The sequence below is a fragment of the Silene latifolia genome, chromosome 1 (genome assembly GCF_048544455.1).
Source record: "Silene latifolia isolate original U9 population chromosome 1, ASM4854445v1, whole genome shotgun sequence".
Classification (NCBI taxonomy): Eukaryota; Viridiplantae; Streptophyta; class Magnoliopsida; order Caryophyllales; family Caryophyllaceae; genus Silene; species Silene latifolia.
In genome coordinates, this window is record NC_133526.1 from 94,302,985 (window position 1) to 94,375,073 (window position 72,089).

Below are 72,089 nucleotides of genomic sequence, written 5' to 3' on the forward strand. Positions count from 1 at the left end.
GTTTATAAATAAAGCTGAACCGTCGACCTTGCAAGATCTTTAACAATGGACTCTCACGGGTCACTCTTTCTCTCATGAAGCAAAGGGCAAGCATATATATGTAAGAGAGGAAGAAAAATAGTCGCTCACCTAAACTACGACCCACATAACATGCATGCAACTAATATGATAGACAATTCTAGCTACCGCACATACATTCCAACCAAACAAGGTCCGTCACAGCCGAGGGCTTACAGAAATATGGTAAAGTGAGGCAATGGGTAAGAAAAGGCAAAACATTTATGGGAATGTGGAGGTATAGGTGATCAAGCTAGTACCTAAACAGAACCATATAACAACATCCGATTCCAACTCAATTATAAAATTAAGCACATGCCCTTCAATTGGCATAAATCTCACCAAACCAAACTGATAATACTCCTCAAATGATAATGATAAAGCATAGGAGTAGAAACCGTCAACCATTTTTTTTCATTTTTCTTTTCTTTCTATATTTCTTTCGGTTCCTTCTTTTTCATTCATTTTTCATCTTCTTTTTTTTTTCGATTCTTTTTTTTTCTTTTTTCATCACGTTTTTTTTCTTTTCGTCATCCTCCCTTCCTTTCTTCATAGATTACCAACTCCGATTCAATAGAATATGCGCCAATATTTGATACAATGAAATATATACCGCAAAACAACAATCTAAACTAGCTTGACAAGGCAGGCTAAATTTGGATGTAGCTAAGGGTCAACCGGCAAATTTGGCTAATGTGGAGTTTATGGGTAAAAATGAAAGAAAGGGAAATGTAAGCACCTCCCTGCATGTGACACCAACCACTAACCCGAATGTATGACGGCAAAAAGCAATTGAATTTCATATATGTGCAAATTGATGATACATGATATGCAAGGAGTAACTACTCACAATCCTACATGAAACTGGTCATAAATGACACCAGTTTATAAGGCTCTAAATCTTAGAAATTATAAGTAGGTTGCCAAAAATTCAGGTCAAGTCTATTCGTTCAGCTAAATTAAACATCAACTCGTAGATATGCAATAAGACAATGCTAAAAGATAACAGTTAAATGCAAGGCTTAAGCAAAAAGACAGATGCAGTGCAATATCATCATTGAAATCTACCGTTCCGACTCAACCTATATGCAAAAATAAACGTGAAATTTTTTGAATTTTTAACAATTTTCTGATTTTTATTGAATTTTTGAATTTTTATGAAATAAATAACAATGCAAACAGAAAATAAATGTGATAACTGAAATGCAATAAAAACAAGATGCAGACACAGATATGGATGCATAACCTCCCCAAACCAAACTGTACAATGCCCCCATTGTACCAAAACATGGAAAGGAAACGCAAACTAAAAGAAGAAGAGAGAGTAAGTGCGGAAAACTTACAAGATAGCGCGAAATAAGAGGACCTCCCCAAACCGACCATGAAATGGGAGGTTGCTAAGGGCCCGGAAAACCGTCTCAGGAAGCTAATCCAAGTTAATAACACTCGATCAAATAGCAGCTAATCGAGTAGAGTGGGCGTCTAAAACTGCTCGATCGACTGGGATGGTGGTCGATCGAATGGTTTTCTTTCTGCAGGCACTCGATCGAGTAGGAAACCGCTCGATCGAGAGGATTTATCAGACAAAGTACTCGATCGAGTGGAAAAACCACTCGATCGAGTGATCCTCAGCGTGTACCTGCAAAACACAATGAAAAACAGCCCGTAAACTAACTAGAACAAGCTTAACTGAGACCGTCTATGGTATAAAAACCATTTATTACAACTGAAATAAAATAAAATGTAAAATAAAATCTCCGGGTTGCCTCCCGGGTAGCGCTAGCTTCAGTCAGGTCCCAGCTCGACCTTCTTTTTCTTCAAGCCTCTGTAATCGCTACAATCAAAACATTTCAAAGCGCGCAACAACTGTCAAAAAAGGCTGCGCATGTGCTACACAACAAAGATAAGTAGCACCAAAGTGGAATAACAGAATAGGAAATTAAAATAGTAAACCGTTTAAGTCTAACAAATTTCCTATGAGCGCTCCTAAATTTATCCACAAAATATAGGAGCGCGGGAGCAATTGTCAATATATGGGGGTCCCGATTCAGATTAGCAAACTTGAAATGATAAGGACGGTGAAAATTCGTTAATTTATGCGTCCACATATGAGGGGTATAGCTTTGAAAAAGGAAGCATGAATAAGACGAGGCAATTTACAAATAATAATGAAATTACCGTTTACTACCTCAGGTTGATCACTCTTAATGACGGAATCATAGATAAAAGAATTCATTACCTCTTCCGTGCTAGGAGTAATTACCGTCTCAGCTGCTTCTTCATCAACCTCCTCAGTGGAATCCATCCCGTAGATCGCAGCTTCGAGTGTATCCGACTCGGCTGTGAATAAGGGAGGTTCACCGTAACCTTCATCATCGTCAAACTCGTCATCCAAAATGAACCCAAGTGACGAAGTTAAGCTCCCCATGGCCAATTCAGTCGATCGAGCAGAATAATCACTCGATCGACCACTTTCCTCCCGCATCTCACTCGATCGAGTAACAAAACCATTTGATCGAGAATCATCCTCCTGCATTCCACTCGATCGAGTGAGAATACTACTCGATCGAGGGCTTCCTTCTGAAATTTCACTCGATCGACTAGTTTTAGTCACTCGATCGAGTGATTCTTCCTGCATAGGGCTGAAATCTTCGCGTGGGGCAGTGAAATATGATAGGAACTCGTCGTCTGAGTCATAGAAGTCATCCTCATCATTGGGCAACACGGTTTCCTCGGGAGAGAAAACCGCTCTCGGCGAGATAAACCTCTTCTTCTTGCATCTCACTTTCGCTAATCGAGCTATTTGTGACTTCAGCGCATGGATTCGAGTGTCCATATATCTATCATTCTCTTGCATTTGGGATACAAGGGTCCTCATTAAATATGTCAGCTCCGCGATTTCTTCTTTCTCCATCTCAGCTGCTAACCGAGCAACTGAAGACTCGAGCTTATCAACTCGCGAGACATACTCTTGCGCTTGGAATGCAAGTATCTCCATCAAGGATTTCAGCTCCGCAATCTCTTCTTCTTGTATCTCAGGAGGGTCTTGTTGCGGTGGCCATTGATAGGACGGATGTGGCGGCACAACTACAGCTGCATTGTGCTCAGCAGGACCACATCTCCCGTAGCAGATCACCGGATGTTCCATATAACGGGACATCGGTGATGGGTCAAAGGTACTCAAGCCTTCCCTTTGACTGTCTTTCACCTAGAACTGTCTAGGTAGTACCTGTAAGGCCTATCAAAACAGCACTAAACAAAAGATTAAACGGCCTCAAGGGAAAAATCCCCTGAGGCTACAAACAGATAAAATTAAACAAATAAATAAATAGATTGCCTCCCCGGCAACGGCGCCAAAATTGGATGCGGTCGTTTCTACACCAAAAATAAAATACCTAGATTACTGCTAACGGAAGTCAGCGGCAAGTAGGGTCGATCTCCACAGGGAGGCTAAGTTGCTAAATATCTGTCTAATTCGGTCCGTCAGGTGTCACAGTGTGGGGGTTTGAAATTGATTTAACTAAACTAGAGATTAAAGCGAGAGAAATAAACAAGAGAAATTAACAGCAAGAGAGAAGGGAGTATGCTAGAAGTCGGTACACCGTGGCAGCTATTGGATCTTATATTATCATGAATACTAAGGCGATTAGACTATTGATAAGAAGAGCTATGGTCGTCACCTTTCGGTCCTTAAACCGCCCTAGAGCGTAAACAGCTTAACTTTCGCCCTCACTGCAATACCCTATCGTAACTAAGCAAGCCTTCCCTTCCAATCTTTCGATCCAGGTCGGGGTTAACTAGAATTATGGGTCTCCTGCATGCATACATTTGACCAGATAACAATTAAATTGCCTAATACAATTTCTATCGCAGGTCTAATCTATTTAATACAATTAAAGCATTGCTACCACGGCTTCCCTAATCCTAACATACTACGGGGAATTAGCTATGCATAATTAAATGAGAACAAGAAATAAATAAAGAACGAATAATAAACATTAAGTAATTAAAGAGAAGAAGGGAAAGAAATTACTGTAAATAAATGATCCGGAAATTAAGAGTAAAGTAACAGTGTATCGTTCCAAGAGAAAAGAGAGAGTCCGAGTGTCTCCGGATAAAAGGAGATGATCACAAATGACAACCCTTACTCCTATTTATAAGAAAATAGGAGTAGGATTAAACCTAATGACGGAATTAAAGCTAAAAAGCCCAGCCCGTAGCAAAGTCCACTCGATCGAGTAGAGAAATCACTCGATCGAGCAAATTCAGCCAGGAAACAGATCGATCGAGGAAGTACACTGTTCGATCGAGCAAGACTATAAAAGAAACTAGTCGATCGACTAGAATAGAGCTCGATCGACTGATTATTGACTCCTAAACCACTCGATCGACTAGAATAGCACTTGATCGAGTGGATCTTTGACTTCAGCAGCTTGAAATTTGATTAGTTCGCCTTGACTCGTCCTTTTAGCTCCCGAAACACCTTCACGCATCCCAAGACAGCTATAATTCCCGCTCCAAATCTACTCTTTCTCCAAATGCATGCTAAACGGACGGTAATTGGCTTGATTTCCGCTACTTTCTGGTTCATTCCTGCAAATAAGACAAAATAACCCAAAGTAGCATATTCGGGGCATTTCGTAGCGTAAAACCACGATAAAGGCATAGAAATACGTGCATAAAATAGGCTAAAAAGACTACATAAAATGCATGTATCAAATCCATGATAGGAAAAGAGGCAGGTGAGGGAGATGCTCATGTGGTTTCGGGTACTTTTTTAACCAACTCTAAGCCATCTTATGTTTTATTTGATTTAGGAGCGACCCATTCATTTATATCAAGTGACCATGCTAAGGTGTTGGGGTTAGTTGACCAAGTAGTAATAAAAGATGAAGTAACCATACCTTCTGGGGAGTCGATATCTTTTACCCGTGCATATAAAGACGTGAATATCCTTATAGGTGAAGTTTTATTTCCTATGGACTTAATAGAATTTCCGTTAGGATGTTTTGAGATTATTTTGGGAATGGATTGGTTGAGTAGAAATAGAGCTTTTATAGATTGTTATCAAAAGAAAGTATCTTTGACAGGACCAAAAGGAGTAAGAGTGTCTTATAGGGGATTCGCGGTGAAACCCAAGGTAAGACTTATATCGACAGTTACCCTGAAGTCGTGTTTGAGGAAAGGAGGAGAGTTGATTTTATGCCACATATGGGACACGCGTGAGACGGTGAAGGGCGCGGATGAAATTTCAGTGGTGAGTGAGTTTCAGGATGTGTTTCCAGAAGAAATTTCGGGTTTACCTCCGAAGAGGGATGTGGATTTTAATATTGAGCTTAAACCTGGAACTGGACCTATTTCTAAGGCACCTTACAGGATGGGGCCTAAAGAATTAGAGGAGTTGAAGAAGCAGTTGGAAGAATTGCTAAATAAGGGTTATGTGAGACCAAGTGTGTCGCCCTGGGGAGCGCCAGTTTTATTCGTTAAGAAGAAGGATGGGAGTATGAGATTGTGTATAGATTACAGAGAGCTGAATAATGTGACGATTAAGAATAGATAACCTTTGCCTAGAATTGATGATTTATTTGATCAGCTGAGTGGAGCTGGAGTTTTCTCTAAGATTGACTTAAGGTCAGGATACCATCAGTTGAGAGTTAAAGAGGAGGATGTACCTAAGACTGTCTTTAGGACGAGGTATGGACATTACGAGTTTGTAGTTATGCCTTTTGGTTTGACTAATGCACCTGCAGTATTTATGGATTTGATGAATAGAGTGTTTAGTCCTTACCTTGATCAGTTTGTAGTAGTCTTTATTGATGACATCTTGGTGTACTCTAAGGATAAAGAGGAACACGAGAAGCATTTAAGAATTGTTTTTCAAACCTTGAGGGAGAATGATTTATATGCTAAGTTGAGTAAGTGTGAGTTTTGGTTGGATAAGGTAGCATTTTTGGGACATGTAGTGTCAAAGGAGGGAGTGTCGGTTGACCCAGGTAAAATAGAAGCAGTGTCTAAGTGGGAGAAATTGAAAAACGTGGCGGATGTGCAAAGTTTTCTGGGATTGGCTGGCTACTACAGGAGGTTTGTGAAGGATTTCTCTAAGTTAGCTAAGCCTTTGACTGCGTTAATGAGAAAGGAGAATAGGTTTAAGTGGGATGAGAATTGTGAAATGGCTTTTCTAACCTTGAAGGAGCGTTTGACCACAGCACCTATATTAGGTTTACCGGAAGGAAGTAAGGATTTTGAGGTGTATATAGATGCTTCGAAGAATGGATTGGGGTGTGTGCTAATGCAGATAGGGAAAGTAATCGCTTATGCTTCAAGACAATTGAAATCGTATTGAGGAGAATTATCCAACGCACGATCTGGAGTTAGGGGCGGTCGTTTTTGCTCTTAAGTTATGGAGGCATTATTTATATGGAGCTACTTTTAAGGTATTTTCTGATTATAAGAGCCTTAAGTATATTTACACTCAGAAGGAGCTTAATATGAGACAAAGAAGGTGGATAGAATTGATTGGAGATTATGATATGGAGATAATTTACCATGAGGGAAAGGCTAATGTAGTAGCAGATGCCTTGAGTAGGAAGTCGGTTCATGCTTTATGTTTAGCTATGTCGCGGGTTAAGTTGCAAGATGAATTAAGAGAAATGGGAATTTGTGTGATAAGAAAAGGGGATTCAGTTGGAGATTTAACGATTGAACCAGAATTGTATGCTGAAATCCGAGAGAAGCAGAAAGGAGACCCGAACTTGAAAAAGTGGCGTGCGGCCGTGGAGGAAGGCGTGCCATCGTGGTTTGTTATAAGGGAAGATGGTGGTTTGAGATTCGATAGGAGGTGGTGTGTGCCTAATGACGAGGAATTGAAAAGAAAGATTTTGACTGAAGCACATTCTACGCCATATTCTGTGCATCCTGGAGGGGATAAGTTATATAAGGATTTGAAGAAGACGTTTTGGTGGCCAGGCATGAAAAAGGAGGTTGCTGAGTTTGTTTCTAGATGTTTGGTTTGACAAAGGGTGAAAGGTGAGCATAAGAGACCACAGGGGAAAGTACAGTCTTTGGATGTGCCTGAATGGAAGTGGGAAAGTATTTCTATGGATTTTATTGTTGGATTGCCCCGTACTCAGAAAGGGAATAATATGATTTGGGTGGTAGTAGATCGTTTGACTAAGACAACCCACTTTATTCCAATGAAGGATACTTGGAGTAAGGCTGAGTTAGCTAAAGATTATGTAAGAAGTATCGTGAAGTTACATGGAATTCCAAAAGATATTGTATCTGATCGTGATTCAAGGTTTATTTCTAAGTTTTGGCAAGAATTACAAGAGTGTTTGGGTACGACTTTGAAAATGAGCACTGCATTTCATCCAGTTACAGATGGACAGACGGAGAGAACTATCCAGACTTTAGAGGACATGTTGAGAGCTTGTGTTTTGGAGTTTGGAGGAACATGGGAAGAAAGGTTGGATTTAATAGAATTTTCTTATAACAATAGTTATCATGCTAGTATTGGTATGGCACCATTTGAAGCTTTGTATGGGAGGAAGTGTAGGAGTCCAGTTTGTTGGGACGATGTCACTGAAGCCGTGACACTGGGTCCGGAATTGATTCAGCAGATGGTTGAGCAAGTGCATGTAATTAGAGAAAAGATGAGAGCTGCACAAGATCGACAAAAGAGTTATGCAGACCTGAAGAGGAGTGAGATTGAGTTTGCTATAGGAGACAAAGTGTTGTTAAAAGTATCACCAATGAAGGAGGTGATGAGATTTGGCAAGAGAGGAAAGTTTAGTCAGAAGTACATTGGACCCTATGAGATTTTAGATAGAATTGGTGAAGTGGCATATCGTCTTGCACTTCCACCAGCTTTGGCAAGTGTTCATAATGTTTTTCATGTTTCACAGTTAAGGAAGTATGTGAGTGATCCTACTCATGTGTTAGAAGCTGAGACAGTTGAAATGGATGAGAATTTGTCTTATGAGGAGGTGGCTAAGGAGATTTTAGACAGAAAAGTGAGGAAAACTAGAAATAGTGAGCTCATTTTGGTGAAAGTTTTATGGTCTAATCATAATATCGAGGAAGCTACATGGGAGGTTCAAGATGAGATAAAAGAGAAGTATCCTCATTTGTTTACATAAGATTTGTTAGTTACGAGGACGTAACTCTTTTTTTTTTTTACGGGGGTAGGATATAACACCGCGTTAATTTGTGATCATTTATATTAGTAGTTTATCTAAGCGTGTGTGTTCGTTCATAAATTAATTGGTTGGTTGAGTAGTATGGAACGGTGCACTTCGGGACGAAGTTCTTTTTAAGGAGGGAAGACTGTAATACTCCGTATTTTAATTAATAGTTTATATTTATATTTATGTGAGTAGTCGTAAATAAATAATAAGATGAATAAATATTAAGTGGAATAAATAAATAATAAATAATAAGTTGTAGTCTTAAAAGAAAAGAAGTAATAATACGAAGTGGGAACCACGGGTTGGACCGAGTGAGGGAGCCGTGTGGGGCCACGGTGGGACCAAGCTAAAGGAAGTTGGTATTTGGTTTGGGTGTTACCTATGCTTTAAAATATTTTCATTATTTTATTATTTAAAGGACTTTCCTAGAACCTTCCTACTTCTCCTACCAATCTATATAAATACCAATCATATGCCTCACAATCATAATTATTCTTCTTCTAAAACTCAAATACAATTGTGAGGAGAGCTTTTGTGAGACAACTTTAAGACGGAGTTTTCACCTTGTGATAATTAAATTGTGGTAAGATATCTAATCATCTAATATCAATTATGTACGTTTTAACCTTGACCCGTTTGTGGCCGTTGACCGAAGCCGTGGTGGCTGTTGACCGGCGGGTTGACCACCGTCGGTTGGCCGTGAGTGTTGGGGATCGTTTGTGGCGTTTTGCGGGATTTGTTTTGGGTAGTTTACATCTTTAATTATTTAATAAGATTAGTTAATAATTATATACAATTCAATTATTGTTTAGGTGGTGAATTTGTTGAAGAGGCTTTTTGATTAATTGATTATTAAGAAGATTTGCTAAGAGGTAGGTTATCCTACTCAACCTCGTGGTTGACTGTGTATTCGTGAACACCTGTGATGAACCATAATGGGGAGCAGATTTATTTAAATGTTAGCTTGTGTGAAGTGCTGGATGCTAAGAGGGGAGCTTGGGACGAGTTCACTTGAGACTAGAGATCGCCGTAATTAATATTCAGACACTATTTATTTTAATTTCGCTGCAGTTGTTTAAGTACTCTATAATATTTATTTATCAAGTTGGATGTTATAATAAACCTTTTGAGGCACTTTAATAATATGTCTTTTTAAAGTACTTTGGTATTGTTTGTCTTTTATACTTACTACCTCAGGCAACTGAGATGGTGACACCTTTATTTATTTGGGAATGTCTTGCTAAAGACTCTTAAATAAATGGGGCTGTTACAGTAGATCTCTTGATTCCATCTCTAAGGGATTTAGGATTTTGATAGTGCTATGAGGGTCTTATCGACTTACTCTCGTAGGGAGTGATGGGGTCGTTTTGTGACTTATTCCATCATACCTACAATTTGGTAGTTGGAAGACGGGGTCGTTTATTTGAGACTTACTCCATCTGCTCTCCTCAAAACCTAAGGGCAACGTAAAATATTCTACAATATCCTAATTTCCTAAGATATTATCACAATATATATTGATAATTATCTCTAAATAATTAAGATACAATAAAATAAATAGATACAAAAATATAAAATTTTGGTGTCTACAAATGCCGCCTCGAGATTAGTTGTAGAGATTTGATGTCGATTGCAACTTGGTGTCGAACCTCTTCTACTAAATTTGATCATTGAGAATGGAGATGAAGAGCGAAAATTATCCCACCGAGCGTGCCAATTTGTAAACCATAAAACATTCAAACCTGCGATAATAAATAAAGAGACACAAAAATAATACAGAAAACAAGAGTTTATTATTGAAAGATTGAAGGTTACAATTTTCGTAACTCTCTTGATTCCATCTCTAAGGGATTTAGGGTTTTGATAATGATACGAGGGTTTTATCGACTTAATCTCGCAGAGAGATTATGGAGTCATTTTGTGACTTATTCCATCCTACCTACAATCTGGTAGTAGGTAACGGGGTCGTTTGAGACTTAATCCATCTATGCTCTCCTTTAACCTTAAACACGAGGTCTATATTTATAGTTCGGTAGCCTGGGGGTAAGACAATAATAAAATATATTTGGTAGTATCTTTAAGATATTATCATAATCCTTGTTTGATAATTATCTCTAATATTAAAAATACCAAAAATTAACTAGATAGCAAAATATAAAATTTCGGTGTCTACAAATGCCCCCTCGAAACTGGTTGTAGAGACTTTGATGTCGGCTGCAACTTTGTCTCGAAACTTGCTACTAAACTTGACCCTTGGAGGCGGAGATGAAGAGCGAAAATTCCCACCGAGCGTGCCAATTTGTAAACCATAAAACTTCATACCTGGAATAATAAATAAAGAGGCACAAAAATAATACGGAAAACAATAGTTTATTATTGAAGGATTGAAGGCTACAATTTGCGTAACTCTTTTGATTCCATCTTTAAGGGATTTAGGGTTTTGATAGTGCTACGAGGGTCTTATCGACTTAATCTTGTAGAGAGATGATGGGGTCGTTTTGTGACTTATTCCATCCTACCTACAATCTGGTAGTAGGTAACGGGGTCGTTTGAGACTTAATCCATCTATGCTCTCCTTTAACCTTAAACACGGGGTCTATATTTATAGTTTGGGGGTAAGCCAATAATAAAATATATTCTGTAGTATCTTTAAGATATTATCACAATCGTTTTTGATAATTATCTCTAATACTAAAAATAACATAAATTAAATAGATACCAAAATATAAAATTTAATTTTGTTGTCTACAAATGCCCCATCGAGACTGGTTGCAGAGACTTTGATGTCTGCTGCAACTTTGTCTCGAAACTTGCTACTATACTTGACTCTTGGAGAAGGACATGAAGAGCAAAATGTCCCACCGAGCGTGCCAATTTGTAAATCATAAAAATTCATACCTGCAATAACAAATAAAGAGAACAAAATAATATGAAAAACAAGAGTTTTACTATAATCAAACGATTGAGGGTTACAACTTTCAGAGATCTCATGATTCCATCTCTAAGGGATTAAGGTTTTGATAGTGCTATGGGGGTCTTATCGACTTAATCTCGTAGAGAGATGATGGAGTCATTTTGTGACTTATTCCATCCTACCTACAATTTGGTAGTAGGAAGACGGGGTCGATTGAGACTTAATCCATCTATGCTCCCCTCTAACCCTAAAAACGAAGTCTATATTTATAGTTTAGTAGCTTGGGGGTAAGACAATAATAATATATATTCTATAATATCTTAAGGTATTATCACAATCCTTTTTGATAATTATCTTTAATACTAAAAATACCATATATTAAATAGATACCAAAATATAAAATTTCGGTGTCCATAAATGCCCCCTCGAGACTGGTTGTAAAGATTTTGACGTCAGCTGCAACCTTGTCTCAACCTTGTCTCGAAACGTGGTACTAAACTTGACCCTTAGAGAGTGGAGATAAAGAGCGAAAATCGTCCAACCGGGCGTGCCAATTTGTAAACCATAAAATTTACGAACCTGCAATAATAAATAAATAAAGAGGACAAAATATTATGGAAACGATTTCTATTTTATTAGCGAAAAATTAAGGGTTGCAATTTTCGTAGATCTCTTGATTCCATCTCTAAGGGATTTAGGGTTTTGATAGTGCTACGAGGGTCTTATCGACTTAATCTCGTAGGGAGTGATGGGGTCGTTTTGTTACTTATTTCATCCTACCTACAATTTGGTAGTAAGAAGACGGGGTCGTTTATTTGGGATTACTCCATCTGCTCTCCTCAAAACCTAAAGGCAAGGTAAAATATTCTAGAATATCCTAATTTCCTAAGATATTATCACAATATTTATTGATAATTATCTCTAAATAATTAAGATACAATAAAATAAATAGATACCAAAATATAAAATTTTGGTGTCTACAAATGCCCCCTCGAGATTAGTTGTAGAGATTTGATTGTCGGTTGCAACATGGTCTCGAACCTCTTCTACTGAATTTGATCCTTGAGAATGGAGATGAAGAGCGAAAATTATCCCACCGAGCGTGCCAATTTGTAAACCATAAAACTTTCAAACCTGAGATAATAAATAAAGAGGCACAAAAATAATACAGAAAACAAGATTTTATTATTGAAAGATTGAAGGTTACAATTTTCGTAACTCTCTTGATTCCATCTCTAAGGGATTTAGGGTTTTGATAGTGATACGAGGGTCTTATCGACTTAGTCTCGTAGAGAGATGATGGGGTCGTTTTGTGACTTATTCCATCTTACCTACAATTTGGTAGTAGCAAGACAAGATCGTTTGAGACTTAATTCATCTATGCTCCCCTCTAACCCTAAACACGAGGTCTATATTTATAGTTCAGTAGCTTGGGGCTAAGACAATAATAAAATATATTCTGTACTATCTTTAAGATATTATCACAATCGTTTTTTTTATAATTATCTCTAATACTAAAAATAACATAAATTAAATAGATACCAAAATATAAAATTTCGGTGCTTACAAATGCCTCCTCGAGAATGGTTGTAGAAACTTTGATGTCTGCTGCAACTTTGCCTCGAAACTTGCTACTAAACTTGACCCTCGGAGACGGAGATGAAGAGCGGAATGTCCCACCGAGCGTGCCAATTTGTAAACCATAAAAATTCACACCTGCAATAATAAATAAAGAGGAACAAAAGAATACGAAAAATAAGAGTTTTACTATAATCGAAATATTGAGGGTTACAACTTTCGGAGATCTCTTGATTCCACTCTAAGGGATTAGGGTTTTGATAGTGCTACGAGGGTCTGATCGACTTAATCTCGTAAAGAGATGATGGGGTCGTTTTGTGACTTATTCCATCCTACCTATAATTTGGTTGTAGGAAGACGGGGTCGTTTGAGACTTAATCCATCTACGCTCCCCTCTAACCCTATACACGAGGTCTATATTTATAGTTCAGTAGCTTCGGGGTAAGACAATAATAAAACATATTCTGTAATATCTTTAAGCTATTATCACAATATTTTTTTGATAATTATCTCTAATTCTAAAAATATCATAAATTAAATAGATACCAAAATATAAAATTTTGTTGACTACAAATGCCCCCTCGAGACTTGTTGTAGAGACTTTGATGTCAGCTGCAACTTTGTCTCGAAACTTGCTACTAAACTTGACCCTTGGAGACGGAGATGGAAAAAGAAAATTGTCCCACTGAGCGCGCCAATTTGTAAACCATAAAAATTTCACACCTGCGATAATAAATAAAGAGGCACAAAAATAATACGGAAAACAAGAGTTTATTATTGTAAGATTGAAGGTTACAATTTTCGTAGATCTCTTTATTCCATCTCTAAGGGATTTAGTGTTTTGATGGTGCTACGAGGGTGTTATCGACTTAATCTCGTAGAGAGATGATGGGGTCGTTCTGTGACTTATTCCATCCTACCTACAATTTGGTAGTAGGAAGATGGGGTCGTTTGAGACTTAATCCATCTATGCTCCCCTCTAACCCTAAACATGAGGTCTATATTTATAGTTCAGTAGCTTGGGGGTAAGACAATAATAAAATATATTCTGTAGTGTGTTTAAGATATTGTCACAATCTTTTTTTGATAATTATCTCTAATACTAAAAATACCATAAATTAAATAGATACCAAAATATAAAATTTCGGTGTCTACTGTGTGCCCTTATAATCCTAAGTAAAGAGAAAATAATAAATTTTTTTTACGAAATATCGTAAAATGAGTTAATCCAAATTTTGTTTTCGTAAATGATTTCCCTTGTACATTTATTTTACTTCCGATCATTGTTTTTTCTTTTACCAAAGGCGAAGTCAGTGAAATAGATATATATTAAATATATTCAACCTTTAAATATAAAGGATATGAGAAACAATAAATATGAATAAATTCTCGAATCATCAAGGTAACAATAAAAATAAGTCAGTATGTGCCCAATAGATTAGTTAATCAGAATATTTGTCAGATTAGTCAATCAAATAAATTGGTTGCAACATAGAATTCATATACTCCATTTTGACAAATTTGATGAATCAATAAATTGTGAAGCAATTAGTGGTGGGGGCCATCTTTGAAAAATAAAATCACCTAATCTTAAGGGATCAATAAAAACTCAAGAAATGACTCGCCTTTTATACTATGTAGATGTTTCATAAAAAAAATATAAGTGTCAATGGTAACTAAAAGATTTGGGGATGAGGTCCTTAACTGTAAAATTTAATAGTTGAGGTCCTTATCTGAAAAACAATTGATTGTTGAGATCTTTATTATACCTGTAACTAGGGGTGTTAACGAGTCGAGCCGAGCCCGAGCTTGGCCTTGCTCGGCTTGTGCTTAAGAACAAAAACTCGAATTCTAACCGATTTGAAGCTTACCCGAGCTTGAAAAAAATGTGCTCATTATCAAGCTTGCGAGCTTTAATGCGAGCTCGAGTTAAACTCGAGCTCAAATCGAGCTTATATATAATTATTGCTAATTTTTCGATTTTTCTTCTTCTGATATTTTCAATAAGAAGGCTCGAAGATTATATGTAAAAATATTTGGCAAATTTGTGAGATATTTGATACGTGTGATACAAATATATATAATCACGATAGAATATTTTTATAACATATGAACAATAACTTATCTAATCACATAAGCTCGAGCCGCTCGCGAGTTTTTCGAGTCGAGCAAGCGTTTGTTCAGCTTGACACGTTAAGCTCTCGAGCCGAGCCCAAGCTCGAATAGAGCTCGCATGAGCCGAGCTTTGATCGAGCCGATCTCAAGTTGCTCGCGACCTGTCTCGTCTCATTAACACCCCTACCTATAACTTTATTCCGTAACTTTTATTAAATTTATTTTCGATTTTACATATTCTTTGTAAGTGCCGATTGACGTATTGTTAATAAATTAGTCTTTCTCTTTGCAAAAAAAAAAATACGATAACATTTTTTACTTTATAATGGTAAATTCCATTTTAGTTTGGTTTTACAAAAGGTTAAAATAAATTTCGATGAATGAATTACTTACGGATAATTTTATTTTTCAATCATGTTTTTGTATATATGTTTCTCAAAAACCAAGATACTTCCTCCGTCCAGGTCATTCGCTAATTTTTGGTTTTGATACAAAAACCAAGGACGAAAGAGGAGATCGAGATGCCTATTATTGGATGACAAGTGGATCCAATTGAGTGTGACGCATCAAATTGTCTATCGAAGACACTTTCAAAATAGAAAAGTAAATAATTGACTGGGACACTGCAAAATGAAAAGAGCATGTTTGGCCTAACCGGTTAAAAAGAAGTTTTTGTTTTTGAAACTTAGTGTGTGTTTGGCCTAGTTTCTAAAAGTGTTTTTAGACTTAAAAATACTTTTTGGCCAAACACAACATTTTTTAAAAGTTAAACAAAAATTTCTCAAAAACTAAGAGCATGTTTGGCCTCGATTCTCAAAAATGAGTTTTTGTTTTTCAAGCTTAATTTTTCACAAGTGTTTTTCAAAAGCAGAAACAACAAATAGCTGCTTCTATTTCTATGGGCAAAAATATAGATTTTTAGCTTTTGAGAATTTTTGTTTAACTTTTAGAAAACAATGTGTTTGGCCAAAAAGTGTTTTTGAGTCTTTACAAACGAGGCCAAACACACACTAAAAGTCCATATTTTTGCCCATAAAAACAAAAGTAACAATTTGATGTTTCTCCTTTTAAAAAACAGTTTTAGAAAATTAAGGTGCTGTTTGGTCAAGCTTTAAAAGTACTTTTCTAACTTAAAAATCAATAGCTACGCCAAACACTATAAATTAGGGATATGCAAAACTAATTTTAAAAAGTTAAAAACTGATTATTGACCCTAAAAAGTAGAAGTAGATATTTTCTATTTCTCATTCTACTTTTCACAAAAAGTCCTAAACCCCTAATTATTTTGCGCATTTTTTTGGCTCCAACAAACCATTATCTAATATGTTGTATTATGCTGTGCTCTATTTCTCTCTTCTCAATTCTTTGCTTCTCTCACATATACCCATCAAAGTAACATGTAATTAATCGTCTACTCCAACTATTTTTACTGCTACAATCTTACTTCTATGATCTTATACTACCTCCGTCCCAATAATTTATTTACCGTTAATTAAAATATCTAACAAATAATATAAAAGGTAAACAATTGAATGAGACGGAGGGAATAACTATATATAAACAACATGATTAATAAATAAAGCAAAAAAAGCTGGATGGAAGTAGTTAGGCCAAACATATACGGAGTAATCATTATAAGGAGTTTTTACAATAATATGGCCAAACAACCAATTTTTTTTTCCAAAAAGTAACTTATAAATAAACTCCTTTTAGAAAGAGAAAGCTATTTTACACAAGTAAGGCCAAACAACACCTAAACTTGAAAAACAAAAACTCATTTTTGAGGAGTAGGGCCAAACATGCTCTTAATTTTCTAGAAGTGCTTTTCAAAACTAGAAATATCAAATTGTTGTTTCTATATTTAAGGACAAAAAGTTGGTTTTTGAGTTTTTTAAAAACTACTTTTAAGTTTTTAGAAAATGGTGTGTTTGGCTAATTTATGTTTTTTAGTCAAAAAACACTTTCAAAAGCTAGGCAAAACACACACTAAGTAAATGATCAAAATGGAGAGTATAATTTTATTTTCGTTTAACAGTGTACAATATATCCCCAACTAAGTTGAAGTTTTCCAATTAAATGAAATATTAATATTTTTAAAATGTTATATTTGAACCATTTCAATTGATTATTCATTCACCGGAATATGTTTTAGCTAAATGGTCATGAAAAGGTATAGTGGACCAGATAACATGTTTTAGGCTCGAATACCCCCATTTTGCGTACAGTCTTTAGGTCTCATTTGACACAAAAAAAATAATTAATTATTCATCTTAATTAAATAATCCCATTATTTACTAAATGAATAGGTGTATTCTCAATTTTTCCCTCCAAAAAGCATCTTATTAAATAAGGAAACAAATTAAAATTTATTACATTCACTAAATAAGGAAACTACTAATTATATTTTATTCATTAAATTATTATATATTTTCATTAAAATTAATTTTTTTATCAAATTATATTATTTCACTAAACTCTAAATTATAATCTCTTAATTAAAGTACAAATAAAATCCTCAATCTACTAAAAGAATAGGTGAACTCACAAATTTCCCTCCAAAAGCCATCCTTTTAAATAAGGAAGTTATTGATAATTTCATTGTATTCACTAATATAAGAAAATTAATAATTATAATGTATTTTATTATATGATTCTTTTCATTAAAATTAATCTTTTCATCAAATTATATAATTTTCACTAAACTCTAAATTATAATATTTTTAATTAAAGTATAAATAATATAAAATAATAAACTACTAAATCTTTTATTGATATTATTATTTGAGAATGACTTGACTCATACTATGTATAAACAAAACTATAAATCGTTTTAATGACTTTTATAACAAAAAAATTGAGAGAATTTATAAATTGGAATCATTATCTTTGTGGTATAAAAAATACTTTTTAAAAGAAAAACATTTTAGCACATTACTCAATTCTCTCGGTTTAATTTTCAATTTTTTTTACTCGAAACAAAATACAATACAACAACAACAACAACAACAACAACAACAACAACAACATCAGAGCCTTAATCCCAAAATGATTTGGGGTCGGCTGACATGAATCATCTTTTCGAACCGTCCATGGGTGAACGCACGCCTCAAAATGCGAATAAAAAAGGGAAGATGAAAAACAAAAAGGAAGAACGAAAATGTAATGGAAAGTCAAGGTGAACTTAGGGGTTTTAAAATCGAAACAAAATACAATAACGAGAAAAATGAACAATTAATGAGATACCACTATTATTTTACAGTTCAATCTTATTAAGTTTTTTTTTTTGAATAATTTTATAATTCAATTTTTTTCTCATATCAAAATATAGTGACGTGAAATATGAAAAACTAGTGAAGTGTTAATTTAGCATGATTAAGTATTACAAAAATAAAAACTCTATAAATACCGCGCATTCATTGCGCGGGATCTAAACTAGTAATTATTACTCATTAATTAATAAGCATTTTACTATCAACCCTATTCAGTTCAGTTTAACTTCATTCAATTTGATACAGTTCAGTTTAGCTCGGCTTCATTCACTTTAGTTAAGTTCAGCCCAGCTCATCTCTTCACAAATTAACTCTTACTTCGGTTTAGCTCCATTAAATTTAATTTAGTTCTATTACATTCAATTCAATTCAATTCAATTCAGCCGAAAAAAGCATGCCCTTAATCTTTGAATTATGATATTTTTGGCAACTTGGGAATCAATCGCCAAGTTTAGAGGCGTAATAAATACGTAGTGGATACTTTTCAAAGTCGAAAGTATATATTAAGAGTAGAATTTTTGGTAACTTTGGAACTAACCACTTGATCTACTACCAGTCCACTACATTGGGATGTCTACCACAAATATGTGTTCATAAACAAAAGGAAATGAAAACAAAAGCCAATGCGTTTTTGATTGGTTTGAACTTTGAAGCAATTAAATTGGAATGAGGGAATTGTGTGAGTATCATTCACCTGTCTGACTTTCCAAGCAAGCAATTTATGTCATTAATGGGATTCACTGATTTACATGGATACAATTATGGTTGTTAAACTACCGATTCGGATTATAGGATCTTACAATTCTATGATCCAAAAAGGTGATGATCGATCCCGATCTTAAGTAGGATCTTACGATTCAATTTGTCTCATATTTGTTTAATATAGAATCTTAATCCGATCATACAATTATACGACCCGATTCTACATTATTAACATATCAGTTTTTTCAATTATCAAAATTTTATATATGACTTTTAAGATAGAAATTTATAATATAATAAGAAATTTACAATATAATAAAGGGGAATAATTTATGGGCACATGCTAAGATAATGGTGTTTTGAGATTTAAACATATTTTGATAACACAATTATGTATTTTAGTTAATTTGTAGGATCTTACGATTCTACGATCCGATCCTACCGATTCGATCCTATTAAGCTCAACGATTCAAAGTAGGATTCTGATCCTAACAATATTAGATCATACAATTAATTTTGGCTTAGTTAGGTTTTTTAAGAGGCAGTTTTAAAATAAACTAGTTGTTGCTCCGCGCCCTACTGGGCGCGGTGCCCCAATTCGGCAAATCATGTAGATGACCTCGTTAGAAAGCTTCATAATAGAAGTCGATATTGTCTCTCATCTTGCCCAAAACATGTATAGAACAATGTTTGTACTATACTACATATATAGAATGCGCCTAAAATTAAGCTTTATTGTTTCGTGCTAGAAGGAATGCTATGTGAAAAATCAAACTGCAATACATGTTACTTCCTCCATTCAACTCCACTCTACCACTTTCTTTTTTCACGTTTGTCAACGCGTGTTTTACGCGCTAAATATCATTAGCTACGTATTTGCAAAAATTAGAAAAGTTAGATATTTTTAATGTAGTCGTAAAGAAGAATCAAACAAGATCCCACATGAATATATTTCCACTTACGTATCAAGAGAAAATCGAAATTGAATACACAATTGTGAATATTGTACAAAAGTGAAATAGGTAGAGTGGAGTTGAATGGAGGAAGTATTACATTACCACCTAAACTACAGGACGCACATGTTATAAGAAAACAAATCACAATAAAAAGAAAAGAGTTTTTTTCTATTATGTGCCTAATGGACACATGTTAAGGTGCTAATTAAGGAATGCTTTTCAACAATTTATCATGAGAAATTGAAATATGAAAGGAAAAACTATGTAGCGAACTTGCAAGATTAGCACACGTGGTGGATCACATAAATTATTTTGCTTACATATGGGAATTTGGAGGGAGACAAATTCAGTTACTTACGTGACAAGATAGGGGTGGAACGTAGAAGCATTAAGAGGAGAAGCATACTTTCGATCTCAATATTCTTCAGCTGCATTAACTTGGGATTTCAAATTTTCAATTATTTGGTATAACTCCCGACGACACCGAGTCATCTAGCACAATAATATATAATGGTGTACTTAAGCATCCAATGAATCAATTAGCACGAATAAACCTAAAGTATTAAACATGTAGTACAACAAAACTATATCACAATTCACGAAGCTAAAGACCTTGCTATATAGCAGACCAAATAATGGGATGAGGCTCCATAGCTACTTGTGTAGATGATAAGGACTAAAATCTTGCAAGTGAGGTGCTTCCACGAGACCCTCCTTGCCCAAGTAAGTTCTTCTAAAGAGTCGCCAGCAATGACTTCATATAGCCTGAAAAAACCCAATACATAACATGCATATGCTGAGGCTTTATTAGAAGGAAAAAAATATGGCTACCTATTATATAAACAAAGAGACATAAATCTACGTGATGTAAGGTACCTTGAAAAAAGTTGTTATGTTGTTATTGCATGAGGTAATTCATATTAGTCATTACATGTTTGACAATACTCAAACAAGTTAGTATGAACTCTTTTAATGCAATATAATGTTTGTTCATGCAACTACAAAAGTGAGAATGCAAACTCTATTGACAAAATGAGAATGGAAACTCTACGAAGTAATCCAGATTTTACCTTATCAAGAAAATATTATCAGACGATGTCTATATACCCTATATAAAGAAATGCAGCCAGACCACGATTAAAAAGCGAGGCAACTGGATTAGTGAAGTGCTTATGTGTTTTTTTTATCTCTTTTTAAAATATCCCCAAACTATATGAATCACACCTAAAGCATGCTCAAATTAGTAATTGTTAGTAAATTTAATAACAGGTGTTGCTACATTTTGTCCTTCAAAATCAGGGCCATGAATAGCCGAACGGTTAGCAAGACTCCCTCTTGCCTATTGCAAAGAGCAGCATTACTCTAGTGACTTCAGAGCAGCATTACCCTCATCCTCATAATAACAACAACAAGAAGAGCACCATTTACTTTAGTGACACAAGGGGGATCTCGCATATTACAAAGGGTAGTAAGAAGCTCGCAGCCGTACCCTTGTGTTATTACTACACCCTAAGTACTCCTTCAAGACAATACCACACACAAGCTGACACAAATAGGCAGTAAATGAGATTTTAGAAAAGATACAGCTAGAATTACTTACACAGGGCTTTAAGTAGCTTAAACCAAACTCAGAGAAGTGACCTTTGCTAACGCATGTGAAGGCGCTAAAAATTAGAGAATTTGAAAAGTTGAGCATGGTAAAGAATTTTTCGATTTTAAGGAACAAATCCCTTCCATGATACAACAAATAAAAGGATATATATGAAGGTTTCAGTTAAAGACACTTTAAAGTTTACGTCTTTAAGCTGATGGCTATTATTTGAGAAAAATGAGTTAACACCAAGATAAGACCTATACTAATGAAAAAAAATTAGTTAAAGGGATTCAACTTTAACATAATCTAGTTAAGTACCCCAACCTACATCACCGTTATGTTTTTTTGCTAAGTGTAAATGTTTGCCTAAAGCTAATAAAACCGATTCCCTGCTATGTCCCCCTCACGTCTCTTGTGGTTCTCTAACCTTTCTTGAAAAAATCTGCACCACCTATTTTCCTCTAATTTCCCCTCCATTTGTGCTGTGCACCCAACGACACATTAATCATATATTAGTAAAAAATTCGCGCAAATTTAGACCACTTTTACAGCAGAAATAACCATCATTTTTTGTACAAAAAATCTACTTTAACGAACTTTCCAATGATATCATAAGTCGCTAGGTAATCAATACAACTGCAACTAATTGCTTCAAATGCCTTTCCTATTTTAACTAACATATTTAATGACTTGACTAATAGCGCCCTTGAGTACCCTCATGGTCCGCTTTCCAGTTCCCATGATGGTTAGTATAGCAATTTAAAGTTCAGTATACAAGTGTAGTATGTAGTATGTGATGTGCGTTCATAAACACAAAACATACATGATACGATCTCATATGAGACCAACTTGTCCATAAAATGTGTTACATACGATCAGCGATTCAGAATTGACTATACTAATGCAATGGCAAAGAAGTGAAGGACAACCCATACCTTCAGACTCCACCATTCCTAAATGCATCTACCGAAGAGAACATAAAGCAACACGTCAACGGAAAAGTTTAACTATCCGTCAAAACTTCTATAATCAGTAATCTGTTTAATGTGCTTTCTCTAAGAACATTGACTCATTGAGTCATGGAGACATCAACAATCCCATGTCACACCTATATATACACAAAATTTTCTTGTTTCAAAATATACAAGCTACCAACAAAACACAACTGCCACCAAAAGTTTCTTCTGAAGTCTTTGAAAATTCCGAACAATAACATGCCGATTAATGACGTAAGCTAACGAGAAACAACAATGACCATCCACAATGAGATGACAGAAAAATAGTCAACAACATGACAAAAGGCCAAACCCTATCCGCAGCAAAGCTAAAGTTAAAGAGTGATATCCTATTTCTGATCATCTATTAGCTCACTATTTCAGCTCACAGATGAAAACTTCCAATCAAAAAAGCTTCATTTACAGTACAATTCCACCATATCCTAGAGTAAAAACCTCCTTTTCAATAGCTACATGCAGAAATAAATCTCAAAACAACCAAATACTCCCTCCGTCTCAATCATTTGCTCACCTTTTTTTATTGTGTGTGAGAAGTATTTTAATCAAAGGCAAACAAATAATTGAGACGAATGGGAGTAATATGGCCCTAGAAGTATGTTACATAGGATGGGCCTAGTTTTGAATCTGTCCTTGGCATCGGTCGTAATAAAAAACCATAGGATTCATGATAGAATACATTAGGATTCATGATAGAATACATTACCTTCTAGCTCGCGCTCCCTAAAGCCTAGGGATTAGATGTAAACGATGTCGAGGTAGTCTTGACCACGGCAAAGTAAAGCAGACTAAAGGATCGAATACACCAGCTTCCCAGAACAGACAGCGTAACGGTCAGATGCCCCACATATCAATAGGCGGCGAGAACCTGGACACCATGAGCACCTGAACACACGAACACACGAGGATAGCTGTAAGTTTTATTTTCAAGGAAAAAAATTCAAAAGTACTAAGAAAGCAAGTTTAAAGATCGCATACATCAACGGCCCTATACAGCCGGTTAGGGATACGCACACACCATAGGTCCATAGCCACCAAAAGCCATTGGTACACCACGTAAACCTATAGGACTCTAAACACAACTACAATACAATCAGAAAAAGAACTATTGGCATTCAAGCTAACCCAAATCAACACCCGTACATTTCCAGAGCCAATCCGTAGATGACACATATTTCATAGACACTCAACCCATGATCCGGCTAAACTAAGGGGACACTAAACCTCAAGTGCTAAATCGTGACAACATAGTATAATAGAAGCGAGAGTTTTGGGTTATCTGAACTCTAGACTGACCTAAGTAACCCCTAACAACGGATTAGTTGCCTCTAGCTCTAATAACACGCATCGATGTTTGCAAACTACCTCGAATAAGCCCCGTTGGTCTTTGGTATGGTCATCTCATTATGAGTAAAAGTCCGAGAAACCAACAAGATCTGACTCACACAAACCGATTAAAGCCGACCTAATCGAGACAATAACAATCTCGAATGCCCCATAGTCATAGAAAGTCAAGAAGTATATGAAAGCTTCAGTTTAAAGACGCCAATAACCATAAGACTCAGGATAGAATACAGTACTTTCCAGCGTGCGCTTCTTCAAACGTAGGGATTAGATGTAAATGACGTCGAGGAAGTCTTGACTACGGCAAAGTAAAGCAGACCAAAGGATCGAATACACCAAAGACCCCAAGATCAGAGACGGCGTATCGGTCGGATGTCCCACATATCAATAGGCGGCGAGTATCTGGACACCATGAGCACCTGAACACACGAACACACAAGGACAGCTGTAAGTTTGTTTTCCAGTAAAAGAATTCAAAAGTAAAAAGGAAGCGGTTAAAAGATCGCATACATAAACGGCCCTACACAGCCCGTTAGGGATACGCACACACCATAGGTCCATAGCCACCAAAAGCCTTGACACAGCTAGTTCCTGAGCATACAATAACAGATCAGGACGACCCATTAATACCAGCGCAAGATAAATAGACAAATACGCCTAGATGCAATGTATATGAGCAGAACAGGCAGACACGGAGCCTAGGCTCTAAAGCAACCAGATACAATAAAAATTCCCCTTGTGATGAACATCTCTAAAGTCTGTTTGGCCCGGTGGCATAGCCAAATTTCAGGCCGGCCCAATGGTCATCCCAAAAAGAACCATCACAACAAGTATTGATCACACATGGCTACAGAGCCGGAATTTGACACTTAACCAATAGTTTTGCTAGCGGCAACAACAAGAACAACTCAAGTAATACCAACAAACGCTTCCGTTAACAAAAAGGACAATAATAACAACACCACTAATAATAACGATACAAATAATAGTGATATTAATAACATTAATTACAACAATAATAATCCTAAAAATAATCAAAAACAAACACAATAATAGTACCAACACTATTCGCACCCAAAATAACCACAACAATGATATCAACAAAGGACGCCGTCGGCGTCGCCTGCAGTACAACAACAAAACCCCAAATCCAAGATCGTAATTAACAGTTCCCAATCTATAGTAAAAAATTACGGATCCAGAGCTCAAAGAGCATTTCCGCCAACATGTTAACCACTTAACAATCAGTTATTAAAACGACAGAGAAACAGATAAGTCTAAAAAAATCAACAAATAATATTTAAGATTAGAAGAAAATACCTAGGTGTTGATCAACGATCTGGATCGCAGCCGAGAAACAAGAAACGGATGGGAATGAGGAGAATGGAACAGAAGAAAGCAGAGATAAACTGTTGAAACAGGTGTTGAAGATTGAAAAAATTAAGCTTTGATTGACGGTTGACGAATTGAGATGAGATTGAGATTGAGAAGTGGGTTGGTTGTTGATGGCGATGCTGTGAAGCAGACTGAGAGTGAGCAGCAAGATTAAAAGATGGAATGAAAACAATGAACAAAGATATTAGGTTAAGTTAGAAGGGAAGGATGGCATTGAAAGGGAGAAATCAACGGTTGACAGCGGCCAAGAACTATTCATCGCTACAGTAGATGAAGTTCCCTCTTTTTAAAGAGTAGGGATTAATGGTAAAATTGTGTTGCAATTTAAAGTGAAAATGAATCCTAAATGAATAAAAAAAGTTGGAAATTTGCGATAAAATTAGTACAAGGTTCGTTATGAAAACACGTATCAATGGAATAATTTGAGCTATGATCATTAACGAAAAAGATGTAAAGGGATAAATTAAAAGAAGTAATAATTTATGATGAGACAAATTGAAATATGTATGCATGCTAAGTTATACTTTCTGTTTTTTCACCATGCCTAATATGACTCTAAGAACAATAATTCAAGACGTATCTTTTTTTCCCTTATTTGTGGTCATGCTACTTATCTTACAATTCCAAATTTAGTTTGGTCTTTTCTCATCAAAAATAGAAAAACACACAACTTCAAAAACAAATTTCATTTTTGTTGGAGTTGGAAGTAACTGTAAGAAATATGAGCCTAATACAATGTTATATGTGGACAAATATTAATTCAGTATTTTAATTATATGGGTTTTTTTGTCAAACACAACCTTTAAAAAAAAAATTCATCCAAACACCACCTTTAAAAAAAAAGTTTGAAAAACACAACCTTTAATAAATTTTTTTGTTGTCAAACACGACCTTTTGGCCGAAGGACTTAACATTTTGTAATGGGGTAACTCTCAGTCGATGTTTGAGATAGCAAACGATGTCGGTTTGAGGCGTTTTTGGACTCGTTGGAAAGGTGGAAATACAAGCTTTCCAGGGGTTATCAATACGATGGTCAAAGGCGGCCTTATGTGGAGTCTATTATTGTGTAAAGTAAGGCTGGTCGAAGAGATTAGCGAGTGGTCGGGGATATTTAGTGGGTCTTTTAAAGAGGTTATGATGCTTTGTTTGGTCTGAAAATTGGTATGTAGGTAGGGGGAAGTGTAAGGTAGGCCGTAGTTGTGTTGTTTTTTGTGGTTGTTTGTTGTAAGTGCTGGTTTAAGCTGAGTGAATTGACCCACAAAAAAGAAATCCTACTTTGACATTCTTTTGAATGTTTTTTTATCTTCAAATTAACTCCCCTCGAACCACCACTTGTAACCAACAACTACAAAAAACAACACAACTACGGCCTACCTTACACTCCCCGCTACTTACATACTAATTTTCAGACCAAACAAAGCATCATAACCTCTTTAAAAGACCCACTAAATATCCCCGACCACTCGCTAATCTCTCGACCAGCCTTACTTTACACAATAATAGACCCCACATAAGTCCGCCTTTGATCATCGTATTGATAACCCTTGGAAAGCTTATATTTCCACCTTTCCAACGAGTCCAAAAACGCCTCAAACCGACATCGTTTGCTATCTCAAACATTGACTGAAAGTTACCCCATTACAAAATGTTAAGTCCTTCGGCCAAAAAGTCGTGTTTGACAACAAAAAAAATTTATTAAAGGTTGTGTTTTACAAAATTTTTTTTAAAGGTGGTGTTTGGAAAAATTTTTTTTTTTAAAGGTTGTGTTTGACAAAAAACCCTAATTATATTTATGTGATATCGATTAAGTTAAGCCCAAATACAAAGTGATCCACTATGATGTATTAAATACGGGCTTATTAACGTCTTAAAAATTATGGGCCAGACTATTATCTAAGTGTAGATACCCATTAGGTTTCTAATGCATGATGAACGCATTAGACTAAAGAGACTATATATAAGTCACCTGGGTTATGGTACCTGGTAGTACATAATAACCTAATCTCTCCGCATCCCATCAGTAGAGATTATGTCGGTATGTGTGTTTACTAGAAGAGCTAATCTGTAGACCGTCCCTCCAGGCGGTTCATCCCAACCTTTCGTACAAGAGGTACGCTTCCGCATCTAATATTTACCGAATAATTTAGTATGAAGTTTATGGTCTCTATTCGAATTAAATCTAACAAGTGGTATTAGAGCTACCTTCCTAATAAATTATTTGGATTTGATATATTTTGCACGTTATTCGTGGATTAAGGTTAAGTATCAAGTTTGTTTGAATTCAGCCATTTGGAATTATGATTATTGACTGTCATAAAGTAGGAACAACTTGGATTTGACAATTTTATAGTCTTGCATGTCGGTTATTTTAGTGGTGCCCTAAATCTATGCTGTAATATGCCTTTGATTTATGAATTAGCATAGCTGCCAATATGGGTTTGTTCGCATCAGTTGCTTTGGTGATTTTAAGCTAGTACTTTGCATTGATTTGGTCTTTGCAGACTAACTAGTATTGGTGCCCGACTTCGCCCGGGCTACCTCTACTTACCATTAATTTTTTTTTAATTAAATAAAATTACTTAAAGTTGCATAACCCATAAATTTATCATTAATATATTTTTCTATGACATGTCCTAAAATTACGATGAAATAAATTTTGAGACAAATTCACTACTCCCGCTATTAATATTTTACTCTTATTAATGAAACAATAGTAATAACATTTCACTTTCACTACTTGCCCGTAATCATTGTTACTTTCACTACTCCCGCCGTAGTTATTGTTACTGTCACTACTGTCGCATTAATATTTATAATTTCACTACTCTCGCCGTAATTATTGTTACTTTCACTATTGCCGCATTAATATTGATTATTTCACTACTCTCGTTGTTGTTTTTACCACTTTCACTAATCTCGCTGATAATATTATTACTTTTACTATTCAAATGAGTGATTACTATCGTATAACTATATCCAATGTTACTACAATTCTTTTCTTTACTAACGAAATTACTTTTACTACTTAGGCATGCAATTTTAAGAGGATTATATATTTATATAAATATATTACATATATGCATTAAATCAAATCGAAAGAATTATGCAATATTATATATTATGGAATCTAACTTGAATTATTTACAACCTACTTATATTATATTTTTGTTTCTTAAATAATTAACATCTCTATACATCTAATAAACTATAATAAAGTTTAATAAAATTGCATAGATTTTAAATTTAATATATAATTTTATAATGATAATAATTAATACCTTAAATGTGCATGTTTATACTAATTAATTATTTTATTTTAAGAAGGAATAAAAAACCCTTTCTCTCTCTTTAACAAACTTTCTCTCTCTTTAACAAACTTTCTCTCTTTTTTTTCGGAAAAAACAAAAATATCACCATTTTTCCATGCTTTTCTTCGCTACTCTGTTCTTCTACGGTTAATCCATGGCGAGAACTCGAGGCAGCATGGCGCGGAATCGTCCTCATACTAGTACTCCTAAAGCTCCGATTCCTTCAGATAGTTCAATTGTTGTTAATGGTGATGTTTCCATGGCGGAATTTCAAGCTCCCATGGAATTGGGGACAGTTAATGAGTTGATTTCTTCTGCGATAAAAGCGGCTGGTATCACTCGTTCTTCTCCTCTTTCATCTAAGCTTTCTTCTGCAAATTCTATTCCTCTGTCTACTACTTTGATTGAACCAAACCCTAATTCATCCTCGGATGGTTTAGCGATTGATGTCTCAAAGGTAGTTGATCATTCGGAGAAATTGAGTGTTCTAGTGGATAATACTGTGGTTCCTTCGGTTTCGTTGACGTCTGTTCCTGTAGTTTCTGATGTTGTGGGTAAAACTCCAGTTAAAACTTGGTCTCATGTGGTTAAAGCACCACAAAATTTGGGTATGAGCTTACATTTTTGTCAAAATAGTGCTGTTGCTTCTGAAATTGATATTGAGGAAACTGATTTTGTGGACGAACTCAAGATTTGGGAATTTACTTTAATGGGTCATGTGATTGGGGCAAAGGCGACTCTCAAAATTGTTCAAGACTTTGTTACAAAACACTGGGCAAAAATTGCAACTCCTGTAGTTCAATATTACAAAAAAGGGTGGATCTCCTTTCGATTCTCTTCCTTGGAGGATATGAACAAAGTTCTAAGGCTTGGTCCTTGGATGATAGGTGGTAATTCTCTGATTCTTAAGCAATGGACTCCTACGTTTTCTGGTAATATGGAAAGGGTAGCAACAGTTCCTGTTTGGATCCTTTTCCCGGGTCTGGATCCTTACTTGTGGTCTGAAATTGTTCTCAGTAAGATTGCTAGTAAGGTTGGTAAGCCCCTTTTTGCGGACCCTGCAACCACCAACAAGGAAAAGCTTTCTTTTGCTCGTGTCTTGGTGGAAATTGATGTCTCTAGTGAGTTTATTGAATCTGTTGTCATCAATACTCCTTTTTTGGGTCAAATATCTCAGAAAGTGGTGTATGAGTGGGTTCCTTTTTACTGTTCTGGTTGTGGTAAACTGGGGCATAAAATTGATACTTGTAAGTGGCATAAACCAAAGCCTGTCTCTGAGAGCACACCTACTCTTGTGCGAGCCAGGTTCGACTGCTTCCATTCAGGTGCCCACTGTGGTGGAGGAGCAGTTGAATGAGGTTACTCAACCCTATGATGCAGACCCTTTTCTTGATGGTACTTTTACTGAAGTTTCTGCAGATGGTGCTGTAGTTATTTCTTCTTCCCAACATGGTTCCTTTCCTCTAGCCAATAAGTTTCAGGTTTTGGAGCCAGGGGAGATTTTGGAGTCTGATGCAGTTGTTTCTGAGACATCTTTGGAACTAGGTGCTACTTCAGAAGGGACCACAACTAGAATGGTATCTACCCTGGAGAATGTAGACTCAGGATGCTCTTTGATAGGTCAGAGATCTTCAGTGGTAATGCCTTCCTCCTCTGGTCTTTTTTCTGAGTTGCATTCAGAATGTTCTACTGTAGTGTTGGAAGTTAAGGAAGTTGTCCCTCCTGATAAGTCTCAATGAAAGTTGCTTCCTGGAATATAAGAGGGTTTAACTGTCCTTTAAAGCATAGTGAAGTCAGAGACTATTGAGGGGTTAATAAGATTGATATTTTGGCTCTTTTGGAAACCAGGGTTAAGGAGCATAATGCTTCAAAAATTATTAGAAAGAAGTTTAGAAATTGGAATGTGGTTTGCAATTACTCTCATCATTATAATGGGAGAATTTGGGTTTTCTTTAATCCTAGTACTGTTACTATGCTTAGCAAGACTGTTGCTGACCAGCTTATCCACTTTAAGGTGCATCATCATGAGTCCTACTCTACTTTTCATTTAAGTACTGTCTATGGATGCAATCATCCTCTGGATAGGCATAGACTTTGGTCTAGTCTTGCTGCTGTTAACACCTCTGAGCCATGGTTGGTGCTGGGGGACTTTAATGTAGTGAGATCTCCTTCTGAGAAATTGAGCAATACTCCTCCTGTACTCCAGGATATGCTTGATTTTAATGATTGCCTTGCTTCTTGTCACCTTGATGACCTTACTTGCACTGGGGTTGACATGAGTTGGACTAACAAGCAAGATTCTGTGACTAGGGTATGGTCCAAATTGGATAGGGTTTTGGCTAACCCTGGCTTTATTACCTCCTATCCTAATGCCTTTGGTCACTTTCAGGAGCCTGGCCTTTCTGATCACTCACCTATTCTGGTTCAAATTTCTCAGGACAAAAAAGTTGTTAAGAGATTTAGTTTTCTTAATAGTTGGATTGCCCACCCAGATTATTTACAAACTATCAGAGCAGCTTGGATTACTCCTTTGCAGGGTAGCCCTATGTACTGTTTCTTTCAGAAGTTAAAAAGTGTTAAGCATGCTCTTACCCAATTTCATAAGCAACATTTTAGCAATATTTCTCACAGAGTTCAGTCTGCTAAGAATGCATTGATGGAGTGTCAGCAATAACTTGCCTTCAACCCTTTCTCTGATGTTCTTATTCAGGAGGAAAGACTCTTAATAGCTGATTATACCAAACTTAAAGATCATGAATTTTCTATCCTTTCTCATAGGGCTAAAATTAAAGATATCCAGGACTCTGATTGCAGTTCGAAGTATTTTTTTTGCAAAAATTTTTGAGAGAACTCATCAGCAGGTTATTGGTGGCATTCACGATCACCATGACAAGCTTCATATGGGGTTTTCTTCTGTTAGCAATGCTTTTAACCAGTATTATAAGGATCTTTTGGGGCATAGCTCTCCTACTGAAACCTTAGATACTGATTTTATCTCTAAAGGTGCTGTGGTTACTTCTTCTGATAGGCAATCCCTGATTCGAGAGATTTCTCCTTCTGAAATCAGAGATGCTCTATTCAGTATGGATTCTAATAGTAGTCCTGGTATTGATGGATTTTCAGCTGGGTTCTTTAAGTCTGCCTGGCAGATCATTGCTAAGGATTTTTGCAAAGCTGTGAATCAGTTCTTTTCCTCTAGCAAAATGTCCAAGCAGGCTAACTCAACTGTTATATCTCTTATCCCTAAGAAAGCCATACCTAATGCTGTCACTGATTATAGACCTATATCCTGCTGTACTGTCTTTTATAAGACAGTTAGTAAGGTCTTAGCCAACAGGCTTCAAAGTGTTCTTCCTTCCATTGTTGGTGCTGAACAAGCTGCTTTTATTAAAGGTCGTAGCATCTTTGAGAACATAATGCTATCTCAAACATTGGTTAAAGGATATAATAGAGCTAATGTTTCACCTCGTTGCATGATAAAGGTGGACATAAGGAAGGCTTTTGATTCCCTCCAATGGTCTTTTATTGCTGCTATGCTTTCTGGTTTGGGGATTCCTCAGCAATTCATAGACTGGGGTGCTTGGTTGCATTCAAACTCCATGGTATTCTTTAAAAATTAATGGTGAACTTTCTGGTTTTTTTCAAGGGAAAAGTGGGATCAGGCAAGGTGATCCCCTTTCTCCTTACTTGTTTGTGCTCAGCATGGAAGTTTTATCCAGATATCTCAGGACTCTTTGTGATAAACCTCTTGTTTCTTATCATCCTAAGTGTTCTAGGCTTAAGCTAAATCATTTGATTTTTGCTGATGATTTGATGATCTTTGTTAGGGGGGATGTTCCCTCTGTAGCTGCAGTTAAGAGCACTCTTAGTATTTTTGCTAAGCTTTCTGGTCTTCATGCTAACATTGAGAAAACCAACATTTATTTTGGAGGGGTGCATCCTGATGTGAAGGAGGCTATTCTTGTTGCAACTGGTTTCTCTGAGGGTCAGTTTCCTTTCAGATATTTAGGAGTGCCTTTGTCTACTTCTAGAGTTTCTGTGACAATGTTTGATTCCCTCATTCTTAAGATCAAACACTCTATTCAGCATTGGTCCTCTAATTTCCTTACCTATGCTGGTAGGGTTCAGTTGCTCAATTCTGTCATTTTTGGCATGGAAACTTTCTGGTGCTCATGTAATCTTTTACCCCAAGAGGTTCTTCATAAGATCAATAAGCTTTGTAAGGATTTCTTTTGGGGAATATCTTTTGAAGGCAACAGAATGGTGTTTAAAAAATGGAGGGATATCTGTTTGCCTTGGGATGCAGGTGGGTTCAACATCAAGGATCTCTCCACTTGGAATGATGCTTTGCAGTGCAGATGGCTTTATCTGTTGGCTCATACTGCTGTGGGGAGCTGGGCTTCCTGGCACCAGGCTTACATTCTGCAGCATCAGACAATCTGGAATATCCAAACCCATGATAGCTTTTCCTCTAGTTTAAAGGGGATCCTGATTGTAAGGGATAGGTTGGTTGCTCTTACAGGTAGTATATCTAATGCCTCCTCTTTGATAAATAGTTGGTGCTCTCATGGAAAGTTTAAAGTCACTGCAGCGTATAGCTATCTGAGAGGTACTGTTCTGGTTAGTCCTTGGGCTAAAGCTCTGACTCACCCTCGTATTGTTCCTAGTCATAGAATAATATGCTCTTTGGCAGCCCAGAAGAAATTAGCTACAGTGGATAATATACAGCACCGAGGATTTTATATGGTGAATAGATGCTCTCTTTGTGAAGCTGCTCTAGAGGATCATGCCCACTTGTTCTTTAATTGTTCTTTTTCCAAGGATATTTGGCAACAGCTTATGTATTGGATGGGAGTGAATTGTCCTGGTCTTTGCTTACTATCTGAACTTGAACATGCTGGAATTGGAGGCAAAGCGAGGTGGAGAATGGCTTGGTTCGATTACTTTGGTGCATTTTTGTTTATCAGATTTGGAATGAATGCAATTCCCGTCTGTTTAGAGGAAGGAAGGCTACTGTACATGACATTGTCAGGAAGATTAAGTTTCTAGTTTCTACTCGCCTTCTAATGTGGACTCATCATAAGTGCTACCCGCTTATAGTTGCTAGTCTATGAGGTTATTGTATAGTGGATAGTTTTTGCAAAACTCTTGTAATTTCTTTCTTAATTGAATAAAATGATAATCTTTTTGCAAAAAAAAAAAAATTATTTTATTTTAAGAAAATTTACCATCTTCTAGTCTTCTATAAATATTTAGGAAAATTACCAAGCATCTTCTTTCTTTTAGTCTCCTTGAACTCCTATAAATATTTAGGAAAATTATCAAGCATCTTCTTTCTTTTAGTGGATATTGCTTTTCTGCTAAGATTGTTTAAGTATGTCATGAAGTTTGATAGTTGATGCCACTGCCATTCATGACACGGACACATTAATTTTGTCAGAGCTTTCATTCACTATCCTTATGAATTGTTTTCTTTTTGCTGGACTTTTGGATGATTTACATATGGTCATGTTAGTTCTAATTGCAGAAAATCACTATAGAGATCATGTGTATATTACAAATTTGTTTGATCAGTCAATTGCTCATAAAGAAATTGCAAATACCCACATAAAGAGTGTTAAGGTCAAACAAAATTATGCTCACTTTGCTATTGCATAATTAGGCTACTTTACTTTATTTTTAATCTTAAGACAATTGTGTGTGATTGGATTTCATGCGGGTAAGGTCAGCTCAAAGGAAGGCTATTACTTGGCCGAAATTCAATCACACTTGTGGTAATAAATACGTAACAATTATTCGGTTTTTCGTGTTAGTGTCAAGTCGGCCCAAAGGAAGGCTTGATATTTGACATGATCTTACTATTAATATTTGACTACTACACCAAGAGTACCACTTACACAAGTCTAATTCTTGTCCAAAGATGAGGTTAGATGTTGTGCTAGGTCTCTTGTGATGATGGGTATGCCAATATTGAATCTGAAAATCAAGTTAGGGGAGTGTTATTATGTTTATGACACTCATAAGGATTATGCCCATAAAGATTTTAAGATGAATAAATTCAATTTTAAGGTTTAGTGTGTGTAATTCATGCGAATAATGGCCGGCCCAAAGGAAGGTCATTATTTGGCCGAATTGCATATACACGTTGGGTAATAAATATGTGACGATTACTTAGTATTTTCATGTGTATATTAAGTCGGCCCAAAGAAAGGCTTACGGGCTTAGTATTCGACGTGAGCTTATCGTCAATATTTGATTACAATTATTTAAAGAGTAGTGTCTTTAACTCGTTAGTATTTATGTCCAAAGACTAAATATTTAATTTCGCAAAGACACTTTAACTTTTTGAATTTGTTCAAAATTAAAAGTATATTGTTTTGTTCATTCAGTTTGACATTTATGGTTATTATATCTATCATATTCAGTTACATTATTGATTAAGATGAAACTATTTATCAAATGAATGGTAAGAGAATGTAGAATACTTATTTCGAGTCGCGACAATCTTAACATTGTTGTGCGAGAATGTATAGTTTCTACTCATAATTAAGGACTAAAGCATCGTGTGGACTCCCATGATTTGAGGAGTAGTACATTCAAAATGCATGTTTAGTGATTATTTAAGGCGACATTAATTACAGAAATATTTAAGGCATTTTTCAGTTAGTTCAGTTAATTAAGAAGTTCATTAAGAAGCTGTAAAAGTCAAACTCAAAGAAATAACAACAAACATAAAGTTAGACTTTTTAGTGTTAGTTTGTTAAGAGTTTTGACATATAAGGAAAATCTAGTAAATTTTTTAACGCTTTCGCGTGTCGGTAAAGTTAAGCTTCTCATTCGTTTTGTCTAAGGTTAATTTTTATATCCAATCATGTTTGGCGGGTGAATTTGGTTTTTCACCCACATAAGGATATTGATGCAAGTATAACTAAGATGTTACAAGCCAAGTGATAATGAAAGATTCATCTATTGAGAAACTCATTGAGAATGGGACTATTCCCACATTTGATTTCTCTTCATTTGGCACGTGTGAATCATGTCTTATCGGCAAAATGACTCGAATTTCCCTCAAAGGTGTTGGAATGCGCGCTAATGACCTATTAGGACTCATACATACTGATGTATGTGGACCTATGTCAATTACTGCAAGAGACGGCTATAGATATTTTATCACTTTCACGGATGATTTGAGTAGATACGGATATGTCTACTTAATGAAGCATAAAAGTGAGTCTTTTGAAAAATTCAAGGAATACCAGAATAAGGTTGAGAACCAACTGGGTAGAAAGGTTAAAGCACTCCGTTCAGATCGGGGTGGCGAATATCTTTCAAATTAGTTTGATCAACACCTTAAAGACTGTGGAATAGTTTTACAGTTAACTCCACCTGGAACACCTCAATTAAATGGTGTGTCCGAACGGAGAAATCGAACACTACTTGATATGGTTCGATCGATGATGAGTCACACGGTAGTACCTGATTCATTATGGGGTTTTTCTCTTTTGTCAGCTGACAGGGCAGTCGTATACCTATCAAAAATACCAACTGGCTCTAACTAATATAGCTGGGGAAGCCGGGTCGATCTCCACAGGGAGATGGGAAATTGTCAGCTTTGTCTAAGTTCGTCTCGGTAACCAAATTGGGGGGTTTTAATTGTTTTAATCTAAACTAATGACAAGGATAGAGAAGAAAGAATAAGAGAATAAAGATTAACCAAGTAGAGAAAACAGCTAAGACAGACGGTTCACCATAATCATTCGGTCAAGTAATCTAGGTCTCAGGTCAATGCAGGTATGGTCTGAGGAGCAGTGAATATCTCCTTTCGGTCTCAATTCGGCCTAAAGCACAAATAGCTTAGCTTTCGCCCTAACTATAATGCTCTATTGTTCGCTACTAGTCTCACCTCTTCCAACCTTTCGGTCCAGGTCAAGGGTCACTATGATATAAATGCCTAATTGCGTCGACTCAATTAGTCGACTACGATAAATGCGAAGATTAACAACAAAGATTATACCAGCATAAACCTAATAAGTCGATTACTATCCCTTCATAATTATGGATCCCCTTTAGTCTTAGTAGAAGGGAATTAGCTGCGCATCATCATCGAATTAACAATAACAACATATAGATAATTGAAACTAAACATGATAACAAAACTAATGAAGATTGAATTAAAGTAATTATGATAACAATAAATGAGAGAAGGAATTAAAGTAATAAATAAGATTAAGGGATTAAAGAAGAATAATAATACCAATACAAATCCTAATCCGAGTAGCAAAAGTGTAGAAAGAAAGCTAAATCCAAGAAACAGTAATCCAAGGTAGAGTAAAAGTGAATGAGAGAGAGAGAGAGAGAGAGAGAGAGAGAGAGAGAGACAGTTACGTTGTTCTCCCCTCTGTCATATACGAAAATCCACTCTAAACCTAATCTATGGACTAATTACAAAAGCCCATACGAAATTAGGCGGAAAATAATCTAAAGCATGATAAACCACTCGATCGAGTGGAAATAAACCACTCGATCGAGCAACTAATCATCAAACCTCTCGATCGAGTGGAAATAAACCACTCGATCGAGTACTCCTTGCAATGTCTTCTCTTGTGTATACTCGAACTGCTCGATCGAGCAACTTCCAATATATAAAGCATTCGATCGAGTAGAAAATCTACTCGATCGAGCTATCTTGGCACGTAAGACATCAAAGCAACTTCCGAAACCAGCTCACGCGTCTCCAAAATGTTAGATTCCAAGCTCCGGCTCCTTATTCTCCATAAATGCATGCAATTGGGACGAATTAGGCTCGATTTAGCTCCTCTTTGGTAAATTCCTGCAAATTACATAAAACGAACCAAAGTAGAATATTCGGGGGTATTTGTAGCTAGAAGCTACGATAATAATACAGAAATGCGTGTAAAAATGAGGTAAAAACCTTATATAAAATACACGCATCAAATCTCCCCAAACCAAACCTTTGCTTGTCCCCAAGCAAAACATGAATGCAACTAAGAATAAACAGTGGAACGGGACCAATGCATCAGCTACAAATCACCCACCAAAACCAGTTTAATGCAACAACTAACAAAGTGGCAAATGAGAAGTGCAAACGAATTAAATGAATGTTTCAAACTTACTGAACCGTCGACCTTGCAAGACTCAAAAGATATCGGACTCTCACGGGTCGCTCATCACTCAAAATTAGGCACAAGGCGAGTATATATGTAAAAGATAGAAAGAAGCAAAGACACTCACCTAACTCGACCTATAAGAACATGCATGCAGTTAACATGAATAAAGTCTCTACAACCATACATATGCATTCCAACCATACTAGTGACCAAGACACATGCCGAGGACTTACATTTGGGTAAGTGAGGTAATGGGTAAGAAGGGGCTAAAATGAATTTGGATATGTGGGGTTAATAGCCATGCTAATAACAACGAATTCCAAATTTGAACTGCATCCCAACTTCGTACTCAATATAACAAGATGAAACGGTGCAAATTCCACACACTCAACTCACGAAACACCAAAAACTCGTCAACTCCCCATAAGATATAAGTAAAACATGGGATTGAGAATCATTATACAATTTCTCATTTTTTCTTCGCACATGATTTTTCTTTCTTTTTCTTATTTCCATCTTTTTTCGTTCCTTTTTCATTTCATTTTTTTTCATTTTTCATCCATCAATTTTTTCCTTCATTCCCCTCAATTCTTCCACCAACTTCTGAAAATCAGATACAAATAACCAAACTGCAGTAAAACATTCCAAACAACTACTCGTCACTAGCTCGGCTAGGGTAGGAAAAATTATAGATAGTAGCTAATAGGACAAAAAGGCAATTTGGCTATGTGGGGCTCATGGGTAGAATGAAATAAAAGGGAACTGCCTCTCCTAACATGTGTCACCATCCAAAGACCGAATGCATACATGTATTAAGAAGACTAGACTCATGCTTATGCAAATTGATGTTACATGCCTTAAAGAGAGTACTACTCACATCCTAAATGAAACCGGTCATGAATGTTACCAGTTTATAAAGCTCTAACCTCAGAATGTAATGTAGCTTGCCGATATATGAATCAAGTCTATTCGTTCAGATAAGAGAGAAACAAAAACTCGTAGATCATGCACATAATCATGCCAACTAAATGTCAAGAATATGCAAGGCTCAAGTAAGGATTCAATGTAGCGCCAAAGTTCAAACGTTCCGACTCAATTTAAACGTGAAAATTTTCAAATTTTTTTTGAATTTTATGGTTTTTGAATTAATTAAAACAACAATGCATGCGAAAATAAATAAACGTGCAGACGAAAATGCAAGAAAACATGCAGTCAGACATAGATATGGATGCATACCTCCCCAAACCAAACCGTACAATGCCCTCATTGTACCAAAAATAGGGAAAGAAATGCAAACTGAAGAGAAAAGGAGAAGTGGAGTCGGAATACTTACAAAACGTCATAAAGAGGGACCGCCCCAAACCGACCATGAACATAGGAGGTCAAAGAAAGTCAAGCAGTAGCTCCATAGACGTAAAATAGCAGCTGGAAGACATAACTACTCGATCGAGCAACTTGGAATAGCTCGATCGAGTAAAACTGATGTTTGGAAGGACTCGATCGAGTAAAAAACTACTCGATCGAGTAAACGTGATTTTGCATTTGGTCGATCGAGTATAAATATCACTCGATCGAGTGAATATTACCCAAAAATGGTCTATCGAGTAGAAAAACTACTCAATCGAGTGACTGGACCTACAAAATACGCATCAAAAGCAAGGAAAGTACATAGAAAGCATAAAAACAGCGACTAAAGTTCAACATAAAGTTAAAGAAAAATAAAGAGTTCAACAAAAGTACAATAAAACAGTCCGGGCTTCCTCCCGGAGAGCGCTGGTTTAAGAGGTCCCGCACGACCTTTCTGGCATCAATTAACTGGCGCGTCAAGCTCGTCGAAGTACAAGACTTCAACACGATTGTCTGCTTCATTTGCCTCGTGATAATGCTTCACATATTGCCCATTCACCTTGAACCTACTACCTTCAGAGTCTTCGTGCTCCACGGATCCAAATTTGGTAACTGCTGTCACCGTATAAGGACCACTCCACCTGGACTTCAGCTTGCCAGGAAATAATCTCAATCGGGCATTAAACAGCAGCACCTTTTGCCCAACATGAAACTCCCGAGGTAGAATTCTCTTGTCATGCCATCTCTTCGTCTTTTCTTTATAAATGCGCGAGCTATCATCGGCATTAAGCCTAAACTCTTCCAACTCATCTAGCTGCAAAAGACGATTCTGACCATACAACTTAGGATCAAAGTTAAGCTCACGAATTGCCCACCAAGCCTTACATTCCAGTTCAACAGGTAAGTGACATGATTTCCCATAAACTAACCTATAAGGGGATGCACCAATCGGTGTCTTAAAGGCAGTTCTGTAGGCCCATAATGTGTCCTCTAACTTAAGACTCCAATCCTTCCGTGATTTAGAAACTACCTTAGACAAGATCTCTTTCAACTCGCGATTAGAGACCTCAACCTGACCACTAGTTTGGGGATGATACCCCAAACCACGCCGGTGTTGGACACCAACTTTAGACATAATAGAAGTTAGTTTCTTTTCTTTAAAGTGCATTCCCCCATCACTAATGACGACCTTAGGGACACCAAATCGGGGAAATATGACCTTTTTGAACATTTTTATCACGGTCTTGGCATCACAATGAGGTGAAGCAATTGCCTCAACCCATTTTGACCTATAATCTACAGCCACTAAGATATACCTGTTACCCTTACTAGACGGGAACGGTCCTTGGAAATCGATGCCCCAAACATCGAAAACCTCAACCTCTAAGATACCATTTTGTGGCATCTCATGTCTCTTCGAAATGTTCCCTGATCATTGGCAAGCATCACAAGCTGAAACAAAGGACGTAGCATCAACAAACAAAGAAGGCCAGTAAAAACCAGACTGAAGTACCTTAGCCACGGTGCGCGATGGACCGTGGTGACCACCATAGGAAGAGGAGTGACAGCCTTCCAGGACTACTTTGGTCTCCCACTGCGGAATACACCGTCTGTAGAGACCGTCTGCACATTCCTTAAACAAATAAGGATCATCCCAGAAATCTTTTTAGCGTTATACGAAAACGCTTCCTCTGCTGATGAGAAAGGTCAGGTGGCAGCTTACCACTGACAACGAAGTTAGCTATATCTGCATACCAAGGCTCTTGGTTAACAATAGACGATATAACAGCAATTAAAGTATCGTCAGGGAAAGAGTCATCAATAGGTACAAAATCTTCCCCTTCTTGTCGCATGAGTCGCGACAAGTGATCAGCTACAACATTCTCAGCTCCTTTCTTATCCTTAATCTGCAAATCAAACTCCTGAAGAAGGAGTATCCATCTCAATAGCCGTGGTTTAGCCTCCTTCTTAGCAAGGAGATGCCTCAAAGCTGCATGGTCAAAAAAACAGAACTTCCCCAACTAAATAAGAACGAAACTTCTCTAAGGCATAAACTACAGCTAGCAGCTCTTTTTCAGTGGTAGTGTACTTCACTTGAGCCTCATCGAGAGTTCGGCTCGCATAGTAGATAGCATTCAAGGCCTTATCTTTCCGTTGGCCTAACACCGCTTCTAGTGCATAGTCACTGGCATCACACATTATCTCAAACGGCAAGTCCCAGTCGGGAGGCTGTATGATCGGCGCAGAGACTAAAGCCTGCTTTAACCTGTGAAAAGCGGAAAGACACTCATCAGTAAAGACAAAAGGGGTATCCTTAAGTAGCAGCTGTGTAAGTGGTTTAGCAATTTTTGAGAAATCCTTGATAAACCGGCGATAAAAGCCGGTGTGGCCAAGGAAACTCCTCACCCCCTTAACATTAACAGGAGGTGGTAATTGCTGAATCCCTTCCACCTTTGCTTTATCAACCTCTATTCCCCTATCAGAAACTAAGTGCCCTAAGACAACTCCCTCATTGACCATAGAGTGGCACTTCTCCCAGTTCAGCACAAGATTAACCTCAATGCAGCGCTGCAACACTTTCTCAAGGTTAGACAGACAGTTAGAAAAATCACTTCCATAAACACTGAAATCGTCCATGAAAACTTCCATAATAGACTCAATATACTCTGAAAATATCCCCATCATACACCTTTGGAAGGTGGCAGGGGCATTACATAAACCAAAAGGCATCCTGCGATAAGCAAACACGCCCTAAGGACAAGTAAATGTAGTCTTAGCTTGATCGTCTGGGTGAATAGGGATCTGAAAGAACCCGGAATACCCGTCTAAATAGCGGAAAAACTTATGAGAAGCTAACCTTTCTACCATTTGATCAATAAACGAAAGGGGAAAGTGATCTTTCTTGGTGGCGGCATTAAGCTGTCTGTAATCTATACACATCCGCCAACCAGTCACTACTTGGGTAGGTATTAACTCATTCTTATCATTCTTAACCACAGTTGTCCCTCCTTTCTTCGGGACCACCTGTACTGGACTCACCCATTTAGAATGACCAACAGAATAAATAATACCTGCGTCGAGCAGCTTCATTACCTCAGCCATCACAACATCCTGCATCTTCTGGTTCAGTCTGCGGTGACCCTGTCTGTAAGGTTTGTGATCTTCCTCCAGCTCTATCCTCTGCATACAAATATCGGGACTAATCCCCTTGATATCGTCCAATGAATAACCCAGTGCTTTCCTGTTTTTCTTAAGTACAGCTAACAAAGAAGTCAGCTGATCATTATCAAGCTTAGCACTAACAATGACTGGATATTGCTCAGTATCGTCTAAGAAAACATATTTTAGATGAGAAGGGAGAGGCTTACGTTCCGGTACCTTTACCTCAATGGAGCAAAGAGTGCTAATCATCTGTTCCACTTGCTCTCCCTCAGCGTCAGTGAGTCCACGCTCATCTAAATCATCAACAAGCAAATCCAACACAGCGTCATCGTCATCTGGGCTATCTGCACACTCGTCAAAAAGCATAAGAGCTTCTAGTGTGTCCTTCATAAAAGAACCCGACCAGAAATCATAAATAGACTCGTCAATAATATCAACCGAATAACAAGTATCCTCTATCATTGGCTGAGCCAAAGTACTAGGCAGACTGAAAGTGATCGCGTCATCCCCTACTGCAAGAGTCAAACGCCCTTGTTTGACATCAATAACGGCCCCAGCTGTACAAAGGAATGGTCTTCCTAAGATAATTGGGGTCCAGGTGTCCTCAGCTATATCTAAAACAATGAAATCTACTGGGATAAGGAGTTTGCCTATTTTCACAGGCACGTCCTCTAAGACACCTAAGGGCTTCCTAACAGATCTATCCGCCATCTGTAGGGTAATTTTAGTCACTTTAAGATGACTCATGTTCAGTTTCTTGCAGACAGATAGGGGCATGACACTGACGCTGGCTCCTAAATCACAAAGAGCCTTATCAATAACCACATTTCCTATAATACAGGTAAATTTAGGTGGAGCCTTATTTAAAAGTAAATTTCTAGACTCTTCCATAAATGAAACTGTCTCAAATTCACTCAAATCTCTCTTACGCGTCACAATATCTTTCATAAACTTAGCGTAAGTAGGTACCTGAGTAACAAGTTCGATAAAAGGGATAGTTACCTGGAGGTTCTTCACAACGTCCACAAACTTACCGTACTGTCGCTCGATCTTTGCGTCTTTCAGACGACCTGGGAAAGGCACTCTGGTAGCAATGAGCGGACCCGCAACTTTCTCTTTACCTCTATCAATGCGTGACGTCTCCACAGCAGGGGAAGATGACACGGTAGCGGAATTAGATAGTAAAATAGGATCTCCGCCGCTTCTGGTACTCGATCGAGTACTTTTACCACTCGATCGAGTGGTTTCACTTTGGGATTCACTCGATCGACCATTCTTTGCACTCGATCGACCATTCTCATTTTCTTCCTTTCTCGATCGATCAGTTTTATCACTCGATCGAGTGATTTCTTCAGCAAATTTACTCGATCGAGTAAGAATATCACTCGATCGACCATCTTCAATTTGTGCACTTCTCGATCGACCACTATTTTTACTCGATCGAGTGATAGGATGAATTATTTCACTCGATCGAGTAGATTTTTCACTCGATCGAGTGTCTGGACCACACGCAGCAAGGATTCCGTCCAAAAACTCATCTATATCATCTTCCGGGGTATCTTCAGCTATCAAAACCCCGTCTTCTGGTACTTTTGGCCCCTCATGAGTAATGCCAACTTGGAGATTCGTTGCACTAACTGGATCGCATGTTGGTAGAAGCTTGGCTTGGTCTTTCGCGAGTGTTAACTGCGCGACTTGTTCTCTCAATTCCGCTATGACAGTTTCTTTCCTCTTGCACTTCTCATCAAACTGTTGTGTTATGCTCAACATAAATGATTTCAGTTTGGCAATTTCCTCATTTGTAGAAGCAGGAACCGGTTGCGGCGCTGGCGTAGAAAGAGTAGAGACATTCTTTATTTCTTCATACAGTTGAGAAAAAGGAACTCCTTGCTTGTATTTCTGATAAGCAAGGACGCGCTCTATACTTGCCAGGCATTCAATAGGGTCATGTCCTTCCATGCCACATCTACCACATAGCTCCACATGCTCAGTAATCGAACAAACCTGTGCACTCTCGCCTATAGCTTCTGTAATCTCCACATTACCTAGACTTTTGCTAGGACCTTCCATTGCAGCTGCTGCCCACCACCTGTAACCAACAACCACAAAAAACAACACAACTACGACTTACCTTACACTCCCCGCTACTTACATACTAATTTTCAGACCAAACAAAGCATCATAATCTCTTTAAAAGACCCACTAAATATCCCCGATCACTCGCTAATCTCTTCGACCAGCCTTACTTTACACAATAATAGACCCCACATAAGGCTGCCTTTGACCATCGTATTGATAACCCCTGGAAAGCTTGTATTTCCACCTTTCCAACGAGTCCAAAAACGCCTCAAACAGACATCGTTTGCTATCTCAAACATCAACTGAAAGTTACCCCATTACAAAATGTTAAGTCCTTCGGCCAAAAAGTCGTGTTTGACAAAAAAAAAATTTATTAAAGGTTGTGTTTTACAAACTTTTTATTTAAAGGTGGTGTTTGGAAAAAAAAAATTTTTAAAGGTTGTGTTTGACAAAAAACCCTAATTATATTTATGTGATATCTATTAAGTTAAGCCCAAATACAAAGTGATCCACTATGATGTATTAAATACGGGCTTATTAACGTCTTAAAAATTATGGGTCAGACTATTATCTAAGTGTAGATACCCATTAGGTTTCTAATGCATGATGAACGCATTAGACTAAAGAGACTATATATAAGTCACCTGGGTTATGGTACCTGGTAGCACATAATAACCTAATCTCTTCGCATCCCATCAGTAGAGATTATGTCGGTATGTGTGTTTACTAGAAGAGCTAATCTGTAGACCGTCCCTCCAGGCGGTTCATCCCAACCTTTCGTACAAGAGGTAGACTTCCGCATCTAGTATTTACCGAATAATTTAGTATGAAGTTTATGGTCTCTATTCGAATTAAATCTAACAAGTGGTATCAGAGCTACCTTCCTAATAAATTATTTGGATTTGATATATTTTGCACGTTATTCGTGGATTAAGGTTAAGTATCAAGTTTGTTTGAATTCAGCCATTTGGAATTATGATTATTGACTGTCGTAAAGTATGCACAACTTGGATTTGATAATTTTATAGTCTTGCATGTCGGTTCTTTTAGTGGTGCCCTAAATTTATGCTGTAATATGCCTTTGATTTATGAATTAGCATAGCTGCCAATATGAGTTTAGTTGCTTTGGTGATTTTAAGCTAGTACTTTGCATTGATTTGGTCTTTCCAGATTAACTAGTATTGGTGCCCGACTTCGCCCGGGCTATCTCTACTTACCATTATTTTTTTTTAATTAAATAAAATTACTTAAAGTTGCATAACCCATAAATTTATCATTAATATATTTTTCTATGACATGTCCTAAAATTACGATGAAATAAATTTTGAGACAAATTCACTACTCCCGCTATTAATATTTTACTCTTATTAATGAAACAATAGTAATAACATTTCACTTTCACTACTTGCCCGTAATCATTGTTACTTTCACTACTCCCGCCGTAGTTATTGTTACTGTCACTACTGCCGCATTAATATTTTTAATTTCATTACTCCCGCCGTAATTATTGTTACTTTCACTATTGCCGCATTAATATTGATTATTTCACTACTCTCGTTGTTGTTTTTACCACTTTCACTAATCTCGCTGATAATATTATTACTTTTACTATTCAAATGAGTTATTACTATCGTATAACTATATCCAATGTTACTACAATTCTTTTCGTTACTAACGAAATTACTTTTACTACTTAGGCATGCAATTTTAAGAGGATTATATATTTATATAAATATATTACATATATGCATTAAATCAAATCCAAAGAATTATGCAATATTATATATTATGGAATCTAACTTGAATTATTTACAACCTACTTATATTATACTTTTGTATCTTAAATAATTAACATCTCTATACATCTAATAAACTATAATAAATTTTAATAAAATTGCATAGATTTTAAATTTAATATATAATTTTATAATGATAATAATTAATACCATAAATGTACATGTTTATACTAATTAATTATTTTATTTTAAGGAAATTTACCATATTCTAGTCTTCTATAAATATTTAGGAAAATTACCAAGCATCTTCTTTCTTTTAGTCTCTTTGAACTTCTATAAATATTTAGAAAAATTACCAAACATCTTCTTTCTTTTAGTGGATATTGTTTTTCTGCTAAGATTGTTTAAGTATGTCATGAAGTTTGATAGTTGATGCAACTGCCATTCATGACATGGACACATTAATTTTGTCAGAGCTTTCATTCACAATCCTTATGAATTGTTTTCTTTTTGCTGGACTTTTGGATGATTTACATATGGTCATGTTAGTTCTAATTGCAGAAAATCACTATAGAGATCATGTGTATATTACAAATTTGTTTGATCAGTCAATTGCTCATAAAGAAATTGCAAATACGCACATAAAGAGCGTTAAGGTCAAACAAAATTATGCTCACTTTGCTATTTCATAATTAGGCTACTTTACTTTATTTTTAATCTTAAGACAATTGTGTGTGATTGGATTTTATGCGGGTAAGGTCAGCTCAAAGGAAGGATATTACTTGGCCGGAATTCAATCACACTTGTGGTAATAAATACGTAACAATTATTCGGTTTTTCGTATTAGTGTCAAGTCGGCCCAAAGGAAGGCTTGATATTTGACATGATCTTACTGTTAATATTTGACTACTACACCAAGAGTACCACTTACAAGTCTAATTCTTGTCCAAAGATGAGGTTAGATGTTGTGCTAGGTCTCTTGTGATGATGGGTATGCCAATATTGAATCTGAAAATCAAGTTAAGGGAGTGTTATTATGTTTATGACACTCATAAGGATTATGCCCATAAATATTTTAAGATGAATAAATTCAATTTTAAGGTTTAGTGTGTGTAATTCATGCGAATAATGGCCGGCCCAAAGGAAGGTCATTATTTGGCCGAATTGCATATACACGTTGGGTAATAAATATGTGACGATTACTTAGTATTTTCATGTGTATATTAAGTCGGCCCAAAGAAAGGCTTACGGGCTTAGTATTCGACGTGAGCTTATCGTCAATATTTGATTACAATTATTTAAAGAGTAGTGTCTTTAACTAGTTAGTATTTATGTCCAAAGACTAAATATTTAATTTCGCAAAGACACTTTAACTTTTTGAATTTGTTCAAAATTAAAAGTATATTGTTTTGTTCATTCAGTTTGACATTTATGGTTATTATATCTATCATATTCAGTTACATTATTGATTAAGATAAAACTATTTATCAAATGAATGGTAAGAGAATGTAGAATACTTATTCTGAGTCGCGACAATCTTAACATTGTTGTGCGAGAATGTATAGTTTCTACTCATAATTAAGGACTAAAGCATCGTGTGGACTCCCGTGATTTGAGGAGTAGTACATTCAAAATGCATGTTTAGTGATTATTTAAGGCGACATTAATTACAGAAATATTTAAGGCATTTTTCAGTTAGTTCAGTTAATTAAGAAGTTCATTAAGAAGCTGTAAAAGTCAAACTCAAAGAAATAACAACAAACATAAAGTTAGACTTTTTAGTGTTAGTTTGTTAAGAGTTTTGACATATAAGGAAAATCTAGTAACTTTTTTAACGCTTGGCGTGTCGGTAAAGTTAAGCTTCTCATTCGTTTTGTCTAAGATTAATTTTTATATCCAATCATGTTTGGCGGGTGAATTTGGTTTTTCACCCACATAAGGATATTGATGCAAGTATAACTAAGATGTTACAAGCCAAGTGATGATGAAAGATTCATCTATTGAGAAACTCATTGAGAATGGGACTATTCCCACATTTGATTTCTCTTCATTTGGCACGTGTGAATCATGTCTTATCGGCAAAATGACTCGAATTTCCTTCAAAGGTGTTGGAATGCACGCTAATGACCTATTAGGACTCATACATACTGATGTATGTGGACCTATGTCAATTACTGCAAGAGACGGCTATAGATATTTTATCACTTTCACGGATGATTTGAGTAGATACGGATATGTCTACTTAATGAAGCATAAAAGTGAGTCTTTTGAAAAATTCAAGGAATACCAGAATAAGGTTGAGAACCAACTGGGTAGAAAGGTTAAAGCACTCCGTTCAGATCGGGGTGGCGAATATCTTTCAAATTAGTTTGATCAACACCTTAAAGACTGTGGAATAGTTTTACAGTTAACTCCACCTGGAACACCTCAATTAAATGGTGTGTCCGAACGGAGAAATCGAACACTACTTGATATCGTTCGATCGATGATGAGTCACACGGTAGTACCTGATTCATTATGGGGTTTTGCTCTTTTGTCAGCTGCTCTTATACTTAACCGAAAACCGTCTAAAGCTGTCGACAAGACTCCATATGAAATGTGGAAGGGAACGATCCCTAACTTGTCCTTTATTCGGGTTTGGGGCTGCGAGGCTTATGTCAAGTGGAGACACGAGGATAAGCTCGGCCCGCAATCGGTCAAGACATACTTTATTGGTTATCCAAAAGGAATGTTTGGTCATTACTTCTACTCGCCTACCGAACATCGAGTTTTTGTTGCGGCTAGTGCAAAGTTCTTAGAGAAAGAATTTCTCGAGAAAAAGTCAAGTAATAGAACCTTCGAGCTGTCGGAGATTCAAGAACCAACAACCGAGGAACAGATGGAGGAAGTTGTTCCTTCAACTGATGATACGGTTAATGTTCCTCAGGAACCTAGGAGGTCGGGTAGAGTCTCTAATCCTCCACACAGATACATTGGTATGGTCGAGGAAAATGACGTTTTGCTCCTAGAGAGTAATGAACCCGCTACCTATAAAGGTTCCATGACCTGTTCCGACTCTAAGCTATGGCTTGAAGCCATGCAATCCGAGATGGACTCCATGTATGAGAATGACGTATGGGATCTTGTTGATTTACCTAACAAGGTACGACTTCTTCAGTGCAAATGGCTTTACAAAATAAAGCATTCCGTAGACGGGCAACCAGATACCTATAAAGCACGACTAGTGGCAAAAGGTTTCACTCAAGTGCACGGATTGCATTATGATGAAATTTTTTCACCCGTAGTTATGCTGCGTTCCATTCGGATAATCTTAGCGATTGCCACTTTTCATGACTATGAAATTTGGCAGATGGATGTGAAAACCGCCTTCATAAACGATTATTTGGAGGAGGAATTGTACATGGTACAACCCGAAGGTTTCATAGATCCTGAAAATCCTAAGAAAGTGTGTAAGCTAAAACGTTCCATTTATGGACTTAAGCAAGCTTCTCGGAGTTGGAATCATCGTTTCGACCAGGTGATAAAAGAGTATGGTTTCACTCGATCGGTCGAGGAACCATGCTTATATGTCAAGTCGAGTGGGAGCAAGATTGTTTTCTTGATATTGTATGTCGATGACATACTCTTGATTGGGAATGACATTCCTCTCTTATCTTCGGTAAAAGGATGGTTGAAGAACCATTTCCAGATGAAAGATCTGGGTGAGGCACAATGCATATTGAGAATCCGTATCTATCGAGATAGATCACGACGGATGTTATCAGTGAGTCAGGAGTTTTATTTAGATAAGATTCTTGAAAGGTTCAGCATGACCAACTCCAAGAAGGGGAACCTTCCAATGACGTCTGGGATGCATTTGAGCAAGTCTCAGTCACCCAAGACACTTGAAGGGGTTAAACGCCTGAGTCGTGTTCCTTATGCATCAGCCATAGGATCAATCATGTATGCCATGATATGCACACGTCCAGACGTGGCATATGCATTGAGTATGACGAGTCAGTACCAATGCAATCCAGGTGAAACGCACTGGATGGCTGTAAAAACATCCTTAAGTACCTACGGAGGACTAAGGATTGGGTATTTACTTATGGAGTAGATACTAAGCTATGTGCAATCGGTTACGCAGATGCTAGCTTCCAAACAGATCGAGATGATTCGAAATCTCAGTCTGGATTCGTCTTTATTCTTAATGGTGCTGCGGTCAGCTAGAAGAGTTCCAAACAGGAAGTTGTAGCGATTCTACTACGAATCCGAGTACTATGCCGCTTGAGGAAAGCGAAAGGAAGCTATATGGATGCGTCAATTCTTACAAGGACTAACCATAGTTCCTAGTTCGAATGACCCAATTACCATCTATTGTGACAATAGAGGTGCCATCTTCCAGGCCAAGGAGCCTAAGTCTAGCAACAAGTCTAGACATGTACATCGGAAGGCTCACCTGATCCGTGATTACGTGGAGCAAGAGGAGATAGTGATTAACAAGATTGCTTCGGATGACAACATCGCGGACCCTCTCACTAAACCATTGAAATATGATAAGCATGAAGGGCACGTTATTTCCATGGGAATTAAACGTGTTCCTGAGTTGTAGTAGTTGATTATGGATTCGATACATTTTATTTTTCATATGCTATTTACAACTTCATCGTATTATTTCATATTTTGTTTTTCATGTGGATTGTACGACAACATTAAACGCCACAAAGTGAACTGAATTACATTATATTTTTTTTGGTCCGTAATCGCCTACATGAGCTGATAACTCTGGCTATTATTTTGTGAAGTTGATTGATGGTGGGTTCAACGAGCCATAAGTCAAACGGTTGGCTGATCAACCACAGATGCGAGTTATAACGATACCTCGTAGGACATTGTGACAACGTAATAGAGTCCGAAATGTTTAAAAACATTCGGTGCCAGGTCGTGGATTGGACGTCCATTGTGTTCCTAGAGTCGATTCTTTTGACTATCGACTGTCTCTTGAGATTAAGGCAGTTTTTGGGTGACTTTGGGTTCTTTCTCATGGTCGACCGTAACAGGAGACTAAGCAGATTTTCACTGGGTCATTTCATACTGTGCTTATACCTGCAGGATTCGAGTTGAAGAAAATATCCAACCTTTATCAGGTTTAGACATTTCTCAGGGCCACTCGAGGAGTTGTAACTGAAATGCATGGCCATGCTCGAATGATGATTCGTTTATCAGTTAAGTTACTCTCTAGTCGGGAAAACCACTCTTGATATTGATCACTTGTAAAATACGACCTTTGTGAATACGGATTTTGCAAATTGTTTTACATTGAGTGGGAGAAATTTTAGGATATGAGAATCGGTTATCGCACATACACTTGTGAGGACAAGTGGGAGATTGTTGGAGCTAGTGTCCTCCACAGTTAGTGTGATAACGTATATAAATCTCTTATAGGTTCACATGGTATACTTAGTATTTTATCAGTTGATTAACGTTTATTAATAACGGTTGGCTTGCTAGAAGTTTGACATTATTATCATACAGATGGCGGTGATCAACTGGTCCCTAAAAGTCACACCTAAAGGATGTGTTTGAGAGATGTGATTATATGTAAATATAATCACATTGATGCCTTATATGACTAAAAGGTTAGTTCATCTATTTGACTAAAAGGTTAGTCAATGTGATGATGAGTCGACTATTTAATTCAATTAAATAATATCAGCTGAGACGAATTAATTGTTAATTCGTAAAATTGAATATAAACTGTTATATCTAATTAATGTATATAATGTTAGCTTAAAAGAATTAAGATGTTAATTCGTAATTAAATGTAAACGGTTATATTTAATTAGCAAATTATAAATATGCGATATTTATATTTAATGTATATATTATACGAAATTGTCATAATAAATGTTGACAGACCGGAATTAATAAATCGACTACAAACAGTAGTGTGTGGACTTATTAATATGTGACGACATACATGACAATTGATTTATATACACATTTTATACAAATTTGATAACAACCAAAATAAGAAGATTTTCTTCTTATTCTTTTTGGGTTGTTACCCGGTTTAAGGAAGAGAAAAAGGAGAAAAAAATATCTTCCCCTTTTCCCTCAATATACACGGTTTTAATAGGGAGAGGGAGGATGATTTTTACTCACTTCTTTTTGACCTAATTCTCTCATCACAAAAACCCTAAAAAAAAATTAACAATTTTAGGGATCTCATTCTAGCAAAAAGAGAGGCATTTCTCAGAGCATTTTGGGTGCAACGATTAGGAGAATATCGATCTCGATATTTGTTCTTAGGCCATATTGCTAGGACCAAAGGTTGATTCTAATCTCTATTCCTTTTGTTTATGCAATTCGTTTATGACTAACAATTTCATAATTATAATTTCGTTATAATCCGAATTTCTTGATGAAGTATACCGATATTTCCTACGAGGAGATCATAATAAGAGGCAAACCATAACCTCTTATTCTTTTCTTTATACAAACTTTCTGTTAAACATGAATTCTCTTCGAAAAGCCATGACATCTTGGGCCTCTGATTTCAAAGGATTGGAATCTCAAATACTTGTTGATATGGGATTGCAACAACTAGTCCCGTTGTGGCAGGTCTTACCTGGAATTGTTTTTCTTCATGAGTGCTTAAAATTCTGGGACCCTATCCATCATGTTTCTGCCTTTCCCGAATGAGAGATTTGTCCCTTTCCGAAAGAAATTCCTATTTTAGGAGGTTGGAAGATTGGGCTAACTCTTGTTATTCCCGACTTGAAAAAGGGATGGGCTAACAAGTATCGTGACTTCCTTGGTTTGTCACGTGATGAGACGCGTGCCTTCGATGATGGGGAACGAGTAAAGTTACTTGCCATTGCTCAGAAATTTGGTCGTGCTGAAGACCCATTGATTCCTACGGCGTTCCGTCGCAGAGCTTTTGGATTGGTTATGCTTCATATTTATGCTTTTGAAGAGCATATTGAGGTGCCAACTTGTTATGGTAAAGCGAAGTTCATCCGAATTGTTGAACAGATGGAGCATCGCATGAGGCCAGCTTGGCTCATTCTCGCTGAAATTATTGCTGGGTTAGATGCTCGGAAGACCAACCCAAACCTTGCTTACACTAGATCAACCCGTCTTCTACAGGTATGCCTTTTTCGCTGTTCTTTCCTTTTTTTTTGCAGCGTTTTTTCTTTTTTCATTTTTTCATTTTTTTTTTCTTTTTCATTTTTTCGTTCTTTTTTTTTGCCCTCCTCCTTTCTTTTCAGTGGGTTCGACATCATTTCCTGTAGTCTGACCTGCTCTTTCGGCCCTTTTTCATAGATCTGGCTATGTGAGAGGCTTGAGTTGGTTGATCCACTGAAGGTTCCGGATACATATGAGGTGAGAAGCTTCACTTCTCGTCACCGTCGGTTTGCTACTGAGAAGAAGGAGCCTTTCTGGCGACAACGGCTTTTTGCCAATGCTGGGTTACATGTTAGATGGGCTTTACCTTGGCTTCGCCTTACTGCAGTTACTGATTTGTCTGAAACTGATAGAATCAGACATCTCACTTTTTTGGGCTTGGAGTGGTCAACCATATCTACCCAGACCGTGTTCTTCGACAGGTTGGACGTCAGCAATGGATTACCGCCATTGAGCCTATTCGCGGCCAAGTCAAGGAAGTGACTCTTGCGAGGTGCAATGCATGGTTGGAGTCTTGGACTCGGAGGACTATTTGGCATATTTCTGAGCTGTTTGCCTCTAGTTGGGTGTCACCTTCTTATTTACAGTGGACTATTGAGCCTTATTTCAAGGCCCGAAGGGAACTTTACAAGGACGAAGCCATTGATTAAAAATACCACAAGGAAGGGGAAAAGAACCGAGAATTCTTTACTGGGACGACTCCAATTTCATCTAGGTCCGAAACAGAGACTGACTCAACTCCTAAGACTGACTCTTTGGTTTCAGATGTGTGGAGGAGGTTAGGTCCGAGGAGTGAAAGTGGGCTGACACTTGCAGAAAGACTTGGTCCTTGACCAAGTGAGAGAGACAGATTGCGCCCTCGTGAAGAATTGATGATTCCTCCGAAGAAAAGAGCCCGAGTGATGATGGGTGAGACTTCGTCTCGTCGTGATGGGGCGTGCGGCCCGGCTAAGGGCGGCAAAGAGTAGTCTTCAACATTACTATTTACTATTACTATTACTATTTGTGTGCTTTCCTTTTTTAGTTGTGTGTGATGGGCTTCACCCGGAATAAAATATTGGAATGGGATTCGCCAGAAATTTAGAGTAAATAAAAACTTATTATTTATTAAAAATCCCCAGTTTTCTGCATCAAAAATTTTATTTTTGTTTTACATGTTTCGATTGTACTCTTAACTAAGAGTTGCCTACGTATCTGGTTTGGAACAGTGTTGACAAACAACTCACAACTTATTCTGAAAATATTAGCAACTAAAAAATTATTTCATAACATTTGAGAGTGAGGTTATCAGGGATAGTATTTCTTCAGCTGATCCAAATTCGTAGGATTTGTGAAGTCATTCCCATCCAAATCTGTTAATCGAACAGCGCCTCCTGACAAAATCTTCTTTACCAAATAAGGGCATGCCCAATTTGGTTTAAACTTACCCCTCGGGTCAATTGGTAACAGAGCTCTGATTGACTTGAGAACCAGATCACCCTCACTAATTCCCCTTGGTTTCACCTTTTTGTTGAAAGTTCTCTCTATCCTTTTCTGGTAGAGTTGGAGATGATACAGTGCATTCAAACGCCGCTCGTCGATCATGACTAGTGAATCATACCTTGCTTGAACCCAATCTGCGTTGGAAACCTGGCTTTCCAATAGGATCCTTAGGGATGGCACCTCTAATTCAACAAGTTGGACTGCGTCCATCCCATAAACTAAGTAGTACAGGGTTGCACCCGTGGCTGTTCTAATCGAAGTTCTATACCCCCATAATGCGAAGGGTATCTTCTCTGGCCACTCCCTATATTTGTCAGACATCTTCCTCAAAATGACTGTAACCATTTTATTAGCAGCTTCTACCGCGCCGTTTGTCTATGGTTGGTATGGTTATGACTTGTGGTGTTTAATCTTTTACTTTTCATGTATAACCGTGGTCTCAGCTTGAAAATGGATTCCATGATCGTTGATGAACTCATATGGTACTCCGTACCGGCAAATGATGTCATTTTGAATGAACTGTGCCACTTGCTTTGCTTTTAGCACTTTGTAAGACTTAGCCTCTACCCACTTCGTGAAGTAGTCGATTGTGACTAGGATAAAACAGTGCCCTCCAGTTCCCGATGGGTTTACTTTTCCAATGATGTCGATTCCCCAGGTTGAAAATGGCCATGGTGACGTCATGATGTAGAGCATAGAAGGTGCCACATGCTGTACATTTGCGAATATCTGACAATTGTGATAGTGGCTGACATACTTGCAACAATCCGTTTCCATCGTTGTCCAATAATAACCAAGCCTTATAATCTTATGGACCAACATATGGGCATTCATGTGTGGCCAACATTCACTGTCATGGACTTCCTCCATAACCTTTTCAGCTGTCGGTTTCTCGATGCATCGCAACAAAACACCTTGAGCCGTCTTCTTGTATAATTGCCCATCGTTGGTCATGATGAATTGGGCAGATAACATTCGCAGAGCGCGCCTCCCACGCGTATCAAGGTTGGGAGGATACTCTCCTGTTTCCTTGAATTTCGAAATGACTGTGTACTAGGGTTCGGTTTCACCTTCCTCGGCATCATCGATTGCATTTACATAAGCAGGTGACGATCTTCGTTCGACACATATCGGCATACTGTCTATGTGGTAGGGAATGTTGATCAAGGCGGTTAGCTTGGACAACGCATCTGTAGACTGATTTTCCTCTCTCGGGAGGTGAACATATCGAATAGTCTCAAAGTACTTTTATAATTCTTCGATTCTGGTTTGATATAGGGCCAAATTTTGGCTCTTAAATTTCCATGGCCCACCCACTTGATTGATCACAAGGGACGAGTCTCCATGTACTAACAACTTCTTTACACCCAAGTCAAGAGCACTGTAATACTCCGTATTTATAAGTCTTGGGGTACTCTATCGAGTAGGCCTTACTCTGTCGAGTAAGGGTAAGTTGCGAAATAAAATAGTTTCTGACCTGTTGGGTACTCGATCGAGTAAGGGGGTACTCGATCGAGTACCTTGGGTACTCGATCGAGTGTCCGGTTTTACGGGAAGTTTTCTCGGGTTTTGTTAATTATGCGATTAAGGTATTTAAGCATCGTCGTCATTGTTTTAAATCACTTTTACAAAACCTAAATCCCTGTTTAAGAGAGAAAGCAACCAGTTCATCTTCCTAATCGCATTCTTAGCAATTCCCGGAGTTCAGACGGTCAGTTCTTGTCGTTATTCGTATCGTTGAGTTCCTTGCGTCGAGGGTAAGATCTATGTACCCTTTTTATTGTTTTTCCCTTGATTTGGTTAAGCCCTAATTTAGAGATTGGGGGTTTTTGTGTATAGTATGTGATGTGTAGCCTCTATGTGTTATATGATAGGAGGAGGGTTCGTAGAAGAGGCTTTTTGATACAAATTTGTTGATACCGTCTGATCACAGTGCTTTCCGTAGGATTTCCTACTCAGCATTAGTCCCATAATGGGATATTGGTGATGTGTTGTATTTGGTTGTTTGGTATAATGATTGTCTTGTGTTTGTGGTTGTGATTCTTTGTTGATGGTTCTCGAGATGCGTTCTCGGCTGAGTGGGGTCACTTGCGGGAGTGACTTCACGCCCTAGTTTAGCCTTTCGTGGAACCCGCCACAGAAGGGATGTGCACATTAATGGACGGGGTTATCGCTCACTATGTGGAGCGGGGATTTGGTGGGTACGGCTGCGGTCCCCCAGCGGCGGGGCTGTCCGTGGACGATCGGGATTGAGATGATGGGAATTGGTTGGTCGTGTGTGTGTGTGTGTGATTAAAAACATCTTTTATCTTATTATTGTTATACATATTGATTGTGTGATTAGTATCGACCCGGTGTTGTTTTGTAAACTGCGGTGATCCATTCGGGATGGTGAGCGAGATATTGAGCGGTATTGTGATGAGTCTTGGGATAGGTGGGATGCCACCACATGATGATAGGAGTCTTCCGCTGTAGCCTTTAGTTTATTTACATTTCATTAGACGATCGATTTGGAATAATGTATCGTACTTTTGGTTTGGTTTTGAGGATTGTATCTACTCACTAAATTATTTATAATAAACATTGTTTCTTTATTGTTGTTTGATTATCATTGCCTCGGGTAACCGAGATGGTACTGTCTTCATACCTGAGTGGTCCTGGTAAGGCACTTGGAGTATGGGGGTGTTACAAATGGTATCAGAGCGACGATCCTGAAATTTGTAACCAATGAACCTAATGAACATAGGGAGTCAATTAAAAATGAACCCGGGGTAAAAGTTGTAGGAGCTAGTGCAAAGGCTTGGGAGACGTCTTAAAGTCGCAGGGGTCGCCCTACAACTTTGAACCGGTCACATGGGGGAAGTGTTTGTCGAGTCGTATGTGTGTTTGGTTAACTTGTTTACGAATGTGATGGAATGTGTTAATTGTTGGATGTTGAAGTAGAAAGTTGAGCATGTGAAAGAAAATGGTGATATGAGGAAACTTGTTGATGAGATGATAACATGTTGGATGATTTACAATGTGGCATTTAATAACATGATGAAATGGTTTCGTAGATAGTAGAAAAGATGCGTAGTATGCTTATTATGATATAATGTGATTTATAAAGTTTAGTATGTTAGCATATGACATAACATGCGGGTAGCTTCTATGAATTAGTGTTACTCGATCGAGTGAGACTGACTCGATCGGGTGGGTTTTGGGCGATTTTGAGTCCAGAATCGAGTTTTGGGGCACTCGATCGAGTAACTAGGGGTACTCGATCGAGTAGGGGGCCACTCGATCGAGTAGCCTAGATACTCGATCGAGTAGGTAAGAGATCAGAAGGTCTGTTTGGGGTCTGAAGTTTGGGTACTCGATCGAGTACGTGGGGCACTCAATCGAGTAGCCCGTTACTCGATCGAGTGTGTTTGGGAACTCGATCGAGTGGGTTCTGGGCAGCGTGTTTTCGTGTTTTGAGGTTTAGTACGTGTGTTTATGTTTACCCTTTCTTATATAGCTTCAAGATGCCGCCCAAGAGAACTGCTTTGTATGCGAGAGCTGAGCTTATGACCGTGGATGACATCGTTAAGATGTTAGAGCACCAAGATGCTCTTACTGAGACCCTGAAGAGAGTGAATGAGGACAAGGATAAGAATAAGGAGAAGGAGGTTGATCATTCTAAAATCAGCCTCTATATTGCGAGGTTTAACCCGAAAGAGTACAAGGGAGTTGGGGAGCCTTATCTGCTTGATAGTTGGCTGAGAGAGATGGAGAACATCTTAGACTTGGTTCATTGTCCTGACGAGATGAGAGTGGAACAGGCTGCGTTCTATCTGAGGGAGGCAGCAGGCAAGTGGTGGGATTCAGTGAAGGTGAGTGCTAAGGAAATATATACCAACCAAGGCTTACCTGCGATACCTTGGGAGGAGTTTCGTAGGGCTGTGAGAAAGGAGTTTGTACCGGAACATGTGAGGAGTAAGTTGAGAGAAGAGTTTGATGGTTTTAAGATGACTGCTTTGAGATGTCTGTGGCTTTGAGTACTATAGGTCTGTTCAATGAGAAGTCTAGGTATCTTTGAGGACATGGGTTTGAGTGAGGAGAATTTGGCATTGAGGTTTGAGAGGGGGTTGACCACCAAGATTATGGATAAGTTACCCGTGGGGATCCTTACTGATGTTAAGGAAGCTTATGAGAGGGCTGGGAGAGCGGAGAGGTTGGTGGAGATGGCTCAGGAGAGGTCAGGTGGTGAGAAGAGGAAGTCCGAGAGCGAGGTGGTGGCGAATCGAATCACAAGAAAGGCAACCACAATCGATCTAAAGGATTTTCTTTTGGGTCCGGTTTAGTCTTTGGGGCTTCCTTTGGGCGTGGCCGTGGGAGTGTGAGTAATAGTTGGGGAGTGAACTGCTATGGTTGTGGTGGTGTAGGCCACAAGAGACATGAGTGCACGAGTGCACCGGATCTTTTCGAGAGACTCGCACAGAGCTTCGCGAGCAACGACCGGCTGGATCATGGCCAAACCGGGAAGTCGAGTTACAGTGGAGGCAACCGCAACGGCGGTAATTCTTATCAGAAAACACCGACGAACAACAACAACAATCAAGGGTCGGGTGCTAAGCCGACCGCATCAGCCAAGATCTTGTCCGGGAGGTGGACGGAAGACCGATGTGGCAAGTTATTCATGATGGAGAAGAAGGCGGTGAGGAGGATGCGCACGTTATCACCGGTACATTCCTTGTTAATGGTATTCCTACCTTTGTTTTGTTCGATTCGGGGCTTCTCGATCGTTTGTGTCTTGAGTCATGTTAAACAGTTGGGTTTGAGAGTATATGAGTCTGTTAGTGAGCAAGTTTTCATACCTTCGGGTGAGTCCGTATCGTGTGGGAGATTGTTTAGAGATGTATCTTTGATAGTTGGGCAAGTTGATTTCCCCGTAGACTTGCTAGAGTTTCCTTTTAACGGTTTTGAGATGATAGTTGGAATGGATTGGTTAGGAAAGTATAAAGCTAAGATAGACTGTCATCAAAAGAAAGTGTCCTTAAGAGGTCCAAAGGGTGTTAGTGTGTCTTATCGTGGGTTTCTAGTCAAACCCAAAGTTAAGTTGATTGCATGTTTACCTTGAAGTCTTATCTGAGGAAGGGATGTCCTTTGATCCTGTGCCATGTGAGAGATGACCAGATAGAGATTCCGACGATTGATGAGATACCGTGGTGGGAGAGTTTGCGAGATGTTTTTCCGAGAGGAGATTCCGGGTTGCCACCGAAGAGGGAGATAGATTTCACCGTTGAGTTGAAGCCAGGGGCGGGGCCAATCTCTAAGGCACCGTACCGTATGGGTCCTAAGGAGATGGAGGAGCTTAGGAAGCGATTATATGATTTGATAGAGAAGGGATACATTAGACCAAGTGTATCGCCTTGGGAGCACCAGTTCTTTTCGTGAAGAAGAAAGATGGGAGCTTGAGGTTATGCATAGATTACAGGGAGCTGAACCGTGTGACGATAAAGAACAAGTATCCTTTGCCAAGGATAGATGACCTGTTTGATCAGTTGAGTGGTGCAACAGTCTTTTCTAAGATTGATTTGAGGTCGGGGTACCATCAGGTGAAGATTAGAGAGGTGGACATACCAAAGACAGCTTTCACGTCGAGGTATGGCCATTACGAGTATGTGGTGATGCCGTTTGGGTTGTCTAATGCGTCGGCAGTGTTTATGGATTTGATGAACAGAATCTTCAGACAGTTTTTGGACCAGTTTGTAGTGGTATTCATCGACGATATCTTAGTCTACTCTAAGACTAAGGAGGAGCATGAGGAGCATCTGAGGATCGTGTTGCAAACTTTGAGGGATCATGAGTTGTATTCCAAGCTGTCCAAGTGTGAGTTCTGGTTAGAGAAAGTTGCTTTTCTGGGGCATGTGATCTCTAAGGATGGGGTAGCTGTGGATCCGGCGAAGATTGAGGCAGTGACAAAGTGGGAAGCACCAAAGAATGTTGCTGAGGTTAGGAGTTTCTTGGGTTTAGCTGGATACTACAGACGGTTCGTGAAAGATTTCTCCAAGATAGCTAGACCGATGACAGCGTTGATGAGGAAAGAGAACAGGTTTCGTTGGGATGAGAGTTGTGAGACGGCGTTCCAAACATTAAAGGAGCGTTTGACCACAGCCCCTGTCCTAGCATTGCCTGAAGGGAGCGAGAATTTTGAGGTTTATACAGATGCCTCGAAGAATGGGCTGGGATGTGTGTTGATGCATAATGGTAAAGTGATTACCTATGCTTCTAGGCAGTTGAAGCCTTATGAGGAAAATTACCCTACTCATGATCTGGAGTTGGGTGCAGTGGTGTTTGCTCTCAAGATTTGGAGACATTACCTTTATGGAGCAATCTTTAAGGTATTTTCTGATCACAAGAGTCTTAAGTACATCTTCACGCAGAAGGAGCTGAACATGAGACAGAGGAGGTGGATCGAGTTGATTGGCGATTATGACATGGAAATCATCTACCATGAAGGAAAGGCCAATGTTGTTGCTGATGCTTTGAGTAGGAAGAGTGTACATTCCTTGTGTACAGCTCTATCTTTGATGAGGCTGAGGGATGAGGTAGCGAGCTTTGGGATACATATGATGCGAAAAGGAGATGCCATGGGTGATATGTCGATCACACTTGAGTTTTATGATGATATTCGAGGTAAACAGGCTTTGGATCCTAAGATAGTTGAGTGGAGAGCTGGAGTAGAGAAAGGGACAGTGTCCCGCTTTTCTATTCATACAGATGGTAGTTTGAGGTTTGATGGTAGGTGGTGTGTTCCTAATGATGAGGAGTTGAAAAAGACGATCATGACAGAGGCGCATTGCACACCATATTCAGTTCATCCAGGTGGAGACAAGCTATACAAAGATTTGAAGAAAACGTTTTGGTGGCACTGGGATGAAGAAAGAGACAAATGAGTTTGTGTCCGTTGTTTGACATGCCAGAGAGTTAAAGGGGAACAGAGACGACCACAAGGTAAGATTCAGTCTTTAGAGGTGCCTGAGTGGAAGTGGGAATCCATTTCCATGGATTTCATCGTGGGTTTGCCTAAGAGTCAAAAAGGTAACAACATGATTTGGGTGATAGTGGATCGTCTGACCAAGTCAGCTCACTTTGTTCCAATGAAAGATACATGGACTAAAGCACAATTGGTTATGGCCTATCGAAAGAACGTGCTTAAGTTACATGGAGTCCCTAAGGACATAGTGTCTGACAGAGATGCGAGGTTTATATCGAGGTTTTGGAAAGAGCTGCAGGAATCGTTGGGAACAACTTTGAAGATGAGTACAGCATTTTATCCTGCGACAGACGGGCAGACTGAGAGAACAATCAAGACTCTTGAGGATATGTTGCGAGCTTATGTGATGGATTTTGGTGGTAGCTGGGAGCAGAGGTTGGACTTGATAGAGTTTTCTTACAACAACAGCTATCACACTAGTATTGGTATGGCACCGTTTGAGGCTTTGTATGGGAGGAGATGTAGGAGTCCAATCTGTTGGGACGACAATCTTTTGGCAAATGGTTTTAGGACCAGAGATGGTGCATGAGATGGTGGAACAGTTAAGATGATCGGGGAAAGGATGAGAGCACTCGGACGGCAAAAGAGTTATGCAGATCTACATCGCCGGGATATAGAGTTTCAAGTTGGGGACAAGGTTCTCTTGAAAGTTTCTCCTATGCGCGGAGTTATGAGATTTGGGAAGAAAGGCAAGCTAAGTCAGAAGTTTATAGGGCCTTATGAGGTCTTAGAGCGAGTTGGGGAAGTTGCTTATCGTCTGGCCTTACCAGCTGCGTTAGAGAGAGTGCATAATGTGTTTCATGTATCGCAGCTGCGGAAGTATGTGAGTGACCCGTCACATGTGTTAGAGGCAGAGAGCTTAGAGCTAGATGAGTCCTTATCATATCTTGAGGTGCCTAAACAGATTCTAGACCGAAAGGTTAGAAAGACTAGGGGTGGTGAGACAGTTTTGCTCAAGATCCTTTGGTCTAACCACGAGACCGAGGAAGCTACATGGGAGCCAGAGGAAGCTATGAAAGAGCGTTACCCTTTCCTCTTTGATCAGGTATGTATGGTTACGAGGACGTAACCTTGTTTCTTTTAGGGGGGTAGGAGATGATCGCGAGCAGTTTTAAGAGTTTTATACACCTTTTATATGTAGTGTCGGTATGTTTGTCGGGATGAGTTGGGTTAGTATCATGTTTATGTTAAATTTTGTTTGGCTTTTGGGTCGGGAATGTTGTGGGAGTACCTCTGTTTAGTAGTGGTTTGAACTTCGGGGACGAAGTTCCTTTTAAGGAGGGAAGACTGTAATACTCCGTATTTATAAGTCTTGGGGTACTCTATCGAGTAGGCCTTACTCTGTCGAGTAAGGGTAAGTTGCGAAATAAAATAGTTTCTGACCTGTTGGGTACTCGATCGAGTAGCTGGGGTACTCGATCGAGTAAGGGGGTACTCGATCGAGTACCTTGGGTACTCGATCGAGTGTCCGGTTTTACGGGAAGTTTTCTCGGGTTTTGTTAATTATGCGATTAAGGTATTTAAGCATTGTCGTCATTGTTTTAAATCACTTTTACAAAACCTAAATCCCTGTTTAAGAGAGAAAGCAACCAGTTCATCTTCCTAATCGCATTCTTAGCAATTCCCGGAGTTCAGACGGTCAGTTCTTGTCGTTATTCGTATCGTTGAGTTCCTTGCGTCGAGGGTAAGATCTATGTACCCTTTTTATTGTTTTTCCCTTGATTTGGTTAAACCCTAATTTAGAGATTGGGGGTTTTTGTGTATAGTATGTGATGTGTAGCCTCTATGTGTTATATGATAGGAGGAGGGTTCGTAGAAGAGGCTTTTGATACAAATTTGTTGATACCGTCTGATGTTGTGCTTTCCGGGGGATTTCCTACTCGGTATTAGTCCCATAATGGGATATTGGTGATGTGTTGTATTTGGTTGTTTGGTATAATGATTGTACTGTGTTTGTGGTTGTGATTGCTGTTGATGGTTCTCGAGATGCGTTCTCGGCTGAGTGGGGTCACTTGCGGGAGTGACTTCACGCCCTAGTTTCACCCTTCGTGGAACCCGCCACGGAAGGGGATGTGCACATTAATGGACAGGGTTATCGCTCACTATGTGGAGCGGGGATTTGGTGGGTACGGCTGCGGTCCCCCATCGGGCGGGCTGGTCCAAAGGACGATCGGGATTGAGATGATGGGAATTGGTTGGTTGTGTGTGTGTGTGACAGTTAAGTCATCTGTTTATCTTATTATTGTTATACATATTGATTGTGTGATTAGTACCGACCCCGGTGTTGTTTTGTAAACTGCGGTGATCCATTCGGGGATGGTGAGCGAGATATTGAGCAGGTATTGTGATGAGTACTGGGATAGCTGGGATGCCACGACATGATGATAGGAGTCTTCCGCTGTAGCCTTTAGTTCATTTACATTTCAGTTAGACAGTCAGTTTGGAATAATGTATCGTACTTTTGGTTTGGTTTTGAGGATTGTATCTACTCACTAAATTATTTATAATAAACATTGTTTCTTTATTGTTGTTTGATTATCATTGCCTCGGGTAACCGAGATGGTAATGTCTTCATACCTGAGTGGTCCTGGTAAGGCACTTGGAGTATGGGGGTGTTACAAGCACTGCGTAAACCAAGCAAACATGCTTCATATTCAACGGCGTTGTTCGTGACATTGAAATCCAACTTCATGGACACGGGCACATGTTCACCTGTTGGCGAGATGAGAAGAATGACCACTCTATATCCCATATAGTTCGATGCTCCATCGAAATACAAATCCCATGCGTCATTCTCGACGTGTACCACGTCTTCGTCAGAAAATGACCAAATGTCAACGACTTCTGTTTCTTCGATTGGATTGTCGGCGAAGAAATCGGCAACTGCCCTGCCCTTGATCACTTTCAAAGTTACATACTTGAGATCGAACTCCATAACATGAGGGTCCATCTCGACATTCTTCCATTTAGCACTGGTTTTTCAAACAAGTACTTGATCAGATCCATTTTAGAGTGGACACTCACACTATAGCTAAGTATGTAATGTCTTAATTTCTTCGTTGCCCAAACTAGGGCCAAACACGTCTTTTTAAGAGGTGTATACTTTACTTCATAGTCTAAATTTTTTTTTACTGATGTAGTAAATAACTCTTTCTTCTTTTTCAACTGTTTGGGCTAACATAGCCCCCATCGCTGTATCCGTAACATTTAGATACAGTGATAACGGCAGCCCGACTACTGGTGGGCTTAAAACCGGTGGAGAAGATAACACTTCCTTTATTTTATCGAACACGGCCTGACACTGGTCATCCCACATAACATGTTCTCCGACTTTCAGTTTCTTAAAGATCGGCTTGCAAATCATCGTCAACTTCGCGACGAAACGGCTTATGTATTGAACTCTTCCTAGGAAACCTCGAATTTCTTTCTCGGTCTCGGGATGGGGCATTTCCATGATGATTTGATATTTGATGGGTCCACTTCGATGCCACGGTGGCTAACGATATGACCCAATAGTTTGCAAGAGGTGACCCTGAAAGCACACTTCTGCGGATTCAGTCTCATGTTGTATTTTCGCAAAGAATTTTCGCAGCGCTCCAAAATGACCACTACGTTCCTTTGACTTGATTAACATGTCATCGACATAAAATTCAACTTCTTTATGCATCATATCATGTAGCACTGTCGTTACCGTTCTTTGGTACGTCGCCCCGACATTTATCAAACCGAAAGGAATTACTGTGTAACAATAGGTTCCCCATTGTGACGTAAACGCTGTCTTATGCATGTCTTCCTCAGCCATATTAATCTGATTGTAACTGGCATATCCATCCATGAAGGACAATAATGCATGATTTACGGTATTGTCAACCAAGATATCGATGTGAGGTAATGGAAAGTCATCCTTTGGACTAGCTTTGTTCAGATCCCGAAAGTGTTGGAGTATGTGTCCTCAACAATAGTGCAATCACATGATTAAATCTCATAATAAGAATACATAAGGGATGATTCATTATATAGTCAACTGATCAACATTAATCGGTAATGATTGGCTAACTAGAGTTTAACATTACTGTCGTTTGACGATGGTGATCAGTCGATCCCTTAAGGTCACACCTATAGGACGATTCCCAAAGAAGAAAGTTAATTAATTGTATATCGATACAGATTAATTAAATCCTTAAATTGAACAAATTTATAAGTGAGAATTATATATCTTATTGTAATGTGATTAAATAAGATTCAATTTAGTAATTAATTTGTTATATTTAGAGCTGAGCATGTGCGGGCCGGCCCGCTAGGCCCGTCCCGCTAGGCCCGCTATTTAAGCGGGCTTGGTCATATGAAACCGGTTTTAAAACGGGTAAGGGACAACAAAAATAGGCCCGCTATATTTAATGGGCGGGTATGGACTAACGAAAAAGCCCATGGGCCGGCCCGCTAGACCCGCTAAAAAAAATATTTTACATTTTATATTTTTTACCTTTAATAATACCACTTTATAAAAAAAAAATATTAATAATAACAAACACTAACTAATTGACATGTAGCCCAAATATAAAAACTAAAAGCCCAAAAGAAAAGTTGAAACACAAAAATCATAAACCTAAAGTCCTAAACCTAAGTTCATCAGCCGTTTCACCATTTCATCTCCACAACTCCAAATCCTCTTTGTCCCCTTCTCGCAAACCCTAATACACACTAAAAAAATTTATAAAATCAAATGATATAGCAAAATTTGGAACATCGTCATCTATTTATCTCATTTCTCGTTGTACTCCTACATATAGTAGAAAATTTTGTTGTGTGATTTACCTTTTTTTTTGTTACCAGGCCCACGGGCCGGCCCGCTACATTTGTTGGGCGGGTACGGGCAGTAGTAGCAGGCCCGCTATAACGGACACGGGCAGCACTAAATAGGCCCGCTGGGCAAATCTTTTAGGTTAGGCCCGGCCCGTGTCCAGCCCAAGCCCGCCGATGCTCAGCTCTAGTTATATTACTAAAATTGATTAATGTTTGTGAAACATTTGAGATAAGAGTAATTAGTTAGTTATAATTACAAGATGTTGTAGATTATATTAACTCGACTTAATGTGACCCATTTTATATACATGTAATTGTGAATTACTTGTTAATTTGTTAAATGTAATTTATTTAATTTAAAATGATATTTAATTTGTTAAATATGCATTTATATTAGTAATGACATGTTACATGTCACATGTCACAACATATTACAAAGATAAAATGAAGGTCCATTTTATGTATAAAACCGGTTGGACTAGGGGTCTTATGGGTGTTTAAGTTTTTGTCATTATCTTGGCATAAGATGATAAAAACATGATAATATCATCTAGGTGTAGCCCTTACATACCTAGTGTTTTGAGAAGACAAAAAGCAAGAGTAGCCTTGCCTTCCCTATACCACCAAACCGGCACCCCTTCCCTATTAAAGAACATTGGTTCTCATTTTTCTTGAGAAGAAAAATCTCTTATGCTCTCCTTCTTACCTTCTCTCATAAATTGTTTATGTTCATAAGATTTGTTCTAAAAATCTAATATTGTCACATGAATACTAGTTGTAGTATTATTATAAATATTAGATCTAAAATTTAAGGTTACTAATACATATTATCTAGTTAGTAATAGTATTAGTGTTTGGGTTAGTCTTGGGTGCAAGTAATAGGAGGCATTCTACATTTGAATGCGTGAAGATTCTTGGAGGATCATCCATAATGGTAATGGCTCAATATCTAGTTTTGGAAGGAGTACAAAACTAGTGCCCTTAAATTCGTCCATATGATGTAAGAACATCAAGTTTTCCTCTTTATCTCTTTTATTTAGTTATGCATGCAACTAGATCAACTAGTTCTAAATTAACAAGTTATTTAGATCACCATTAGAAAAGTCTAATAATAGGTATATGAACCTAACAATTGGTATCAGAGCTTTGGTGTTACATGCAAAATCGGCCTGGTTTTTCCGAGTTAAATGTAACTTAATTAAAACTAGATATTTTGTGATTTATGAGGATAAAGCCATGAAATTTTTTGCATGTTATACATTCCGGTTCTAAAATGTTTTTAGGTCATATTCATGATTTATGGATGATTATTGCTTATTTTAATGATTTTTAGTGAAATAATTACATTTTTATGAGTAAAATGAACTTTTATTTACTAAAAATAATTAAACTTCACTAATGGCCGTGATTTTTTAGTATGACCTCACGTGAACATTTTATGTATTATATGTAAAATGTTGTATTAATGTGATTAATATTTCATGATTTATGATTTTTATGTGATAAAAATGGTATAAATGGAGGTTAAATGACTAAAAATTGTTAAACTTTGAAACATGCCATGAAATTTTAATATGATGTCACATGCATATTTTACAGATTGTATGTAAAATTTTAGATTAATGTGATTTATTATGCATGATTTATAATTTTAATGGTTAAAATGTTATAAATAGTGACTATTTTTTAGCAAAAATAGCTAAAATGAATTTTATGGCATGAAATCAATAAAAGGGCAACTTTCTTAGCCATAAAAATAAATTCGAAATTTTTGGTTGAAATTTTGCCATTTCCAGGTTCTGGAAATTATTTAAGAATGTTCAAAATTTTGATTTTGATTTTTCCAAAATTTTTATGTTTAATTTGGATTAAATGGTAAAAGTTATGTTTTGCACGATTTATTGATGAAATAAATTATAAATATTTTGTGGTCAAAATTTGTTAAGTTTTTGGAATCTTGATAATATTCCAGTATTTACAAAAATATGATTTCGAATTTTTTCCCAATTTTTATGACTTATTGGTAATTATTTCATAATTGTTATGATTAAAAGAAGTTTAATAAGCAATAATACAAAAACAAGTTGAATTATTGTCAAAAATTGAGTGGAGACTAATTTTTGAGTCCTAAGAGAGTTAGGGTAATTAACTTGAGCTTAAATTTGATTTAAGTATTGATTTGTGATTTTAATAAGTTATTATCACGCATTTCCATAAAACCGGATTATATACGATATAAGGTTTAAGTAGGGCGATTTGGCACATTAATTTGGCATGTTAGACACATATAATTATGTAGCATATTTTATTGATGAATGTCATATTTTATTTATGTAATTTTGAATTATGTAATTTATCTTAGTATGGCCTTAGTTTTAATCGGTATTACCCGTAATGTAAGGGATTACCGATTCGGTTGTAATTTTAATGTGATCTCGTATCACTTTTATTTTTACTAGTTTTTCATATTACAAATGTATAATAGGAATATCTATGTATTTTATTATTACTTGTAATTCCGGAGTTTCTTCAAGACGGTGCCATTCGGAAAGGCGTTCCGACAAAGACGGTGTTTCCTTGGGAGGCGTGCCACTTGAAGTTCAAGGGACCAATGGAGTTGGTTTCCGAATAGAATATTAGATTTTCTATTTTAGGAAGGCCATACTAGGAAGTTTATTTATTGCTTATGCATTTTTCATTATGTGTTGCATGCATTGCCAAATCGCATAAACAACACATGCATATCATATTGAGTATTCGACCGTGTCAGATATGATTATCGTTAGTTCGAAAATTTACTTCACTTAAATTTGATAGATAATAAATTGACTCGACCTCTCGCGTTATTAAAAATTGAGATTAAGCCTTACCAAATAGTAGGACCATGACTCCCCGTAATATTTGGAGTAGGTTCGGTTTTCCCGGGGTGCTTTCATTTATCATTGGGTAAGTGGGGTAATAAAACGTTATTACACGCGAAATTTGGTTGGACTCAACGGGACATGAAGACTAGTCTTATGTGTCGGGGCTAGAGATGAACTTAACGTAATTTCATCGACCGAGAGTTCTAATTGTAGAATCGGTTAAAGAGTTAACCCACCGAGTTATATATTAGTGAGGGATGTATCGGTTTCCCTGTGCCCGAGTTAATATGAATTTTGGGTCTCGGAATCATTTATATAATTGGGTGGAGGTCATTATATAAATGCTAAAACATGCCAAAATGTTTTAGATATAACGATGAATGTTTAATTTTCCCACTATTTCATTGTTTTAATGTTGTTCTATTTGATTACTCCTACTCATATGCGATATCATTCGATTGTAACACGAGTCTCCGCTAAACCACTATTGCTAACGACAAAAATCTCTTTCTAAAATTGAAATGTTTTATAGGTTGTGGACTAGCTTCATAGGAATTGTTCTATTCCATAGAACTCGATAGGAATCGTCCTATGCAAATATAAGATTAACATCTTAAATTCCTTACATACCCATGTATATGAAATCTCTTATGAAGAAGAATAAATAGAAGTAGTAATTAGTCAAAAGATGTTTTGATAATTATTCTATGCATCCATGTTTCAAAAGTCTTATTGCTCAAACTAAACACTTGTCATCAAGCACTTAAGTTGCTAAGAATATGACAATGTTAAATTGGTAAATTGATTTGCTAGAAATTTTGATTGACCAAACACCACAATAAGAGTTCATCCTTGTGAAGGATTAACTATAAATTTATATGAAGATAAGTTTTCATCATATAGAAATTCTTGAAGTGAGTGGGAGCAATATGAAGTAAAGTTCCAATCTTAATTGTTAAGGATAGAACTAGGATCGAAAGAGAAGGTGTTAGACACTAAAATAGAATAAGTAAAGATCAAGGAAGTTGGTCGTGTGACTCCAACATATTACTTCCTTAATATCTACGACATTGACATTGCATTATTGCCAAATATCATATCATAAGTATTTGATACAAACTTATGGATTTCATCATATTTGGCATTATCGTGTGACGACAAGCAAGAATAAGTTCTGAAATTTGCATGAATGGAACTAGAGTAGTTATCATTTCATCCATGAACATTTGAATGTTGTAGTGTACTCATTTTAGTTTTGAATTTAGAAATGTACCTCAATAATTATTATGATGTACAATATGTCTAAATAAGAATATAATTTGAGTTTTGCACAAAAGGTAAAGGGTTTTACCATTATGCATTTAAAACAAGAGTTGTACTCTTACATACCACGATTAAGTTTATGGTGAGATCATACAAATCAAGGTAATTATATTCAAACTAAAAATAAATGTCATATATACAAGACTCAAGTTGGTGACCCCTATCATTCCTCAATTCTCGATTCAAAATCGCATTAAGAAACTAGTTTTGACTAGTCTCCCAAACCACTTGATTGGGAATCTTTTGGTGTGTGCAAGTCTTGTATTCAAAGGAAGATGTTTCGTGACTTTTCTTGAAAAGTATAGCGAATAGAATAAGTTATTCACCAAATTACACTTCAATGTGTACGGTCAAAAATATTTTCAATCTGAGAAGGTCATTATTACTTCTTCTCTTTTACCAATGGATTAGGTAGATACTTGGTATCCACTTAATGAGGTAAGAAGAGAAATTATTTGAATAAGTTCAATGAATGTTTAAAAGGTATTAAAACCTACAGGTTATAAAACCAAAGGATTAGTACTTTGTTAAAATGGGGAACAATAAAGTGATGACTTTTATCTGCACCAAAAAGAGTGTGATATCGTATCGCAAGTTCACTTTCATTATGATATGATTGAATCTTTACAATATAGTTGGAGATAGTTTCTGTTATAAAATTTGTTTGGCATTTAAATTTTCCACTAAAATAAAACATGATAAAGCAATCATCTACTTTTCATATGAGATATGGGTAGGCATGGTACTTAAATTGTAGCTTGTTTCGATAGTAAACATGTGCTCTCTCTTCCTAAATGATCACGAGAACAAAGGGTTTGTGGCTCGTGATGCTGTCTATTAAGAAAAGAGGATTATTTCTTAAAGACAGAGTGGGAGAAAATATTCAAGAGCCACAAACTGAGAATAAGACGTAGGAAGATGTTAAATCTTGGTCAAAATCAGTAATTATTTCTTCGAAACCTAAGGTGGACAAGAGTCATGTTACATTTTGAAAGTAACAAACCTGTAACTTATTAAGGTGCTTTATCTAGTCTCAACTCCACAAGAGTCCAAAATGAGCGTAAACATGAAGATGTTTACTTAGCTTGGTTGATTGGTAGCAAAGGGTTTTGCACGCAACAACAACGCCTCATTAAATTCGGATTTTATAGTTGGATTTTAAAATCATCTTGCATGAGTTTTAAAAACCGCAACTATCCTAAGATAGGATGCAAACTTAAGAAGAAATCTTAAGTAGAGGTTAAGGAGTTAAATTGTATGTTTTGATAATGTACATGAAGTTTAGTGGGAGTAATGTGGTGTTACTAGTCTTATGTGTAAGGGACATATTGATCATTGTGAATGATGAAAGACTTAGGAGAAGAATAATATATCTCTAAGGTATCCAGATCTACAAAGATAGTTCTAAGAGGATATTAGCGCTAAATGAATATTCTTATATTGATAAGAGTCTAGACAAGATCAAAGGTATTAAACATGTAGAAACTGAATCCACATGCTTCCGCTGCGGGATTAATTCATTACGCTAAGATGTATCACCATT

The 72,089-nt window shown here is 37.5% G+C and overlaps 2 protein-coding genes across 2 annotated transcripts; one reads left to right on the forward strand and one right to left on the reverse strand.

Moving 5' to 3' along the window:
* Window positions 1-28,585: 28,585 nt before the first annotated feature.
* LOC141651109 (uncharacterized) lies at window positions 28,586-31,105 on the forward strand. Its single transcript, XM_074458835.1, has 3 exons — window positions 28,586-29,678; window positions 29,737-30,160; window positions 30,280-31,105. The coding sequence occupies exons 1-3, from the start codon at window positions 28,586-28,588 to the stop codon at window positions 31,103-31,105; spliced, it is 2,343 nt and encodes a 780-aa protein (XP_074314936.1).
* A 23,235-nt stretch (window positions 31,106-54,340) lies between these two features.
* On the reverse strand, window positions 54,341-54,880 carry LOC141651125 (uncharacterized). The gene has a single exon (XM_074458849.1). It carries the CDS (start codon window positions 54,878-54,880, stop codon window positions 54,341-54,343), a length of 540 nt encoding a protein of 179 aa, XP_074314950.1.
* Between the last annotated feature and the right edge of the window lie 17,209 nt (window positions 54,881-72,089).

Excerpts from the sequence above, each read along its gene's own strand:
- LOC141651109 (XM_074458835.1), top strand. The coding sequence starts at position 28,586 with ATGGCGAGAACTCGAGGCAGCATGGCGCGGAATCGTCCTCATACTAGT. Across the intron at positions 29,679-29,736 it reads GGGGCATAAAATTGATACTT|GTTCGACTGCTTCCATTCAG; the intron begins GTAAGTGGCATA and ends TGTGCGAGCCAG. Across the intron at positions 30,161-30,279 it reads GAAGTTGTCCCTCCTGATAA|GGTTAAGGAGCATAATGCTT; the intron begins GTCTCAATGAAA and ends TTTGGAAACCAG.
- LOC141651125 (XM_074458849.1), bottom strand. The coding sequence starts at position 54,880 with ATGGTTACAGTCATTTTGAGGAAGATGTCTGACAAATATAGGGAGTGG.